We start from the raw sequence: 72089 nt of genomic DNA on the forward strand, positions 1-72089 counted from the left end.
AGGAGGTCTTCCTCTAGGAGTGCTTCAATTAACAGAAGTCAGGGTAGTATTTTGTTTCCTGCTAACCCTCCTGTAGACTTTGATGTACCTTACCCTGTGGTGTTGCCTTCGGGCACTGAGGTCGTGTCTGCAGAAGGGAATGCCCTTTCAACTATTATGGAGTCTATCCGTGCCCTGGAGTCGAAAGTGCTCGCGCTCCAATCCAGTGTTGTGAAGTGTGGTTATGGTGTTAGTGCCCCTAGTGTTGTGGAGGGGGCGTCAGATCGGCCCTATAACGCCTCTAGGTCTAGACCTCTGTGGACTCCCAGGACTCAGGGAGGGGCCAGTCGAAAGCCGAAGGAGGGTTACTGGGACTCCCCACCGATCTGGCATCCCTTCGGCAGAACCTGTTGACACTTCCTAGGCTGCCAGGGATTGTGCATGGGCACGAATCCTTAAGGATTGTTTCTCGTCCTCCGAGGCGTCCTCCCTGCGCCGGGGTTGGAGTTCTTGGAAGGCCTCTCGCCCTCTCAAGAGAGGTTTTAGAGAAGAGGATGCTTCACGTCCTCCTTCTCGACCTGCGTTCCAGTCGTCTCCTGAATGCTTCGAGGACGTTCCCCCGCCGCAGAAGAGGACCAGGACGTCATCGGAAGAGGACGCTCTTGAGCGCCTCAGTCGCTCTAAGATGGTTCCTGTGAGAAGGAAGAAGGCGTCCCTCGCCCCTCGTCTTCTCACAGGATCAGCCCTTCTCTGAACGTGATTCTTCTCCATCTAAGGAGATTCTTCTAGCCATGCAGCAACAGTTGGCCTTGTTTTTTGCCAAAGAGAGAGGCAGAATCCCGTCACCGCAGGAAAGATTCGAGGCTGCCTGTCAAGAGAACCAGGCAGTCTCCTTTTCCTTCTCCTCGTTCGTCTCCCTCCTACAAAGATGCAAGATGTCGCACAGGCGGCCGTTGTCTTTGGCAGGAGGCAAAGGACGATTGCGAGAAGGTCCGTAAGGCTCGTCTTGACGACGATCGCCGTACGTCTTCTTATGATGCTCGCACGATTCATGAGCGGCGCGGCTCGCCAGGATGCTTCTCAGGTTGCTCAGGTTGACGCTTCTGTGTCTTCCGCGTCATGTCAGGAAGCTCGCCAGGACGTTTTTCCTGACGCTCGTCGCTCTGCTCTTCAGGACGCTTTTCAGGACGCTCGACGCTCTACGCATCAAGACGCTCATCAGGACGCTCGCAAGGACGCACCTTTACCGGAGCTTCATAAAGCTTCAGAGCCTGCTGTTAAGCTTACTCTTTTACGAACGGAACCTCAGGGTTTGATTACTTCGCGGTCTGTTAAGGACCCTTCTGCTGCTCCGTGGATGAGGGAGAGTCTTCGGGTGATCGCAGACTGCGGATGAAGAAGAGCCTGTTTCGTCGTCATCTTCAGATTATAAGGTGTTGACCCGCCTTTTGAAAGACTTGTTTGCCGACAAGTTTCAGCCCTCGGCCCCTCACTCTCCTCCTTCGCAGCTGGCTTCGTTGAAGATGGCAAGGCGCCAGGCTTCGTCAAGATGGCCACTTCGCTCTCTACGAAGAGAGCATTCAAGAGGATCCATGACTGGATGGAGTCCAGAAAGGCGCAAGGCAAGACTTCCTTTCCCTACCTCCAGCGAGGTTAAATGGAAGAGGGGGCATCTGGTATGAGATGGGAGAGGAAGCGGGTTTGAGAGTTCCTTCCTCTTCCCAGGGTGATTTTGCCAGCCTGGTTGATGCTCCGAGGAGGTCTCTCCTTTCCTCTGCTAAGGTTTCCTGGACGCTGTCGGAGCTAGATCACCATCTGAAAGGGCTGTTCAGGACGATGGAGGTTTTTAACTTCCTGGATTGGTGTTTGGGAGCCCTCGACCTGCAGTCTTGGAGCCCTGACTCTCTTTCGAGGAACTATCCAGCGTCCTAGCGTGCATGGATAAGGCAGTCAGGGATGGCTCTGATGAACTGGCATCCCACTTTTCTACAGGTCTATTGAAGAAACATGCATTGTACTGGAATTTTACGGCAAAATTGGTATCTCCTGCACAGAGGGCAGAGTTGTTGTTCGCCCCTCTCTCTAACCATCTCTTCCCGCAATCGATGGTGAAGGATATTGCGGTTAGCCTTCAGGAAAAGGCGACTCAGGACCTTTTGGCTCAGTCTTCTAGACGTCCTGCCTTCCCAACTCTTCAACTCCGCTCGCGCAGACTTCCAAGAAGATGAAGCCCTTTCGTGGCGGAGCTTCCTCGAGAGCTTCTCCTCGAGGAAGAGGCCTCTCTAGAGGCAAAACCCCTTCTAAACCCAGGGGGAAGAAGTGACGTGTCGGCCCTTCAGGCACCGGTTGGAGCGAGACTCTTATTATTTGCGGAGGCATGAAAAGTAAGAGGGGCAGACAGCTGGTCCCTCGAGATCATCGAGAGAGGATACAAGATCCCTTTCCTCGCAACACCACCGTTAAGCATGAAACCCATAGATCTGTCACCTTCCTACCAGCCTTCGAAGCAACAGATCCTGCTCGATTTGCTCGAGCAAATGATAGAGAAGAGAGCTGTAGAACAAGTTCTAACACTAGATTCCCCAGGCTTCTACAACAGGTTGTTCCTGGTTCCGAAGCAGTCTGGGGATGGAGACCTGTCCTGGACGTCAGCAGGCTGAACCTTTTTATAAAAAAGAAGAAGTTCAAGATGGAAACGTCTCAGTCTGTTTTAGGAGCATTAAGCCCAGGCGACTGGATGGTGTCTTTAGACCCCAGGACGCCTACTTCCACGTCCCGATCCATCCTCAGTCAAGGAAGTACCTGAGGTTTGTTCTTGAAGGAACAGGTCTTCCAATTCAGAGCTCTCTGCTTCGGGCTAAGTACTTCACCGATGGTGTTCAAGCTTCTCATGAGGAATGTGGCAAAGAGGCTTCACCTCTCAAGGATAAGAGTGTCGCTCTACCTAGACGATTGGCTCATTCGATCATCGTCGGAGCCAAGGTGTCTGGAGGACCTTCACACGACGTTGCAGCTGACGAAGGCCCTCGGCCTGCTAGTGAACTTCGAAAAGTCCCATCTGATCCATACGCAGTCCATCGTATATCTGGGGATTCAGATGGAGTTCAGCGGCTTTTCGAGCTTTTCCATCCCTGGAACGTCAGCAGAACTGCTTAGGAAAAGTGTCAGCCTTCTTCGGGAAGGAAATATGCTCGGCAAAGGAATGGATGAGTCTGCTGGGGACCATTTCTTCGCTGGAGAAGTTTGTTTCCCTGGGGAGACTGCACTCAGACCGCTTCAGTTTTTCCTAGCGGAGAACTGGAAAGACAAGGAAGACCTAGATGCGACTCTTAGCATCTCTCAGTCGGTCAAGGATCGTCTGTTGTGGTGGCACGATCCTGTAAAACTAGCAAAAGGATTGTCTCTCAGCCTTCTGAGCCCTGACCTAGTATTGTTCTCAGACGCGTCCACTGCGGGTTGGGGAGCAAACACTGGGAAAGGAGAAGTGTCAGGCATCTGGAGAGGGGAAAACAGAGTCCTGGCACATAAACCTCAAAGAATTGGAAGCAATTCGGTTGGCTCTCCAGTTCTTCGAAGGACGAGTTATTGGCCGAGTTGTCCTGATCAACTCGGACAATACCACGGCTCTTGCGTATATCAAGAAGCAGGGAGGAACACACTCTCGGTCCCTGTTCGAGATAGCGAGAGAAATCCTGCTTTGGGCGAAAGCACGGAACGTAATGATCCTGACGAGGTTCGTTCGGGAGTTCAGAACGTCCGTGCAGATCTTCTCAGCCGTTGGCAGCAGCTACTGGCGACCGAGTGGACTCTTCCATCTAGAAGCGTGTCAAGAGTTGTGGAGACTATGGGGACGTCCTTAGTAGATCTCTTCGCAACATCGAAGACGAAGCGACTTCCATGATTTACATGCTCCCCTGTTACTCGACCCGGGAAAGCAGTAGCAATAAGACGCCATCCTATGGGATTGGATGGGATGGATGTCTACGCCTTTCCCCCATTCAAACTCCTGGAGAAGTGATCAGGAAGTTTGTGGCGTCACAGGGAGCGAGGATGACGCTAATCGCCCCGTTTTAGCCTTCAAGCGACTTGTTCACAGAGGTCATGTCCTTCATAGTGGGACTCCCAGGACCCTGCCAGAGAGAGTCGATCTACTCAGACAGCCCCACTTCGAGAGGTACCACAGAAACCTCTCCGCTCTGAGTCTGACTGCGTTCTGACTATCGAGAAGTTGGCCAGAGCGAGAGGGTTTTCAAGACCTGTGACAAGAGCTATTGCCAACGCAAGAAGAGCTTCCTCTCGAGCATTTACCAATCAAAGTGGGCTGTATTCAGGAAATGGTGTAGGAAGAAAGGTATTTCCTCCTCCACAACCTCTGTGAATCAGATTGCTGATTTCCTCCTCCATCTGAGGAATGTCGACAAGCTCGCGGTTCCCACGATTAGAGGTTACAAGAGCATGTTGTCGACGGTCTTTTGACACAGAGGTTTAGATCTGTCTAACAACAAAGACCTTCACGATCTTTTGAGGTCTTTTGAAACCTTGAAAGTGCCGCAACCTAAGATTCCGTCATGGAACTTAGATGTAGTTTTTTTAAAGTTTCTGATGTCGAGTCCTTTCGAACCTTTACATGCTGCTTCTTTAAAGGACGTGATGAGGAAGGCTATTTTCCTAACCGCTCTGGCTACAGCAAAGAGGGTTAGTGAGGTTCAAGCATCAGTAAACATGTGGGCTTTAGAGGACATAATGCAGTATGTTCCTTAAGCCCTTCATTCCTAGCGAAGAATGAAAATCCGTCCTTTCAACCATTCACCCTTAGGCCCAAGAGCTTCGACATCAAGGGAATAGCAGAAATCATTGGACAAGAACCAGAGAGAGTTCTGTGCCCTGTCAGGGCTCTCAAGTTTTATTTAGAAAGGACTAAACAGTGTCGAGGTCCGTCGGACAATCTGTGGTGTTCCATCAAGAGACCGGACTTACCGATGTCAAAGAACGCACTGGCGTTCTTTTTTGAGGAGCACCATCAAGGAGGCTCATTCGTCCTGTTGAGATGGTGATCTTGGACTTTTGAAAGTTAATGCTCACGAGGTGAGAGCTGTCGCAACCTCTGTGGCATTGCAAAAGAACATGACACTCAGTGACATCCTGAGTGCCACCTTTTGGCGAAGCAACTCTGTGTTCGCTTCACACTACCTGTGGGATGTGAAGACGACATATGAGGACTGCTGCTCGCTAGGGCCATACATTTCTGCAGATACAATCTGGGGGCAGGGAGAAGTAGTACTCATCCTATCCTATAGAAATGGTTAGGTGAGCTTTTAATTTTGTTGTATTGGTTTCTGGTTGTGGGGTTGGCCGCCTAAGGCGGACTTCCCTTTTCTTTAGCCTAAAAGTTATGTGGGGTTAACTTTTAATAGGCTAGGTCAGGTGGTGGTTTTTGCTTCTTTGCCTCATAGTATGGTCAATATGGTCTAGTCACATTGTGGTCACGCCCCGTTGACAGATCATCTAGAACTCACCAGCTATACAGGTCACTACCTTGCTGGAGACTCTAGTAAAGCAGAAGCAGACTTGGGTGACAGTAATCACGAAGTCAGCTATGCTAACAGGTAAGGAACCAAGATGTCAATCATCTGCATGCAATTTGTTTTCCTAAATAATTCTATTCTGTCCCTTCCCACCTCCAATGGTGGGATTCAGCTATACATATATATATCTGACAGGTAAGTTTCATGAACAAAATGATATTGTTATGATACAATAAAGTTTGTTCATACTTACCTGGCAGATATATAAATCAAGTACCCACCCACCTCCCCTCAGGGGACAGTGGCACTAGAAAATCTGAATAGAAAAATGGGAATGGCTCCTGATACCCGCCTCCCAGCGGCGGGAATGGGTACTAACCACCTGACCGACCACTGCGTGTGTCGTAAGTTTTGAAATTCTGTCAGACTTCGGGGAATACAGCTATATATATACTGCCAGGTAAGTATGAACAAACTTGATTGTATCATAACAATATCATGTTTAAACTCTCTCTCTCTCTCTCTCTCTCTCTCTCTCTCTCTTACTCCGTCCTCCGCGCTCTCATTTCTCTCTCTCTCTCTCTCTCGTCTCTCTCTCTCTCTCTCCATCTCTCTCTCTCTCTCTCCTCTCTCCTCTCTCTCTCTCTACTCGCTCTCTCTCTCCTCTTTTTTTGTTTTTTTAATATTCCTTTTGAAAAAAAAAAACCTGAACAACATTCTTTTGAGAGCTTGAGCACATCTGTGTACTTCTTGTCATGTGTCCATTTTGGATCCAAACTGTTCCTGTTTCTTCTCCTGGGGTAGGCCTTGTAGTCTTGATTTTCCCTGCAAGGAGTCTGCAAAGTGTTGAAGGTTTGGGAGTAAGAGAAGGAAGAGTAAGAAACTCTCACCAGTGTCATTCCTTTAACTACTACTGTACCTCCTCGTTTGCATTCTCATAATCCTATCTTACTCTCCACGCTCATACAGGCAGTCCCCCCGGGTTACGATGGGTTCGGCTTACGACGTTCCGAGGTTAAGGCGCTTTTCAATTATATTCATCAGAAATTATTTTCAGGGTTTTACGATGCCTACAATGCTGATCTGGCAGAAGAAATATGACACCAAAAATGCAAAATAATCAATATTTGAAGTTTTTTTTTTTTTTTTTTTTTTTTTATGAAAAATGGCAATAAGAATGCATTTTAACATAGTTTTCAATGCACCCAAAGCATTAAAAGTAAGGTTTTCTTAGGATTTTTTATGATGTTCTGGCTTACGACAATTTTCGGGTTACAACATGTCTCAAGAACAGAACCCCCTTCGTAACCTGGGGACTGCCTGTTCTCTTTTTTTTTTTTCATCATCTTTACACCCTCCTCCTAACAATTGTTTCATAGTGCAACTGCAGTTCTCTTACACCTTTATAACCTTTCTACGTACTCTCAATTTCCCCTTCAGTGCTTTTCTTTTGACCTAAATGATATTCCTATTCTCTGTTTGGTGACACCTTGGAACCTTTCCAGTTCCTTTTCCTCTTCCTTCCCCCCTTTAACTTGTCCTGCTCCTTCATGCATACCACCCTCCTTTTGCACTCAGTCAGTCAATGAGGTACAAGTGGAAGGTTATGTAACCTCTCCTCTTGTGCTGTTCTAGTGGTGAGTCAGAAGCGCAGTGGCCCAAAACTCTAAGGTTTCATTGTTGATCATCAGTTCCTTCTTATAAGTGGGTTATCTGTCATGTCATTGTACCCTACCCACCTGTTGAGGAATAGATAGGCTAAACTAAGCGTTATGTGTTTATGGAACCCAAGTTACCCGACATTTGTAGTAATAATGCTAATTGAATTAACATTTTCTTGCTGTTACATCAGGGAGAGACAGTTATGTTAAAAAAGAAATATTAGTATGCTCTATACCTATACTTATCTAAAAAATTTATGTTCTTTTTTCTTTTCAGCCTAAGGCCAAGAAAACAAGAAAATTTGCGGTAATGAAGAAGATGATAAAGCCCACAGACCGTATGCTCGCTTGTAAGTGCTAATTATTATCGCTCTAAAAACCCCATTTTTTTTGTTTAGATGTGATTTCACATCATATGCTGTATTCATTTCTGCAGGAGTACTTGTATTTTGTTTTTTATTCATGGTAAAGTGTTGGGTATTTAATGTGTGATGTGTATTTTTAATGTTTTGTGTTCATTTAAATGTTATGATATTATGTTCCAATAAAGGTTTGTTTACAGGAGAGCTAAAAATAAATGCACTTTAAAATGGTTCAAAATATACATTGTATTAATTGGTGTGATAGATGTTTGCTTATTTGTATTTATTATCCTCATTCTCAGATAGTGTCATATTTGACATATGTCATTATATGTGTAGATTATGATTGACTTTTCTGATCTTGGTGTAAAGCCTCATTAATGGTTGCAAATTTTAAGGATTTGTAACGTCTAACATTTTCCAATTTTAAATTCGTGTGCAAAGGATGATGCTAAAATATCACTCCTTTGTATATCAAATTACTGTGCATTTTCTTTTCCTTTGTGATATATAATACTCTCATATTACTCTTTTTACACTTTACTGCGGGTCCCATATCTCCATTGTAATATTTCTGTAAGTTATATTCTGGTAAACTTTTCAGTGATTGGTTACCTACCTGCTTTCTGTATATTTCTAAATTATAATGGTACTGAATTCTTGATATTTTTTATATTTTACAGATCCTTGTAACCTTCTTGTGATGTTTCTATCATGAGTCTTATCAGATTAAAATAGGTAGTACATTATTTTTTAAAAATTAGTTTCACAAAATACTGCCTGTTTCTTTCCATTTACTATTTTCTGTTATTTTATATGATGTTGTTCTCATCACATCTTTTTTATTTTAACTCTTCTGCTTTGCTGCTCCAAATTTTTCACATTTATTCCATCCTCCTGCATTGAGATTCTGACTCCATTCCTTCTACATCTTCCTCTGTATGTCTCACCATTTTCTTATAGATATCTTTGTTCTCTTCATGCTTGTCCTTTGACAAAGTGTTATAATTTCTTAATATTTTCTTTTAGGAAAGAAAGAAGACAGGGAGATAAAGAAAGTAAAGAAAGTCGATCCACACGAAGAAAAATCGTTGAAGCGTAAGTACCTCATGAATTTGGTTATATAAATATTTTTTTTTAACATTCAAATGCAGTTTTATTATGGAAGCATTAACTACTGCTGAGCAGGTTAGATCAGTTGGTAATACAGTTTTGTAGGTTAAATCACAATGAAAACGAACCTGTTACTTTATAATAAGCTTTATTACCCTTTGACTGTGTGTGGGGGAGAGCGGTGATGATTCGGACAGTGGGATGGTCCGCGGACAGTACAATTCTGGAAAACGTAAGGGGGCCTCAGCTTCGAAAAAATCATGTGACATAGCGAGAGTTTGGTTACTATTGACACATGGACTTTGGTTGACAGGTGATGCATACTTTAGAATAGAGGTTAAATTTTGTGGTTTTTCTTATTTCCTATGTAATTTTTGGCATTTGAATTGTAAGGTATGGTGTAGTGTAAATGAATAAGGCAGTGATGATCAGTTTTGGGTGTGAATTTGTACTGTATGACCAAGATGTGTAGCTGTTACCCACCTGTAATCTCGAAGGACATGGGCTGAGGGTGTCATCAATGACTAAGAAACAAAAGATTTTTACTAACAATATTTACGTTATATTTTTTGTGTATTCATTCATTAGCCCCCACCCCTCATTACCTTATAAAGCACTTCATAAACCCATCATAGGACCCCTCATTACAAAGAAAAATAGCCTATCCTTTGCTTCAGATTGGTTCTAGTTCCATAAAGCGTATCATGGGACGAGAGTATAATAAGAAAACCAATAGGGCAAGGGATGCTGCTGCTGCTGCTATAGAAATACACTTCAGGAGTTTCAAGAAATGGGTGGTTCAGGTAAAACATGATTAGGTGAATAAAGATAGAAACAGGGTTGACCAGGAGGGTTTTCACCACCTACAAGCACAACAACCTGGACCATCATAACAGCAGTTTTCTCCTGAGAATATACAACTATTCCCAAAAGCAGGAGAGAGGAAGGAGACAGCTAAAAGCAGAAAGCAGGGAAGATGCATGATTGCAATGGTCACTCCAGAAAAGCTTGAACGTAAACAGAAGTAAAAGCCAAAAATCCCAGCCAAGAAGGAAATAAAGTTTAGAAATGATACCTTAAGGACATCAAAACACAAGAAAAAATTACTAAAAAGTTAATCACAGAGGACCAAACCAGTGATGAAGAATCCATCATCTTGAAAATCTGTTTATATCCGAGTTTAACAATAATTGTTCTGACATCTTGGAAGAGGAGATCAGAGACACAAAAGTTGCTTTCATTGATAAATTCCCACAGTAGGGTGACTGTTCTTGTTGCAATAGATCCAGTAAAATGTTGCTAAGTCTATTATGTAGGTAAATTAACCAGCAATTTAGATGCGTATTATGAATTTAAGACTTCTTATTTGGAAAATCACAGAAATTTGCTACTAATAGTTTTACATTTCCATAGATAAAACAACTGTTGGTAAAGAGGCAGTAATTGGAATGCTTCCAATTCCAGTTCAGCATAGTATTAAAAGAAAACGGGTATTTCAAAGTTCGTTAGGCCAACATTAGATAAAATTTATGCACAATGAATGTCATGTATTTGTTACATTTTGTGTTTGGTGTTTACTCCTGGAGAGAATAAATACAAGCATAATTTGTTTATTTAATCATTGGCAGGCGAGGATATTTCATTTCATTTTTGTTTTGAAGGATACAATATTCTTTAAGCCAATTTTAACATTTATTCTCAGCAAACATCGTGGATTTCAGTTACATTTTCTCTCTGCCATTCACCAAGGAGAGAATAATCTTTTAAGTTGATTTTGAGTTTCAGTTAAACATTTCGTATGGTATTTGTTTTGACTTGAAGGTAAATATCAATTATAATAATTGTCCGAATCATCCCATGCTCTTGTCCGAATCATCACCATGGGTAGGGATGATCGGACATTTTGGAAATTTTTATTTGAAGACAAATAGTTTCAAGTATAGTAAAATATACAAATTACCCAAATTCCAAAAAAAAAAAATTCATTCATAATGATGTTATGAGACTACACACTGACATGTCAACGGACACCTCTGCTCCTTAAACTCTTACTTCTAGATAGAATTTAAAAAAGTGTCCGAACCATCACCACTCTCCCCTAGGTTATAATTGCGGAGAGGATAATTGCTGATGCTGAATGTGTTTTGGCATCATTGAGGAGGTGACATCTGATGCCAGAGGCCAATTTGCAGGATATGACAATGTACAATGCAGGAAAATGTGGCGGAATTCTTCTCAACTCAAAAGTGGCAGGCTTCAGGTTTTTGTAACAAAACCATAAACGAATGAAGCAAGTTAGGCTAGGACCTCTGTGTGCAAATACTTACAGAAAGCTCTCAGAATCAGACAATTGAATGTCTAGTACTATAACAAGAGCCAGCAGATTGTATATCAAGCTGGCTCTTGATATGCAATCTTCAAGTGTTACTTGTGATCGTATAACGTTTAGTACTATCTTTATTTAGACCTGGGTGAAGTACCGACCTATAATTAGTCCCAGATTTTTTGTAAATTGTTCTGATTAGTGTGAACTCTTTAAGACAGAATACTTGAAATGTTATAAATTTAGTTTGGAATGATTAGTGCTTAAATGAGGAATACATTCTCCAAATTATTTTGCAAATCTAATTATATTTTCTCTGTTTTTAGGTCAAAGTATTCATCAGCGCTCTTTTTTTCCAGTACAACACACAGCTGGGTCCTCCATACCGTATTCTTCTCGATACGAATTTCATTAACTTTGCTATCAAGAACAAAGTTGATCTTGTGTCGGTGAAGTTTGCAGATTGCTTAATGAATATTTGCAACATGAATATCTAAAAAACATGTTTTGTTCATGAAACTTACCTGTCAAGATATATATATAGCTGTATTCTCGACGTCCGACAGAATTTCAAAACAAAACTCCCGGCACACGCAGTGGGCGCCAGGTGGTTAGTACCCATTCCCGCCGCTGGGAGGCGGATATCAGGAATCATTCCCATTTTCTATTCAGATTTTTCTGTTGCCGGTCGGTAAACAACTGTTTACAGACCTCTGCCTAGGATTTTGAAACTTCTTGTGCTAACTTGAGTATTCTGATTGACTTTTGGTTTTGATTTGGCTTGTTGGCTTGGCATCGTGATAGTGGATTTGATTTGGATTTGGCTTTGACTTTTCTTTGATTACGATGTCTGGATCTAGCTCTGCTAGCTTCAGGGTGTGTAAGGTGCATGAATGTAAGGTGAGGTTGCCGAAAGCTTCGTAGACCCTTACTCAGTGTGCTCGAAATGTCGTAGTCATGTATGTATGTTGAATGATAGATGCATCGAGTGTGAGCAATTGACTAAATTGAATGGAAGGCATATGATTCTTACGTGAGAAAGCTTGAGCGTGATAGAATCAGGAGGTCTTCCTCTAGGAGTGCTTATGTGAATAGAAGTCAAGGTAGAATTGTATCTCCATTAAATCCTCCTGTAGATGTAATTCAACCTAATCCTGTTGTATTGCCTCCGAACAATCAGGAAGTGTCTGCAGAAGGAAGCGTATTATTTACGATCATGGAGTCGATTCGCGCCTTGGAATCTAAAGTGATTGCTCTACAGTCAAATGTGAATTGTGATAAAAGTGTTAGTGCATCTAGTGTTGTGGAACGGTTCAGATCGGTCCCATAATGCCTCTAGGCATAGGCCCCTGCCGGACTCCCAGGCCTTAGGGAGAGGGCAAGCCGAAAGCCGAAGGAGGGTTACGGGATCTAATGACTAGTCTGACGTCCCTTCGGCAGAAACTGAGGACGAATCTCAGGCTGCCGGTGTTCGTGCACGGGCACGGATACTTAAAGAGTGCTTCTCTTCTTCCGACTTCCTCTCCTCGCCGAGGTTGGGACGCTCGGAAGACCTCTCAGAGGGAGAGCGGCAGGGCGCAAGGTGTAGCACAGCGGCCGTCGCCCTTGTCGCCCTCTTAAGAGAGGTTTCAGAGAAGATACGCTTCACGTCCTTCTGATCATTACGTAGATCATCACCTGAAGATTTTGAAGCTTTTCCGCCACAGAAAAGGAACAAGACTTCATCAGGGGAGGACTCTTTCGAGCGTCCAAGTCGCTCTAAGCATGTTCCTGAGTTGAAGGAAAGGGCATCCCCTCGCCCATCTTCCTCGCACAGGATGAGTCCTTCTCCTGATTGAGAACTTTCCCCATCAAGGAAAATGCTTTGGGAAATGCAGAAACAGTTAGCTTCCTATTTTGAGAGAAAGGAGGCAGAAACTAGTCATCGAAGGAAGGATAGGTGGCTGCCTGTTAAGAGGACTAGGCAGTCCCCGGCTCCTCCTCCGCGTTTTTCGGCCTTTGAGTCTCCTCCTAGTAGCCGACGCATTAGAGAACGTGATTAAGTTCCTCATGAAGGGGGCCGTCTAGGAGAGACGAATTTGACAGAGACGTGAGTTGTCGCACAGGCGGCTGGCGTCTTTGTCAAAGGCCGAGAATGCTCAAGGATCCATATCGGAAGTTCAAGCTTTGCATGTTGATGATCACGCTCGGCGTCTTAAGCAATGAAGCGCTTACCAGGACGCTCGAGAAGACGCTTTTCAAGACGCGCGGAACGCTCGCCAAGACGCTCCAGCTGACGCTGTTCAGGACGCACGGCGTCCTACACATCAGGACACTCTGCAGGACGCTTCTCAGAACGCGCGGCGCCTTACATATCGGGACGCTTGCCAGGACGATCAACAGTTGAGTCCGAAGCGTCAGGATGTTTCTCATGTTAAAGTGTCGAAGTCATCGCGATCTTTGAAGGGCGCTGATGACCAAGAGAAGGATTCGTCTAGTGATCTCTGCCCTACGGATGATGACGAACCAAATGCGTCAGCGTCGTCAGACTATAAGATGTTGACGGATTTACTTAAGAAATTGTTCCCAGATAATTTTCAAAGCGCCCGTTCCTTGCTCTCCACCTTCACAATTTGCCTTCATCGAAGGCCAGGAAGGCTCCTGGCTTCGTTAAGATGGCCACTTCGCTCTCTGCGAGAGAGCGTTTAAGAGAGTCCAGGATTGGATGGATTCAAAGGCGAAGGTTAAAGGGGAAGACTTCGTTTGCACTTCCTCCATCTAGGACTGAAAGGGAGAGTGGGAAATCTGTTACGAAACAGGAGAAGAAGCAGGATTGAAAGCACCGTCTTCTTCTCAAGGAGATTTCGCCAATTTGGTGGACGCTCCAAGGAGGTCTTATTTGTCATCGGCTAAGTTTCCTGGACAATGACGGAGACTGATCATCACCTCAAGGGGTTTTTATTTTAAGACGCTAGTGTTTAACTTTTTGGATTGGTGCCTCGGGGCTTTGGATGTACAATCGAGGAGTCAAGACTCGATTTCGCTGAAGAGCTTTCGAGTGTATTAGCTTGTATGGATAGAGCAGTAAGGGATGGCTCTGATGAGTTAGCATCTCATTTTGCTACAGGTCTGCTAAAGAAGAGAGCTCTCTATTGTAGCTTTGCGGCGAAAGCAGTTTCTCCCGCTCAGAAAGCGGAGTTATTATTCGCCCCCTTCTCTACGCACCTATTTCCGCAGTCCATGATTAAGGATCTGTCGGTAAACTTGCAAGAAAAAGCAACAAGGGACCTCTTGACTCAATCTTCCAGACGACCTACTCCTCGAGGCTTCTACTTCAACAGCTCCAGCACCAAGAATTTTAATTTAAGACCTTTCGTGGAGCACCTTCCTCTAGAGGTTCTTCGAGAGGAAGGGGGTCGTTCAGAGGTAAGATCTCTTCTATCAAGAAGGGAAAAAATTGACGTTTCTGCCCTTCAGGCACCTGTAGGTGCGAGACTCACCTTATTTGCTCAGGCATGGAGGACACCTGGACCCTAGATGTGATCGAGAGAGGATACAAGATCCCTTTCCTCTCTGCGCCTCCTTTGAGCACGAAGCCGATAGACCTGTCGCCCGCATACCAGTCAGAGAAGCAACAGATCTTACTCGACCTTCTAGATCAAATGTTGGAAAAGAAGGCCGTAGAGGAAGTCCTGATGCTGGATTCCCCAGGCTTCTACAACAGGTTTATTCCTGGTTCCGAAGCAGTCTGGGGGATGGAGACCTGTCCTAGACGTCAGCAGACTGAACATTTTTTTTTGTAAAGAAAGAAAAATTCAGGATGGAAACTTCTCAGTCTGTGCTAGGGGCCTTGAGACCAGGGGTGGGATTGGATGGTGTCATTGGACCTTCAAGACGCTTATTTCCATGTCCCGATCCATCCCCAATCAAGGAAGTTCCTGAGGTTCGGTCTTAAAAGGGCAGGTCTTCCAGTTCAGGGCTCTGTGCTTTGGTCTGAGTACGGCGCCGATGGTTTTTACTTTCCTCATGCGGAATGTGGCGAAATGGCTTCACCTATCGAAGATAAGAGTCTCGCTCTACCCTGGACGACTGCTAATCAAGTCGTCTTCGAAGTCAAGGTGCCTGGAGGACCTTCAGACGACATTACAAGCTGACGAAGGCCCTGGGTCTTATAGTAAATTACGAGAAGTCCCATCTGATCCCCACGCAGTCCATCGTGTATCTGGGGATTCAGATGGATTCAGTGGCTTTTCAAGCTTTTCCATCAAAGGAACGTCAGCAGAGATGCTTAGAGAAAGTGTCAGCCTTCTTAGGGAAAGAAACATGCTCGGCGAAGGAATGGATGAGTCTGCTGGGAACCATTTCTTCGCTGAAGAAGTTTGTTTCCCTGGGGAGGTTGCACCTCAGGCCACTCAGTTTTTATGGCAGAAAGAAAACTGGAAAGACAAAAAGAATCTAGACTCGACTTTGATTATCTCAAAAGCGGTCAAGGATCAACTGAAGTGGTGGCAAGATCCGACCAAACTCTCGGAAGGAATATCCCTCAAGCTTTTGAGCCCAGACCTAGTGTTGTTCTGAGGACGCCTCCATGGTGGCTGGGGAGCAACACTAGGAAGGAGGAAGCAGTGTCAGGCCTGGTGGAGGGAACAGAGGTCCTGGCACATAAACTAAAAGAGTTGGCGGCTATTCGGTTGCTCTTCAGTTCTTCGAAGAAGAGGCGATTGGTGGCTGAGTTGTCCAGATCAACTCGGACAAAACACTACGGCTCTCGCTTACATCAAAAAGCAGGGGAGGACACACTCTCGATCACTGTTCATGATAGCGAGAGACATCCTTCTATGGGCGAAAGCTCGAAACATAGTGATCCTAACAAGGTTCATTTCAGGAATTCAAATGTTCGAGCGGATCTTTTAAACCGTCAACATCAGATGCTTCCCACAGAATGGACCCTACATCTAGAAGTTTGTCAAGAGCTATGGAAGTTGTGGGGACGGCCGCTAGTCGACCTCTTCGCAAACCTCGAAAACGAAGAGGCTTCCGATTTATTTGCTCTCCAGTTCTCGATCCGGAAGCAATAGCGGTAGATGCCATCCTATGGGACTGGACGGGGATGGATGTGACGCCTTTCCCCCGTTCAAACTCTTAGGAGAGGTAACAAGGAAGTTTGCGGCGTCGCCAGGAGCGAGAATGACTCTGATCGCCCCCTTTTGGCCCTCAAGCGATTGGTTCACGGAGGTCATGTCTCTTCTGGTAGACTTCCCGAGAACCCTGCCAGAGAGAGTCGATCTTCTCAAACAGTCCCCCACTTCGAGAGGTACCACGGAAACCTCTCCGCTCTGATCTGACTGCGTTCAGGGGGATATCAAGAATTGGCCAGAGCGAGAGGTTTCAAGATCAGTGGCAGAGGCTATTGCCAATGCGAGAAGAGCTTCTCTCGAGCAGTTTATCAGTCGAAGTGGGTTCTGTCCTTCAGGAGATGGTGTAGGAAAGAAAGGTATTTCCTCCTCCACGACCTCTGTGAACCAAATCGCTGAGTTTTCTCCTGCATTTGAGAAATGTGGACAAACTAGCAGTGCCCACAATAAAAGGATACAAGGGTATGCTGTCAGCTGTCTTCCGTCACAGAGGATTAGACCTGACAAATGATAAAGATCTTCATGATCTTTTGAGATCGTTGAGACAACCAACCCGTACTACAACCGAAGGTTCCATCATGGAACCTTGATGTAGTTCTAAGGTTCTTGATGTCGGCTCCCTTTGAACCTCTGCATGCTGCCTCATTGAGAGACACTACTAGAAAGGCGATTTTCCTAACTGCTCTTGCCACGGCAAAGAGGGTTAGTGAAATTCAGGCATTAGTAAAGATGTGGGTTTCAGAGGACACAGTGCAGTGTGCTCCTTAGATCCTAATTTCTTAGCGAAGAATGAGAACCCATCTAACCCCTGGCCAAAAAACCTTTGAATCAAGGGGTAGCAGAGTTCATGGAGGACAAGAGCCAGAGAGAGTTCTGTGCCCTGTCATGGCTCTCAAATTTTACACATGCAAAAGACCAAAGATTGTCGGGGTCCTTCTGAGAACTTATGGTGTTCTGTTAAGAGACCCGACTTTCCTATGTCGAAGAATGCACTGGCATTCTTTTTACGAAGCACATCAGGGAGGCCCATGCGTCCTGCTCGGATGGTGATATGAAGCTTTTGAAAATAAAAGCCATGAAGTGAGAGCTGTTGCAACTTCAATGGCATTTCGAAAGAATGTGGCACTTAATGATATCATTAGCGCTACTTTTTTGGCGAAGCAACTCTTGTGTTTGCTTCACATTACCTGCGGGATGTGAAGACGGCATATGAGAACTGCGAGTCGCTTGGACCATACATATCCGCAGAAATGGTGTTGGGGGCAGGGAGCAGCACAAATACTATCCTATAGAAAAGGGGTAGGTGTGCTTTTTAATTTTGGTGTTGGTTTATGGTTGAAGGGTTAGTAGCTTGAGGTGCTTTCCCTTTCTTTAGCCTAGAAGTTATGGACTAACTTCGATAGGTTAGGTCAGGTGGTGGTTTTTAGCTTCGTTGCCCTCACAGTATGGTCAATATGGTCTAGTCACATTGTGGTCACGCCCCGTTGACAGAATCATCTAGAGCTCACCAACTACACAGGTCACTACCTTGTTGGCAACTCTAGTAAAGCAAAAGCAGACTTCGGTGACAGTAATCAAGAAGGATCAAAGCTTATGCTCAAAGGTCAAGGGAATCAAGATGTCAATCATCTGCACTTGAGGTGTTTCCTAATCCTTCTATTCTGTCCCTTCCCACCTCCAATGGTGGGATTCAGCTATATATATATCTGACAGGTAAGTTTCATGAACAAAGTGTTATTGTTATGATACAATAAAGTTTGTTCATACTTACCTGGCAGATATATATAATTAAAGTACCCACCCACCTCCCCTCAGGGGACAGTGGTATGAAAAATCTGAATAGAAAATGGGAATGATTCCTGATATCCGCTCCCAGCGGCGGGAATGGGTACTAACCACCTGGCCGCCATGCGTGTGCTGGGAGTTTTGAAATTTCTGTCGGGACGTCGGAGAATACAGCTATATATATATCTGCCAGGTAAGTATGAACAAACTTTATTGTATCATAACAATAACATTTCTTTGTTTGCATTATGTATACATAAAAAACATCTCTGTTTTTGTGTGCATTATACATAAAAACATCTGTGTTTCTTTGTGCATTTTGCATAAAAAACATGTTTTTCTGTGAAAGTAAAAACCATTGACTTGTTAAGAGCCCACTGATGTGGTGCTACACTTTCAAAGGCTGAAAGATAAGACCTATTTGATGAAACACAAAGATTTTGTTAAACAATGTATGTACATGTATCCTAAGATTCAAAAGAAAGTATGATGTACTGTATTGAGGTTTTCTTGGCAGGGCATGATGGATTGTCTATATGCAAAATGCATTCCCTACATCAGCGAGTGTGTCCAGGGAGAAATGGAGCGCATGGGAGAACGTTACCGCTTGGCGTTGAAGGTGATGAAGGATCCTCGAATCGAGTTCCTGCCGTGTCTTCACAAAGGAATCTACGCTGACGACTGTCTCGTTCAGCGTGTTACACAGGTGATGTCTTGTTTGTTGTTCCACAAGAGTAGCAGATGGACTTTGGGCATTACTTGAGGTTCTTTGCAGCATGCCCTTGGCCCCTAACTGCAACCCCTTTCATTCCTTTTACTGTACCCTCATTCATACTCTCCATTCCTTTCTTACTTTCCACCCTCTCCTAACAGCTGTTTTCGACATTACATATTTTCAATGCTCATGACTCATCCGGTCCCAGCGCTTGTCCAATTCCAATTAATACAATGAAAATTAAGAGTTTCACCTTTCTAGCAGAATTTTGTTATTTGGTTATACAGAATATAATTTGATACTACCAGCTTTATTTGTATGTGAAATCAGTTTATCATCTCATTATGGTGAAGCTATAGGACCATTGTCTAGGAGTTTTTTTATGAATGCTGCAAAGCTCTTGATCATTTATTTATATTTCTATTTACTGGTATTTTTTATTTCCTCGTTATTTGCTGAACTTGTTTGTTCCATTAGAATATTTGGACCTTTTTCACAACTTCAGTAAAATATTAACAATAATTAGCAGTGAGATTTTCTAGTATTTTGTTTGTTTTATGGAGGTGTTTTGAGATTAAAAAAGCATTATAAAAAATGCAATAGATACAGGCAATCCCCGGCTTACGACGTTCCGAGGTTATGACACTTCAATTATATTCATCAGAAATTATTTTCAGGTTTACAATGCATGCTCCAGGGGTACGGCCGCTTACGGCACTGGTCTGGTGAAAGAAATATGACTAAAAATGCAAAATAATCAATATTTGAAGGGTTTTTTGATGAAAAATTTAATAGAAATGCACGTTACATAGTTTTTAATATACACCCAAAACATTAAAAGTAAGTTTTTTTTAGGATTTTTGACGATTTTCCGACTTGCAACGATTTTCGGCTAACAACGCATCTCAAGAACAGAACCCCCCATCGTAAGCGGGACTGCCTGTATTCTGTTTGTTTATCACAGGACATACGTGCTACGTTGTTTCAAGCTCCCCATATTTTATTTTCATAATTTTGTTCTCTTCTCAATGAAGTATTGAAAAACTAACTCTCAAATTATAGAAAGTGATTGAGATGTTCTTTTTCTCTTTAGCACAAGTGTATATAGTTGCAACTTGTGATAAGGCCCTGAAACGAAGAATAAGGAAGATTCCAGGTGTGCCGATCATGAGTGTGGGAAAGCACAAGTAAGTAGACAATCCTGTCTTGAAATTTGGTAGCTCTGTACTAATTCAGTAAATGACATTATCTTGATCTTTAGATTTTTGAAAAGTAGCTCATTTATAGCAGAGTTCACTGTGTGTAAAAGGAATTCACAGATATACAGTAGAATTTATGTGGAAGCCGTGTTGCTTTTTAGTGTGTTGCATGGGTACATTTCTATATGAAATTAGATTCTTATGAAACTCCAGAAGTCTTAGATGAATTTGTACCTTAACTATGCTCGTTAGTATTACGCATATATTTTGGGGTAAAGACATTATTCAGCTCTTTTTGTTTCTGTAATTAGGGCTTTTTGTTAGTAAAATGCTATGGTTGTGTATCACAATAATCATTTATATCCATGTATTCTGCTGAAAAGTTTTGGAAAGGTTCCATACAGCTAAATTTTGAGTTCCATTTATAACTCCTTCATTTGTTCCTACAATTAACTCGTGTAGTTTCTGTGTGACATTCAAGCCACTCACTTGTAGTCACGAAGCATTTTTCCTTTGTTCCTTTGGCAGTGGTCAAGTTAAAATGTCATTTTGCACTCTGATGGACCATATTTAAACTTGTTTCATTTCTTTTATTGTATGCGTGGAAGAATTGCTTGCAACAGGTTGCTGTTGCATGATGCTGCTGGATTTCATGTTGATCTGTATGACTGCAATTGTGCGAACCCTCAGGTGGTGTCTTGTTTGTCCAGAAGTGGTGTTTGTGTACATTAGCCTAGATCATATAAGTGCAATAGGAGGTTCATGTATGGAGGGTCACTCTATTACAGTACCACTGAGTATAGTGGCAAGCTGCATGCATGTGATTGTGTAGACATTGAGTTTTCCGGGGTCATCCAAGACTCCTGATCTGAGTTAGCTGTATAGCATATCTGTGAGGTTTTGCAAGGTTTTGCTTATGGCCATACAACTGGTATTCTATGTTGTCTGGATGAGTAATACTTGGCATTGAAATATGAGTAGTCATAATGTATATGGTTTATATTTCAGGTTTGTCATTGAGAGAATGCCAGATGCACCGCAGATGTAGTAGATAAGGTAACTTTTAAGAAGTATTCATGACAAAATTATCTAGTGAAAATTGATTAAAGTAAAGTACTTTTTCAGTTGTATCACTAAAGAAGGTTGCGAATACTAATTTGCTGGAAAGTTTATGTGATGTATTTTAATAATAAATGTGTTATCACAGGTGGTCTATTACTTGCAACCCTGGAGGAAATCTATGTGTGTTAGCTATTAGGACAAGCCTTGGTTTTTCATATAGTAACGCCTCTTATCCAAAATTAAAATCAACTGAGCCTTGTTCACGGTGCCAAGCTTTTCAGTATATGGTAGGTGACTAAATCTTAGTAATTGTAGTAGAAGGTTGATTGAAAACTTTGGGTTAGAAATCAGATGGAGACAAGTAGCTATGGTAGTGGTTTTCTTGGATACGTAAAATGAGCACAGTTGCATTGTTCCTAGACTTCTCTTAACTACTCTCATAGAGTAATGTCTGAATAAAAGGATAGCACAGAGGTATTAGATGAAAAGAGAATGTATAACACTGAATTAATCATACTAAGAAAGTTGTTAAGTGCTTGTGATGGTTAAAAGAGCTTGAAATGCTTTTCCAGTGTACAGGATTGTCAGTACTACTATATTGTGTTACCATAACTGGGGCTTAGTGCTTCTTAATAGAGCTCTCTCTCTCTCTCTCTCTATCTCTCTCTCTCTCTCTCTCTCTCTCTCTCTCTCTCTATCTCATCTCTCTTCTCAAGCAAGCACGTCTTCTTGATTTCTTACAATTCAGCCTATATTTACTTTGTAACCATCACTGAACAATAAATGAACAATAGGCTAATCTAATGCAGAACTTAGGTTAGAGGTGATTGCACCAGGATGTGTCGGATAGGTTGTAGTTTTTGTTTATTTTTTCTTTCATTTTCTCTAACACTGAACTGTAAGTGGCCAGCCATCTAACTAAAGATAAAAAAGAAAGACTGCAGGGAGGTGTTTATTACATCACAGCCCTATGTAGATGACCCTTCCTGCCAAGTTCTTTTAGTTTTTATAAGTGGTACTGAATGGCTTGCTAAAATCTTAGGGAGCAATCATAGGTAAGGTATGTCTGATCCTCTTCAACTTGTTCATACACGAACAAACCTTCAGTCTTAGCAATAGGATAATTTTCTAGCACCTAGCTGGATCTGGTTAAATTGCAGATGAAGAGCAAGGAATCTTGTGAGATCTGTTAACGCATGTGTATATCGGGTGAAAACTGGTCAAGGACCACGCACCCATGCTACTGTGTTCAGTTTTTTTTCTTAACCACCTGGGTGAGAGTCGTGGTTGCCCTCTTTTTGGGAAATGGAAGGCGGTGTCAGGGGAAATATGTGGTATGAGAATGCTTAGAAATACCTCACATTTGTACTTTAATCAGACTTGTGATGTACTGTCTAGAAACATGGGCATTTGGAAGCTGGAGTGAGCAAAGATGGGGATGTTGAGGTGGATTTTAGGACCTTGCTGCATGAGAGGCTAGAAAATGATAAAATTAGGAGTGTAAGAGTGGTTAAGATTACTGATATGACAAGATAATCAAGATTGAGATATTTTGGGGGGGGGGGAGTGGTAAGGGTGAAGGAGGAGGAAGGAGTGAAGGCAGCTAGTTTGAATTGGCTAGAAATAATTTAAGTTAGTTTTGTTTATGCCAAATTTTAGAGTACAGTATGTTTAAAAGTAGCTGTCACAAAACTTGATGTAACATAAATCATCTTATTAGAAACCTTTCAATACAGGAGCGTTTGTCTTGAAGAGTGCTCATAATTTTACGTACAGGCAATCCTCGGGTTAACATCGCTCCGAACTTATGCCGCTGTTAACCCTTATTTTTGGGCACTGTAAGTGGATTATGGCGCTGTTCCTGCTTTGATGGCACTGTTACCTGGACTTGTAACGCTGCTTACAGCTCTGTAAGTGCTATTTATTCCCATTATAATTATGTTCCTCTTGGTTTATGGTGATTTTTGGTTTAGTACAGCATGCCGGCAGGGATGGAACCCCCACCATAAACTGGGGACTGCCTGTATTGTTGTGTAGAAATAGAGCTTCAAATAATCAGTAGACACCACCCTACTGCTTACAAACAAGTTATGTTCCAGATGTCCGGTTGTATGTTGAAGTACTGTATGTACAGGATAGGTTCTCAAAACAAAATTTGAACTTAAGGGTGGCGAAGGGGAACCCTCTGAATGGAGTTTTAATTAGCAATCCCATTTGTTTGCATCTTTGAATGATTGTAAGTAGGGTGGTGTCTACGCTTTAAGATGGTAAATGATCATCAAAACTGATTTAATTATGCAGGTTTCGATACAGAAGGGCGGAAATTTAAACTACGTACGTTTCGTTTTGACGAAATCCAGTTATCAGGGAAGAAGGAAAACAAGAGGGAGTACATTGCTATCTTTTTATTTCCAAACCATTACACTCTTGTGATTTGTTAAACCAATGACTGTGTTACCATCAAGCTTTAATGATATATGACTGCAAAGTTACAACATCAACAGGTTATTTTTTTTCTCTATATAACTCATATTTTAGTATGATTATTTTATGTGTGCTTTGATTTGACATGGTGATCACAATAAGATGTTGTGCGATACATTTGTGTGATAGTTTCCTACCATGATCACAGGTGGTTTATTATTATAGTTGTTTTATGTTCACAGTAAACGAGTTACATTTTTAAAAGAGAACCGCGACTTCTGTTAAACACAGGTGGAATGTTTTTCGTTCAGCCGATTCCTTCTCGGTGTTTGTGTTGCGTGCATTGCATATGTACTGCATACACCTTCCATTCTGGCCGGATCTTGTTTCACGCGGAGTGGTGAGTGGTCGAGTAACGTGTAAAATGGGATGAGAATTAAAGCTACTTTCCTACTCATGAGTAGATAAATATGTAGTGTGTATAAATGAATCGGTATGTACAAAACAGGCCACAAATATGTTTTACATATGGAGATATACATAGTTTCATGAATAACTGGAAATTTAGTTTTAAGTGTGAAGTCTTCAAGAATATATTATGAGAAGGATATATTAACCATTGTACTTCTCAGGAAGTGCACAAATGGACTTTTGAGGGGTTATGTTGATTAGCTTTTTAGTATTTATATATATATATATATTTCTCAGTGCCCTTGACTTGGGGGGGGGGAGTCCGTTTCAGCGCCACTGCGGTAAGTTAATTTTCTGCCTTATTGGTCTTTTTCATTTAACGGCACTTATTGCGCTGTAACTTGATGCCATATTCTTGCCGTTAGCACCATCAATAATGCTTGTGACACCGGAAATTGATGCAGCATCAAGTTACAGCACTAAAATGCCGTTAAGAGCGCTGAAGATAGTACCGTAAGATTGAATTGCCATCAGGTCGAGGACCTGCTTAATATATATATATACAAAATTTATTTATTTATTTGGGCTTCTGTTGACCTAAGCATGAATACAGTAGTAAAGTAGCTGGCTGACTGTAGTGGGTCACATTTGGGCGAAGAGGAGGGCAGGGATAGCGACCGCATCCCAGAATGCAAGCTGGGAATTAAAAAGGTAATGTTATCTAAGATCACATCAGATTGTAAGTATATATATATATTTACTTCATAATTCATTCTTTTCCTTTATATGCCGGATAGAAAATCAGTGAATTTTTTTTTTGTCCTTTCCGTTCATTCATCATATTTAGGAATACAAACCGATCGAAAGTAATGAAAATTAACGTTGTATTAAAAGGTTCAGTAAAAGTATATCAGATTATCACAACAACTTTCCTGTGGGACATATGATTTCTTCTTGTCTAATTGGCAAGATGTTATTGGTTCCCATCAATGGAACTGACTGAGTCTACATTCTCATGCTAAGTTCTGGAAGTTTTTTTGATTAACTAATTGATTACTGGAAAAAATATAGAATACACATTAAAATATACATGTACATTTCTAAAAACTAATTCCCAAGGAATTACATTTTCTGATACCCAGTTGATTGGATATGGATATTGTGTTTTACAAGAAAATAAAGTTTGATGTTTTCACTGTTACACTTAGTTTGACACAAGCAAATGGTTGTATGTGCAAAACATTCACATTTTATATTTTTGTCCTCCAGATCAGGAACAGAATCTATAAGTGTATTATTGATGAAGATAGATTATGGCCAAGAGTTGGAACTAAAAATATGATTAATGTAAAATATTAACAAGAATGTTAGCAAAGTTGCTTATCCATTTAGCACAAACAATTGTAAGTACTAAGGAAGGTATGGAATGTGTTTAACCACGTTTAACTTCCAAAACAAGGGAAAACTTGAAGAAATGGCCATGATTGTGGCACCATGCTATATCGAACTTAACCAATTTATAAAACAACAATTTTTCTTTAGCGATGTCATAGTTGCCGTTTAATTTTTTAACGTTTACTGTCACCAAACCCACAGTACATTCCATTACCTGCCTCACATTACAAGAGCCAGTGTATAGTTGGTCTAATAGCTGTATTGTGGCGAGAATTTATGTTGTGCAGTTTCAAACAGACCACAAAGACTTTTAGCAGCCTTTTTTGTTTGAGTATCAGCAGTAAAATATCCCACTGGTTGTTTACATAACCACTAGTGGAAATACAGTAGTTACTATATCACTCAGAAGTCACTCGTCATGGATCCCTGTCTTTCGTGAAATCATTTTGACACCACAGACACGGTGGAAATGTTCTTGGGGCAAGAGATGGATAAAGATATCACACAGTATTTAGGTATGGTCATTTTTAGTGGCTTATTGAGATGAAACAGCTTTTGAGTTGTTAACAGAAGCACATGTTTTACATAAGTGTTCACTTGCCATTGATTCAAATAGTCATCACTTAATTAATATTGACAATCACCATTATTTGTGGATGTTAACATTTATGATAATCCATATATTCTTCAAAATAAGCTTTTTCTCACTCAACAAATGACTGGACTTCTTTTTTTTTCCTCTGTCCTCTGTAAATTTTCCAGCAGATGGAAAAAAATGTTTGAGACCAGTCGTTGATGCTGTATGCGGAGCTTAACCTGAATGCTTTATATATATGGGTTTACAGCATGTTCATAGATTCCTCCTGTACAAATTGTGCAACTGTGGGACAACAGATTTCATTTTGAGTTTAAAAACTGTAAATATTAAACATTTTATTTGTGAAAATGAGGTATTAAATGTGCAGAAAAACATATGCCCATGAAGTGTTCCTGACTGAATATTTTTATCTCTCAGGGTATTATAAGTCTGTGAAATTTCCTGAACAAACGCAAACTAAAACAACATGACATTTACAGTGATGTGAATGAACTGCCTGAAAGTTAGTTCTGCATTCAACTATAACATTGAAAAAAATGTCATAGGGATTTGTTTTCTTTAGAAAGGAATTGCCTAACTAAGTATCTCTACAGATAACTGCAGTTCAAATACACTTCTTTGCAATGGTATTTATCAAGAACATAAGTACGTAATTAACATTTCCCCTGTCGTATTTGAAGGGCCCAGTTAGAAGCACTGATATATTTTTAAATAACTCAATCATTCCTTATATAGAAATAAAAACTGCCTTTGATATGGGAAATGTCGTGAAGGGAAATTCATGTTCTCTCGGGCAAAATGTGCCACTAAACTATTGGCTGCACTAAGCTGCCATTTCCTCACATTGCTTCGAATTCCCCATAGTATCTTTTTCAAGCCTATTTTTTGTAATAACAACAGTGACATAAACACAACAACAAGAACAACAACAACAATAGAAATAAATAGAAATAATAGCACTAATAATTACGCTTTGACATACGTACTCATTGAGTGATAATGATAACCAATGATAGCAGTAATAATTATTAATAATAATAATAACAATATTAAAAATGAATAATCTTGTTATCCAGCAGGAATACTGGATGGACATAATAAGAAAATCGGTCAACGCTGAGTGAATTTCTTTCTGAAAAAGCTTGTTGTGAGATGAAACGCTCTCTGTGACTTTTGGATTGTGCACAAAAGCATTTGCAGATTTCACAGTGCAGAGAGTCAGGGAACTTGGTACAAATAGCATGTGTTTGTGTATATATCTACGTGTATATACCTGTATGTACTAACGTATGATAATGAATTCCTAAGAGGCCTTGAATGAGGCGTTTGATGCTAAGTAAAAAATTTTTGAGAGATAATCTGGAAATTTTGTCACTGCACACAGATTCTATGTCAATATTTTCCTACTGTAGCTGATAATGAAAAATGAAGGTGCCATTGCTGGCTAATTGTGTCAAAGGATCGTTCAGTTGTTCACATTTTTTGAGATTAAAAAACCAGTTTCTTGCATCACCGCTTCTACCAGTGAAGCAACTGTTCATTGGCTTCTAGGGGACTGAATTTGTATGTCGCACATTCATCCATGTTTTGCTGTTGTAATGCTCCATGTTTGTTTGTAAAAGATTCTTCTGTTTATTTAAAATCTAAACTTTATACAGTGGAATTGTTATAGCAATCCCTCAGTACTCGGATTGCCATTATCCGACGCTCGACATTATATTATCCGACACTAGAAAAAAGATGAAAGAAAATCAGCTGGTGATTAAACTCTTAAAAAATTATGTACAGATATACTCTAGTAAATGCTAGGGTCAATAAAATAAATATATTTATATATATATTTTTTATAACTCTGCATCAGGTGGGGTAGAAGGTTGGTGGGGCAGTGTGCAAATGGAAACGGACATATATTATTATTATTATTATTATTTTCTCCTTAGACCACAATAACAGTGAAGGTATAACACCTACGATTCTCTACCTTCGTTGGTCATTGTTGATGAATTGTATAATGGTAATGGTAATCATATTGAAGTGATTAGTCAGGAGCTGTGTGTGTGTGGCAGTCAGGCATAATAACAGTGAAAGCTTTGAAGAAAAAAATCTTTTTAAAATCTTGTTTTTTTTGGGATAACATTTACCCACAACTCTCCAGACTTGGTGAAGTAAATGATGGTGGGAGGCTGATAAAGATAGGTGATGATGATAATGGATCAAAATTCTCCACCACACAATCTATAACTGCATCGATCGTAATGGGTCACTGACCATGACAACACACTCGGCTGTTCCTTAACATATTATTAGTTTGAGTACTCTTCGCTCCAATATGGAACTTGCAAGTACTTGATTGTACAATAGTTACAATGAAGGCAAGAAAAAACAAAAACTGAAATACTGGAGAGCCAATAACACATAATTCAAATGAAGTTGCTGAAATAATAACATTAAAAACTGGTGTGGAATCTGGTATTTAACAATAATAGAAAGGATAATAGATCATAATAATTTTTAAAACAAACAAACTTCCCTCACATAAATGTAGCAGGGTGCAGTTGTGGAGGAGACATACATAAACAATGATTTCTAATTCCTTAATATTAAACCAGCCTATTCCTATAATGTGTCTGTTTACGATTGTTGCAATTCTTGAAATAAATTGAGCAACACAAGTCCTCCTAGCAAGTGATCAGTTTGTGAATGGGTCGTTTCTTGATTTAGCCCAAATTAATATTTCATCTAACGTCATATGACAATGAAAACTGCAGTTTTTATAGAAGTACATTAATTATGTTTGCACAGTATCTCTAAGCGATAAAAATAGGGAGCACACTGTTTCACAGAAGTTACCGGCTGAAGGGCACTGAATTCTTTTAACTTGGGTTGAATTCATAGATTCGTTCAAAGTGATCTTTCCTTTGGGCTGTGGTACCTATGTATGAGAAACTGCAAATGAAAAGAAGAACATTTTGAAATAGAACATGAACAAATAGCTTGGAAACAATTGACAGTAATCTAAATGAAACAGTAATCTAGCAAGAGTTCTTTGAAAATATTCCATATCAATGGAACTATGCAAGAATGCTTCAGTGGCTTTGATCATCCTTGGTTCCTGATGTCATTTCGTCACCTGATAGACATTTTTCACGAAGCGATATTGAAAAGGAAGATCAGTGTTAGTTTTGTCATCCCTCTTCGGACTCCAGTCCCTGCAAATGAACACGAAGCAGCTTTGTACTCTTCTTGGTAAAGTTCAGCTAATAATTGCTCTACAACTGCTCACGGTGAAACCATAGGGAGGAAAATCATGTGACCCTTTGTGTGAATGATTGCAGAAGCAACAATAGTACAAAAACACACTGATTACACAGTTGATGTCCATCGTGTAGGTCGAACTTCTGCTTGCAAAGTTAACAATTTGTTTTAAGTCCTATGCGAATAAGAACACTAGTTACTTACAAACTAAATCTCTAAAAATGTCACTGACTCGATGCAGTATTTGTCATTGCAAAGAAACTTATCAACATGGCTGTTTCTAATTCTATGTAATAAAAATTGAATTCAGCCTAGAACTACAGTTAGAGATAACATGGCCTTAGAATAATGATGAAACAATTGATGGAAAATAAGCATAATCCTTGGTCAGTGTCCCATTCATGCAGCTCAAAAGAAAGGAACAGAAAAATGATCGTCTTGCTCCATAACTGGCCAGATGAACATAATTCCCAACAGCTTCCTTTCTTCAAGAGCTTCTTCTTCTTCTAAAAGTATGTCATCCACACATGATATATAATACATAAGTAATGTTTTTTTTCTTTTCAGCTAATTGGGCAAACAAACACTCCTACGAATCCAACGACACTTCTACTAAAGATAATCATCACATGGTACATTTCTTTTTTTTTTGAAATTTCATTTAAAGACCTAACTATCTCGCTAATGTATAGGCAACAATCTATGAGCTGTATTTATATATATCAGACGTATAAAAATCTTGTTTTATTTTTATTTTTTGTTTCAGAAACAGGCAAAAGGAAAACAGAGAACACTTGATCCAGGTCCGAGTTTTTGGTGGCACTCTTTATTTACAAAGAAATGCCGTAGAAAGTCGATAGGCAGAGGGAAGATGATTGTGGAGTTTTTCTCCGCTGAGATTGTGTTTAAAGTCTGCAAGGAAAGAACAGGTTATCAGTACATTTCTTAATTAGGAACTATTGCCATTTAGCTTTTGAAAAGGAAAGCATTCTGCACTGATATAAAAAAATGGCAATGGGTCTGTTCAGTACTAACTGTGTAAATGTAGAAGACTTTTTGTTACATTTAAAAGGCCTAAAATAAAGTAAAAACACATTGCTCTCTAAATATGAAAAGATGTAAAGTGTAAACCAAATTTCGGAGATGCATGATGTGAAATATTTAAAAGTTAACGAGATAGAAGATAACTAACATCTTCAATTAGGCAACGATATGGAAGGAATTGCTTGCGACTTTTGACTTTTGAAACAAAGATGGTACTTACCTGTAAGTATCGAAGCTGGAGGGCTGCCGGAGAGAGGGAAAAATAACCTCAGCAGCTTCCTTTAAGGCCCGAGAGGCTTTTTGTTCACCTTCAGCAGCGATTACCTGTAGAAAGGTAGTCAGACTTAAAATACATTCCTCACTGGATATTGTTACAAATGAACGATCCGACTTACATTAATTCTTTGGCCGTAATGGCCTTTAGAATTGCTGTGGTAAATAATAATTTAGCTGATTAACTACACTCCATATAACATCTTCTAAAATGAGCTAGGAGCTTGTTTTTATTTTCATGAATATTCTACTTGGTATAAATTGTCAAATTGTTACAATATCGGCATTTGTTTTTAGTTTGTTTCAAATTTATGGATGGATGACAAGAGGACAATGTAATAGCTAGTGTTTATTGTAAAAGAAGAGGTTGTGAATGGCTGTTGCTTTGTGATGTTGCAGGTTTGATGGTTAAGACTGTGAGTAAAACTGAAGGCATTTGTAAGAGGAGAAAGAAAAGTGGGAAAGTAGTATGTTCTATCAGGGACAGAGAAACATAAGCTGAGAGTGTCTGTTGTTCAGGAGTTTTGCAATTGCTTAAGGTTCTTTGCAGCATCCCTTTGGCCCCTAGCTGCAACCCCTTTATTCATTTCAAATTATGAAGGAACTGATGTGATGCTTTTGTGTTTTTGTGCATACAGTGGTCCCCCCGTATTCGCGGGGGATGCGTACCAGACCCCCCCCCTTGAATAGTTAGAACCTGCGAATGTTTGGAACGCCTATAAAAATGCTAAAAACAGCCTATTTTGTTAGTTAAAACTCAAGAAAAACCCACTAAAAATTTTCATACATGGTTTTTTTAATAGTTTTATCACAAAAAGTGTATTTTATGATGAAATTCATCAAAAAAACCAGGAATTTGGTGGATATTTACCATAGAAAAATACCGTGAATGCGCAAATTTTCCGCGAATAATGCAGGGAAACGTTCCCGAGAGAAATCCGCGAATGTGTGAGTCCGCGAATCTGGAGAACGCGAATACGGGGGGTCCACTGTATATTGGTTGCTTGCTTTGTTCTTACCTTGGCTCTGGCTTCCCTAGCAGCCTCAGCCTCAGCTGCCATGGCTCGCTGCAGCTGGACTGGCAGCCGGACGTCTTTTCTGTGGAAGGTATTTGCCCGTGGTAAAGACAGTTTGCGTATAATGGCAGCAAACAGAAAACCAGTTACATATATAGACAAACGAATAGATAAACATTAATAAATTTGTACTGTATAGATAATTAGGTTGAAAAGTCAAAAGTACCGCCTTAATTTAGCAGACCTCAGCTAAGCAGACCTCTTTAGTACTTATCAGCTATCATATATGATTACTGTTTCATATGCTGCCATTTTGGATGTGATTCATTTTTATATATATCTCTTAAATTGAATGTTAAGTTGCAAAGTATAGAGGTTAGTTTAAGCTAAGACCATTTAGAATTGCTTTTAACTGTAAGATATCTTTAAAAATATTCAAGTGCAGGCTATAGCATGTATGAGGTCTTGGTTTCCTAACATACTTGTTTGTACTTATCAAAAAGGCGAGACTCCCAAATTATCTGTTAAATTGAGGTGTTACTAGAATTTTGCTCTCACCATTGTATGGTACCTTAAATGTGCTGTAGCATCGTATAAAGCTGATGCAAGTTAAACAAATGACTGCACAGTTTCCATACTGTAATGATCAAATTATAAGGACTCTACATTGTTTAATATAATTTTGCCTGATATCAAAGAAAAATAATTCATAAGAGGGTTTTTTACATTTTTCTAAACTAAATTTTACCTGATATGAAAAATAAATAATTTTGATAAGGACTCTATACATTACCTGAAAGAAATTTTACATGATATCAAGGGGAAATATTCATATAAGAATTCTTTATATTATCTATAATAAAATGTACCTGATATGAAAGAAAAATACTTCATTTGAGCACCAGCTTCCTTCTCTACTTAACCAAAAATTTATTTTTATGAGCACAGTACTTCCATAAACAAGACAAATGTCTACAGAGGGGGTTTCCAATGGGTTGTAAAGTAGGGAAAAGTTGATGGACTTCCATGCACTTGATGTTATCTATTCTGGAATACAAGAACAACAGTGACAACATACATAAGAGAAAGTTAACAAAAGTCTTACTATTACAGACACAGGACAATGTTTCGTAAGGTATAGTTGAGAATCCTCTGAGCTGTCAATATAAAGCACTACCTGTTGTATGAGACTACAGGATTGCCATGCCACATTCTACTGATTATGGGAAAAAAATAGATGTAAGTCTTGTTTCATCTGCCAGTATCCTGTGTCAAACCTCTTATTAATTTCAAAGCAGGGCTCTAAGTTATGTTTGTGACATCTCTGTTTATATATAGTACTATCTTATTTCCATATACATTATTATTAATATTATTATTCTTATGATATTATGCAGTAGATAAACCCCTATTCATGTGGAACAGGTCCTGATGGGCCATTGACTTGAAATTCAAGCTTCCAAAGAGTAAGATGTTCATTTGAAAGGAGTTACCGAAGATAGTAGGAAATGCAAAAAAGAAGAGACCAGTTATATGCAAAGATGAATAAAAAAAAATTAACAAGAAGAAATAGTTAAAATGTTAATAGATTGCAAAAATTACAAGAAGGATTGTTACTGAGGAGTGAATTGTGAAGTCTGCAGTTTTTATTTCCATTGTCTGGTTATCCTCTTTCATTTGCAATGTCACGTAATATGTTGTTGGTGGGGAGGTGCCTTTCTTTTTAAGGATGATTCCCCACTTGTGGTAGTGGCTGCTAGGGTTGTACATAGTTCTGGAATGGTGCTTCAGTCTCTCAGACTTTATCATGAAGTTGTACATTGCAAATGGTGTGCAGTCTTCATGCCAACAGATGATTTATTAAATGTAGCTTTTCACTGAGGGTTGTACATTCATAGGCAAAGCAACCAGCCTGAGAAGAGCGTTGTTAGGCTCAGAGGTCTGGATAAACTAATCCTTTATTATAATAATAACATAGGCAAAGCCTCCTATACTCAGCCATTCCTTGTCATGTTTTGCTCTTGCAAATGTAAACATTGACACATATAGGTCTCAATATATCTTGCGCAAGACATTCAAGCAAATACAATGGAAATCTGTTAGCATTTGCATACGAGCAAAAAGTCTTCGTAGCGTGTTGTAAATAAAATTAAAATGAATATAGTATTAGCATAAGTAACAGAAATAATTTTAATGGGAAAACAGGAATAATGCACTAAAAATGCCATCCTAATCTAAAAAGCATACCTTTCACTTAAAGTTCTTTGGACAACTAATTCTTACAGACAGGTTTACAGAACAAATACTGTAAGTTTACCAATGCCAAGTTGTATGTCATTAAATTACAAGCTAATTAAACAGATATAACATTAAGAAAATAAATAAAAATTAATTAAGTAAGTCTAATCAGGGAGGAGAAGCCAGGGCTGTTGTATGAGTGAGACTCCTGGATGGTCCTAGGAAGAGGCAAACAAATAAAGGATAGAAGGACGTGCATTGCAAAAGGATTCATAAAGTTGACTTTGAGAGTCATTTTATAGCAAACTGAAGAGAATACTGGATTTGAGGATAATTAATAGTGATCTGGAAGACACAGAAATCCACAGGCCTAAGGGGTTATAGGCAGAACCAGATTGGTAGACATATACCTGGTTGAGGTGATGTGTATAGTCAAAATAAATCATGTTTTAATGGCATATACTACAAGGTTTGTGGATACATTCAAGGAAGGATAATTTTAATGATTTGATAGTTACTGGGAAATATACTATTTTAGGAAATGATAAGGATATATTATTGACATTTTCTGAAAAGCTTAGAAATTTTGTGCTTTTGCAATAATAGATGACATGATGGTAGGTTAAAGATAAAGAGAAATTTTGTAATTTTGAAATTACAGTAGTAATTGCAGTTTTATAAATAACAAATTTTGTACTGTACTTTGTTTTTATTATGATGGTACATACATTCACCAGATCTGTGGGAAAATTCAGTCAATTAACAAACAGAATCAGTAACAGTAGAATTTCACAGATGTTGACTGCAAATTCACAAAAACATAAGGAGATAAGTCATGCTTCCACAAATCACCCAAGAGGTACACAAATTTACCAAAAGATCTCTCCAAATGGAGGGGTACGGGCATGGGAAAGGCACTAAACAAAGGGACAGGGCCGAGCAGGCAGGGTTATGCCAGTGAATCTGTTACTCACATTTCAACCCTCTCCACCTTAATGCCCCAATTCTCTGTGGCATCGTCTAAGACTCCCTGTAAGGATGAAGGAGGTTTTGTTGTCGTCACTGTTTAATCACCAACACACATTCGAAAGTAAATGACTTAATCCTAGTCCTGGTAGAAGCAGATGTGCAAAGTGGATATCACAGAGAGAGAGATAGATTTAAGTAAGAATTAGAATAGTGTGTACTATGTGTGTCTCTGTGTACTTCTACCAAAGGAATCAAAATGAGAAAGACGGAACAGTTGACTATATACTTACATCTCCACTCTCTCTACCTTGATTCCCCAGTTGTCTGTGCCGGCATCCAGATAATGCTGTAATGATCTGAAATTGCAGCTAAAAGGAGAATGACCCAGCATTTCTTCACCATTCCTCATATCTTATGATTGATGGGAAGAGATGCTGCTCTCAGTAAGCGACCTCGTTTTCAGAACGTCACTTTAGTTTGAAGTTACCAAGAAATTTTACTTTTAGAATCTTTATTCATTTTGTTAGTGATGTTGTTTTTGAAAGTTAAAACTTTCAGCAATGCTTTTGACATTTTCGGGACAAATTAGGAAAAAGAATTGGTTGCAAAGCCCTAATTCAAGTAGGATCTTTGGAAAGGAATAGGAAACTGTTTATGAAACTCATTGATATGCCATGTGTATGTAAAAGCTTAGAACTAGGCAATGCAACAAAATATTACCAACCTTGATATTCTTTTGTAATCATTGACATGAATACAAAGAAAATATCAATGAATGCCTAAATATTGATCACACTTTATTATCAAAGATATGGTGGATTAGGTTGTGGAGTGTGCAAATTGTAAGGAGGTTTATATCTGAGAAGTACAGTGGAATTTTGTATACTATAGAAATTTTTCATGAAAATCGAGTTTTGTCATTTTTCAAATGACGTTTCATTATTGCTTTGAAAGTTACATATATTATTGTAATAAAAGCTATAGTATTCCTGTTGGTATCAAGGAATTTTAGTTTCAATATTTTTTAATTAATGGAATTAGATTTATACATACACCCTCACAAAGTTGAAACATTTGGAACATGTCAAATAAGGGATTTTGACGTAGGAAAAATCTATTTCTGGGCGAGGAAGCTTCAAATAATTGTTCCCTCATATTTCTGTCATCTTCTGAAGACATATTTCCTTGGAGGAAAAAAAAGCAGAACTTGGCCAAATTCAAAAGTTATTGAATGTTTCTTATTACTGAGAGTAGACAAAATTTGTTTAAATTTCTTGTGAAATCTTTTTAGCTTTGTTATCTGGGAAGTGCTACATTAACCTGTGTCTCATACAAAGAGTTATTTCTTTTGTATGTCTTCACTTGGGACACACTTATCAATATGAGATAGGAGGCGCAGGACACAAGTGAAATTGAATTATCAGAGAGCTTCAAAATTAGTCAAGAGATTGTGTTTCACAGGTACAATTAGATAGGGAGGGAATATTGGGGTAGTTGAATGGCAGTCAGTCGAGGTCATGAATAGCCGTACCATAGGTAAAGAGAGACTTGATAATGCATTGTTCCTTAGACAGGTAGATAAAGTAGTGATAACTCGATGGAATATATTGACTTTATTATTGTAAATTTTCTTCAAGGGGGTAACTGGCCCTGTAGTTTTCTTTGATGGACTCTTTCTAGAAGGTGGATCTCTGCTGTCCTATGAAGCATTGCTAATCACTACTCTGTTGGTGGATACACAAAGTCTCTTTACACATCAGAGTCTTGCATCACTGACCTTCCTTCTTCTACCACAGCTGAAGTCTTTGAAATTATGCTTCCTGCATATTATGCAAATCTTGTGACCTTTTCTTGTGTCATAAGTACTATGGTCTTTGCAAAACAAGATCAACTGGAAACCCTCTTCTTACATGACTTGCATGTGACCAGCCCTTTTCAGGAGCTTTGAAGAATATTATATCACCACCCTTGGTATTTCAAAGGCATTTGCTAGCCAGTTGCTTCTGGAAACCAATTTCAAGTTTCTTCTGGTCTATTTGTGTTGTAGATGATGTTATGTGTGTCCTTCTTCATAGCTCTAGTGGTGTTACTCTGGGATCTTTTCTGTCATCTGCTCCTCCTTCAAAATCTTGTACTCATTTTACTTAGACTTTTGCAGTTTGATGAAGATAGATGTGGTGAACAGTATCTGGACTTGGAGAGGAGTGGTGGTTTATGGGAGTGTTTTCATCAGTTGAACACAAACTTTTTGTACCTTCACAAGAACATTTGAGGATTTGGAAGCTGAACCCCTCTGGATGTCTGCTCTAAAAGGCAAAGCTCTAATTCTTGTATCCGTGATGAATTTTCGGTCTTATTGAAGATGTAAATATGGGTTTTATGCAGGCTCCACAATGAAGTTTGCATATCTCCATATGCAGGACACTTTGAGTACTTTGAATGGGACTGATAAATCCTGTAGGAGACTTCCTGATCTTATTATATATCAGTCTAGTCTCTGCGGAAAACTAAGTTCTCACAAGAAATTTGAAGACTGAGATGTTTATTGTTGATAAAAATATGGTTTTATTGATTTCAACATACTTTGACTGAATTCTGTAATTTCTGTACCAAGCAAGAAAAATCATGGTCAGAAATGTAGAATAAACTTTAAATGAAACCTAAAAATACTTTTATGTCAACTTTCCAATTGTGTCTTTATGCAAATATACAAAAATTAGAATACAGACACCACCTTACTTATGAACATTCAACTTGAAAACATTCAGAGATACAAACAAGTAAGTAGAGTGGTTTCTGTAACTACAAGTTTAGATAAGTATGAACACTGAAAACCAAATGCGAAAACGACACTCTTGTGGGTGGTCACTTTACCTGCATGTCGCATGAGATGGACTCTCGGTCTCCTAGGATCTCATGCAAGTTCTTCGTACCTAGCATGTTCCTGAGAGTGGTCTGAGCCAGGAGGCGCGTCGAATGGTGGGCGTTCTCCACATTCGCAACGCTGACGGTGGCGTTGCTCACCCTGTAGTAGACGACGGCATCTACACTCACCGTCACGCTGTCCTTTGTCAGGACCTGCGCATTAAGGGGTTGAAAGTCACTGGGATGTGTTCATAAGAGGGCATCTGCGTAGCTGAATGGTGTGACGCTTCTAATGGGACTTGAGATAATTACTGGTAGCATTCTCTCTTATTTATTATGGGTGTTAGATATAGAATTCAGTCATTTTTGTTCACTGACATTACTTTTTTAGAGGTTAGTGACTACACTGCATTTTGAGAGAAGGCAAAAAATCTTTATTTATTATTCTACTAGAAAGCATATTTCTTATTACACTTACAGGGTATTCCAGACAATGTAGGATTTGTTGAACAAGGAACTGGCCGATTTAAGAGATTATTTGGCAAAATAAAATTTTTGTAATACCAGAAATCCATGAACTTGGCTAGATTTCTAAAGTATTTACATTTTAAGAATACTGAAAATGTTGTCAATGGAGTTTTGTATTTGTATTTATGTAAATAAAAGGGTGGAGGCCTACACTAAATCAGATTTTTGTGGTGTGCTGAAATTTACATGCACGTATGCTACTAATATTTCTTGTGTCCTGAGCCGAGCATTAAAGTTTCTATGTACGTTTGTGTTACTGTTTCTTAGCAAATAGTGTAGGGTTTATGTTACTTTTGCTAATTTCATAGGCAAAGCATGGTAGTATGTGTGTAAGAAGTTACTAATATTTTTTATTTACAGTAGAACATAAAATTTGTGTGTGCTCATACATACCATAGATAAGTTCTTTTATTGTTTTGCTTTTTATTTGAGCTTTCTAAGTGTTATTGCGTGTCACTACATCCAAACAAGTAGTATTGAAAAGAATGTCAAGATTTATTATTATAGGGAAAATGTCTGTGTGAGTAAAATTAAACAAAATGGACGGAATATAAATGATCAACACTTATCAGTGAGGAAGGGGTATATATAAATATACAGTACTACACATTTATGCCTAAATGAAAAATATGTACTAAACATAAATAAATCTATGACGTCATGTTCTCACCCACCCAAAACTCCTGTCTTCTTTTTTCTTTTTAAATGCAGATGGAAAAGTGCTTCATCGTAGGCACACAATTACTGTTAACATCTACTGGGTTGCTTTGGAAGGAATGTAAAAAATAAAAAGAGTAAAGTACATTCTTTAATTACAGCTTGCAACAGCCCTTGTCTTGCTCTCTACTTTTTGGTTGCACATGCTTGTTGAGGGAACATAACATATATATATATATATATATATAATATATATATATATTCTATATATATATATATATATATATACATATATATATATATATTTATATATTATAGAATAAGAGGATGAGTGAGGGTGTGTTGGGGAGGTGGATGGTAGTGGGGGGAGACATAAAAAACACGCTTATTTGTCGGGCCAGGGCCAAGGGAGGGTGGGAAGTATAGGATCATGATACCAGGAGGAAAATATTTTTAGAAAGGGAATTATTACGTGACATCTAAACAGGACTAAGTAAAGGAGACATAAACACTTTAGACTTATTTTTAAAATGAGTTTTTCATTGAAAGACTTTAGTTCTTTTTTATTTCAAGGTGTCTTCAGTACTTACATCAAGACTGAGCGATATTGACCACGTCAGAATTGCTTGAAATAGGATGAGTAGGGATGGAGATATAAAGGTTGAAAGTTCATTTTTTTTTTACTGGGGATATGTGGTATGATTGAAAATTGACGGTGGCTTGAAACATCTGGCAATTTGTATTTATTTGGTCTAGTTCTTGTTTTTTTTCTTTTTTGGCATAAGACAAATGTAATTAACAAATTGCCTTTCGATTTAGGTCTGTTATTGAGGAGTTACTACTTAATCGTATTAGGATTGGAAGATGCCTCTTTCAGTTTATGTACGTAAAAGCAAGGACAATCTCTCTCTCTCTCTCTCTCTCTCTCTCTCTCTCTCTCTCTCTCTCTCTCTCTCTCTCTCTCTCTCTCTCTCTCTCTCTCCAATAAATTTGTGTGAATTATATTTTACATATCTTTTTATGCACCAAAAGCTGCCTTTCAGTTGCTGCCATAGGCCTATATGTTTTGTGAATCATTGGAAGTCTGTGGTCATTTGGTAAACACTGCCTGAGGTCACTGACAGTCTACAAAAGCCCTTTTGTTCAGATTATTATAATGAACAGTTAATTTAAACTCTTGACTAACAAGCTTTTACTTGTTCAGGTAAGACTGCTACTTTTGAAGACGGCCCCAGGTAGGAATCCATTAAGCCTATTCAACACAGAACCAAAACAACCCCTTTGATGGATTTGGTATAATCATTATCAAATGAATCACTGAATGGAAAGCGGTTGAGCCAGGTTCTTCATCTTCCTACTCTGACGTAGGTGAATTCTATGTTTGGCCATTGGGCGATTGATTGGTTTCATTACGTAAAGTGTAGAAATTGTATACAACAGCCATGTTACATGTTATCAGAAATAAGCTTGTGTTTTGAATGAAATTGGAATTGAAAGATAAAGTGGAATTTGACTGATGTAGGCTTCTTCAGTCAGTCTTGGGGGAGGCGATGGAATAGAAACAAATGCCTGCATGAATAAGTTAAAAACGCTTGGCAAAGTACCATCAAAGGAAAGGAAAGGACCCAAAGAAGAGATTCTGCAAAAGTGAGAACTGAACAGTGGTGCTATCTGCTTTCTGATTTGTTTTGAGGACTTTTCTGCTCAGAGGATTCTCTATCAGTGTCATCATCACCATCATTATCATCCAGACTTGCTAACTGGTGTCTGCAGTTTAGCATTTTACCTCCATTCCCTCATCTTTACTTTAGTCTTGCTGTTCAACCTTTCTAACTATTACTTCCTAAGTGCAACAGTGAGGGTTCCCCCCGCCCCATTCCCTTGTGCTCCACCTCATTTGTTTCCTAGATCTGTTTATCTTGCTCTCCAACCACTCCAATTCCTTCTTTTCAGTGTCTTAAGCAAAGAATGCCCTAAGTTCCCCAGTGCGTGACTTGAAAACATAAATTTTATGAATTTTATTAATCTTCTGGGCTTACTTTTGGATGGGTTCCTATAGGATCTTATTTAGCACATCTAGAGGACTCCATTTTTTGGGGGCAGCTGGGGATTCACTTTCAGTTTATAATTACCTTGAATAATGCGGTCTTCTGTATCATAACTTTTTTAATATATATTTACACATGCTGTGAGGAATTAAATTCTTTGTGAAGGATATTAGAACTTATTCTGAAATATAAAGTATTAATACTCGCATGGTGTTGATCAAATTATTATTATTTTGAGTTGGCCCTGTCGGGGAATGTTGCTGTCAGTGCACCTTATGCGTGCACTGTAGGCATTACTTATGGTTTTTTGCATCTCTTTGGCCCCTAGCTGCAACCCTTGTCATTGTTTTTACTGTACCTCCCTTCATATTCTCTTTCTCCCATCTTGCTTTCCACCCAGTCTAACAGTTATTTCATAGTGCAGCTGCAAGATTATCATCCTGTTACACCTTTCAAACCTTTTTACTGTTCAGTTTCCCTTTCATCGCTGAATGACCTCTTAGGTCCCAACGCTTGGCCTTTTTGGTAAATTCTATATATTCCATTCCATTCAAGCCAAGTTTATATAGTTCAGTTATATTTAAATCACAAAAAGCTGTTCGTCAAACCGGATACAATAGCCTTTGAAGACTATGGACTAGTGAGAGTATATTAATTCATTTTGAAAAGGTAAACATTTGAAACCACCAAAGCAATTTGTCAGATTGTATACAATAACATTCAAAGACTATGGATCAGCGAAGCAACAGAATTATCCAACAAAGTGGTAACATATATTGCAGAGTGAAAACAAAAGCAGGGAGAATCAAAATCGTAGGTAAAGTCATGGGGTACTATACCAGTGATATCAGTAGATCTTGGATAGGAACTCTAAAAAGCCCTATGAGAAATATCAGTCGAGACGTATTAAAATAACTCCTGTACATATTTGATGACTTCACTTGATGGTAGGAAGAAAAGTACTTGAGCAAGATTGCCCCCTCAGTCTATATAAGGGATTTTGACGTAAGGAAAAATCTATTTCTGGCGATTGGCTCGTGTCGCCAGCGAAATATCCTTTAATCTATTATTTCTAGGGTAAATGTACTAACACTACCAGAGAATAATAAAATAAAGAAAAAGGTCAGTGTAACTGACTCGCTCACCCTCCAGGAGGGTGTCGGTATGAACACTAGGCGAGTGAGACCACTACCACGAGCCAAATGCCAATAGAAATCTCCCACTACAAAAACCCTCCAAGAGGGGAGCCGTCCCACAGAGTGAGCAGCTCGTACTACTACTACTCCATCCCATGCTGCCGACTGCTGCGCCTCTGGTGGCCATCCTGAAGTTAGCAGACAATCTTGAGCGAAGGGATGGGTAGGGTGGGATTTCGCTGGCGACACGAGCCAATCGCCCAGAAATAGATTTTTCCTTACGTCAAAATCCCTTTTTCTGGGCTCAGCTCGTGTCGCTGCGCGAAATCGTACCAGAGAAATAGCACAAGATTGTAAACAAAGTAATAAAATAAAATAAATCAGAATAGGTCTCAAATAAAAGATAAAATATATATAAAGAGAATATAATTGCTAAAAAGATACATATACACAGTGATATAAAAATAAAAAAATAAAAATTGCTTAAATTACCCTTAAACCTAATCATGTTTGATAGCATAAGGTAATTTACATATATACAGGTAAAATGATTTACATGTCTCCAATGATATCTGTGTAACAGCATGTATCAAAAGAATAATAGCAATTAATATAAACAGATAAACAAAACAACCAACAATAATAATATATAAGGAATGTATATGACTTAATATACAAAACCCGTAACCATTGTAATATGATGTATCCCCTAGCATAAAAATAAGGGGGTAACATCCATGAGATCAATGTTTGTAATCATCTGTGAGTGTCCCTAGCCAGACAATAAGGGGCACTACACTATCATAAAAGCAGCTAAGACACAAGGTGAATGCAAATGAACAAGGTAGGAATAGACGAACTGTTGGGTGAGGCAGGTAGAAAGGAGGACTGAATCTTCTACTACAATTTAGCTAGAGTCAGGGGAAACTATGTTACCCGCTGCTACTGCTGGGAATTTCAGAGCTTCCAAGGACTTAAGGTAGTGACGTTTGAACACTGTCGGCGATTTCCATCCGGTATACTTTTTCAAATCATCGAAGTTCATATGTTGGAAGTAATTAATTGAGGTGGCTACTGCCCTGACATCATGTGCTTTCGGGAAAGAGTCAGGATTGGCTTGTTTAATAAAGTACAGGATTTGCTGCCTGATGCCTTTAATGGATAAAGTTCCACCTTTTTCCCTCTTAAAGATGGGGCCCCCGATGAGGATGAGGAGGTCCTGGACAGAAAGGCTCGTAAGGTTGAAACTGGACAAAGGGATACATCTTGTGGAAGGGGTAGTACCTTCCAAGGTTCCCACCTCATCAAAGGATCTTCATTCTTGCTAAAAAGCTACGTTCCGGAGAAAGTAGGACTTCCCCTGTGGGAAGGAATTGAATATGATCCGGATCCCTGGATAAAGCCGACAGTTCTGAAATTCTTGCTCCTGAAGCTAAACTTAATAAAAATAGGGTTTTTCTTAAGAGCATCATAAACGAGCATGTGTCATTATCGGTTTCGGAAGCCAGTTTTAGAACATCGTTTAAGAACCATGAAACTGACGTAGGCCTCACAGAAGGCCTAAGTCTAGCACATGCCTTAGGAATAGACGAGAAGTAGGAATCCGTCAAGTCTATGTTAAATCCAAATTGAAATATCTTTTTCAAAGCTGACTTGTTTGTCGTAATCGTGGCTAGCTGCTAAACCTTTTTCAAATAAGGATCTGAAAAAGGATATAGCTGAATTAACTGTCATGATTTCAATATCTGATTCTCTCAGGAAGGTTGCTAACTTTTTGACAGCAGCATCATACTGTCTCAAAGTTGAATCCCTTTTATCGGATTCCAAGAAGAGAATATTCTGAGGGTCAATATTCGCATCTCTTTTTGCCGCAAACTTCATGAAATCCATAAAGTTAGGGTTTTGAGAATCCCTGAGGAAGCGAACACAGTCTTCGTTTGTACTGACTGGGAGAGCTTGGGACTGGGGATCCGAAGAGGACGAAGGCCCAGCTCCAAAATTAGAGGATACCAGTTGCTCTTCGGCCAGTCTGGGGCTACTAGAGCCACTTGACCTTGAATGTCCTGAGTTTGTTCAATACTTTCATGAGGAGATTCACTGGAGGGAAGACATAAATCTTCTCCCAGTTGTTCCAGTCTAGAGCCAGGGCGTCCGTGGCATAGGCCAGAGGGTCCAGGTTGGGGGCTACATAACACGGTAGTTTGTGGTTCGCTTGGGATGCGAAGAGATCCACCTGTAGCCCTGGGACTCTTTGAAGGATCCATTGGAACGAACTGTTGTCCAGTGACCATTCGACTCTAGGGGTACTGATCGGGATAGGGCGTCTGCTATGACGTTTCTCACTCCAGCTATGTGAGTGGAGGAAAGATGCCAACTGAACTTGTCTGCCAGGGAGAAGATGGCTACCATGACGTGATTTAGATGACGTGACTTGGAGCCTCCTCTGTTTATACAATGTACTACCACTGCGCTGTCCAGGACTAGCTTTATGTGGGAGTACTTTGGTGGGCGTAACCTTTTTAGAGTCAAGAACACTGCCATTGCCTCCAGTACGTTTATATGGAACTGACGGAACTGAGGTGACCAAGTCCCTTGAACCTTTTTTTTGACCTGGGAATACCCTCCCCAGCCGCTTAAGGACGCGTCTGTGTGGATGGTGATCCCTGGTGGAGGGAACTGAAGGGGTACTGACATTGACAAATTCTTGACTCTCGCCCACGGGCCGAAGTCGATTCTTTAGAATCAGAGGCACTGAGGATAGTTTGTCCCTGGACCTGACATTTGCTCGCGAGCGCCAGATTCTGGTTAGGTCTTTCAGTTTGGCTTTCATTAAGACGTTCGTCACTGATGCAAACTGGAGAGAGCCGAGGATCCTTTCCTGAGCTCTCCTTGACGCTAGTTTGTGACTTAGAAATTGCTTGACTGACTTCGCTATTTCTTTCCTTTTGGTTGATGGAATCGACAGAGTGTGGGAGGATAGATTCCATTGAATGCCCAGCCACTGAAAGTCTGACTCTGGAGTGAGTCTTGATTTGGACCTGTTTATCTTGAAGCCTAGATATTCCAGGAACTGAATCACTTTCAGTGTAGCTCTGTTGCATTCCTCGACTGTTGGGGCCCAGATCAACCAATCGTCGAGATACGCTACTACCATAATCCCTTTGTATCTGAGTTGTTGCACTACCACTTCCGCTAGCTTCGTGAACACTCTGGGTGCCACGTTGAGTCCGAATGGAACTACCTTGAAGGAGAATGTCTGGTCTCCTATCTTGAAACCCAGATACGGACGGAAGTGTCTTGCAATAGGGATATGATAGTAGGCGTCTGTAAGATCGATAGAGGTGGTGACGGCCCCACGGGGAAGTAAGGTCCGCACCTGTGAGATCGTGAGCATCTTGAACTTGTCGCAGCGGATGGCTAAGTTTAAGCGGGACAAGTCTAAGATTACCCTTCTTTTTTGTGAGCCTTTCTTTGGCACGCTGAACAAGCGACCTTGAAATTTTAATCTCTTGACTCTCGCTATAGCTCCTTTCTGAAGGAGGTCCTCCGCGTACTCTGTCAATTCTTTGGAAGGAAGTTGACGGAAAGGTCTGGCTGGAGGTGGGTTCGTCAACCAGCTCCAACCCAGCCTTTTGACACTATGCTCTGAGCCCATTGGCTGAAGTTCCACCGGTGGCGAAAGTGAAACAGCCTCCCTCCTACCTGAAGTTCTTCATTGGTTCTGGTAACCGCCTCGGCCTCCTCTGAAGTGCTTTCCCCTATTAAAGGGGCCTCCCGATCCTCTCCCACGAAAGGACCGCTTACCTCTGCCTCCCTTACCCGAGCGGTCATACTTCTGTGAAGCTTGACTCTCGAAGGCTTGATTGTAAGCTGGAGAGATGGCGTAGGAGGTGGAGGGCTGAGGCTGAGGGGATATCACATAAATTGGCTGTGATTGACCTTTAGAAGTGGAAGGTTGGGCTGTCTGCACTAACGGCACTGCTGGAACTTGTTGAGGAAAGCGTGGTTGCTTTTTCTGGTAAGGTTGGAAACGTCTGGGTTTCCTCTGTCCCTTACCTTTAGCTGTCAGGTCTTGCCTCCTCTTAGCGTAAGGCCCCAACGGTCCTTAAGGCTCTGGTTCAACCTCGTAGCCTCTGCCTGGACTTCCTTAACCATAGCTTCTGGGAAGAGATCTGCTCCCCAGATGTTAGAGGAGAGTAACCTATTCGGCTCATGTCGAATGGTTGCCTCTTGTAGGACATGTTTCCTACAATTCGTTCTAGCAGTGGCAAACTCGAACATATCTGACTGTACCGTTTGAGTCAGGGCTTTGGTCATGAGCTTAAAAATCGGTTCTGATCCATAGGCCATGGTTGCTACCTCAGACATAGCCATAGAGTTGATTGATCTGGCTAGTCGTGATTTTGCGTCAAATTCAGCCTGAATAAGACTATCTGGGAGCCTGGGTAGCTTTTCACCAAACTGCTCCATAGCACAGTCCGGTTTGAGTTTGCAGCTGAGAATGTGTTCGGCAAGTCTTCCCACAATTCTCCAACTGAGGGAGTAACGGAGATGTGGGATCTGCTTCCTTCAACTGAGCATAGGTTCCCCCTTCTGGGACCGCTGGGATGGTCGACCTCGCTATCTTGGTTTAGGAACGGGAGCGGGGTATACCTCTCATCCATTGTGAAAATGGTAAAGGGACTTTTAAATGGTTGTATCTTGGTATTAGAACAATCCATGTCCTCTAAACACCTGAAGCCATTCTCTCTGAGCCTGGTCTCGTGAATAGAGGACTGTCTCCTTTGGTACCCTATCGTCCGAACCATAGCCGAAGGCGTGAGCCTTGCGTAGCTATGAACGGAGCTGGGAGGCCTTCCGGGTAGAACTCGAAGTCCTCTATTCTTCGAGTCCCAAATTCCGGTATAGAGATGAGACCGTCCTGGAAGGGGGCGTATGACGCTACTCTCCATGGGTTGTTCATAGAGAAAGCAGGTAGTGAGTCATACGGAGGAAGCTGAGTTCCACTTGTGTTTTGGAAAGTGAAGGAGAGGCTAGAGGAGCTTCTCTCAGCCCGGCTATAATGGTGTCTTGGGAAGTAATCCTATCCGACAGACGAGAGATCATTTGTTCCATACTACTCTTTAGGGACCCAACCAGGTCGCCCACCTGTTGCAACAGGCCAGCATTGGAGTCCAAAGCCGGAGCTACTGCGGAGGTGGAGGGGAGGCTCTGAATCGGAACCAATGGTAGCGGAACTGGATGACATCTGCCGGAGTGCGAGATCTCTCTCTGGAGGATTTACTTCTCGAGGACTTAGAGCCGGAGCTAGAAGCTTTAGACCTGTCTGGTCCGGGATTCCCAGCCGGAGACTTACGTGAGGAGGATGAAGTCGAGGTCGTCTTCTTAGACGACGATGACGTCTTAGTCAAGGTCATCACTTTAGCCTTGACCTTAGGTCTAACCGAAGCGTCAGGAGGAGTATATAATTCGTCACCCGTAAGCCTTGGAAGGATGGAGAGGTTGCAGGGTAGAAGAAACAGTTACGCCCAAGGGTGACCCTTGGGTGTCCACCTTACTACCTCGACCAACAGGTCGTCTATACCTACCATAGGTTCAACATTAATATCCAGGGTTGCGACATCCGTGGAGATATCCTGGTCTGATCAGTTAAGGAGGCAGCCAGCTGTTGTTGGATGAAGGCGATAGTCGGGTCCGCCTCTACCGGGTCGACGTACCCTGTCGCCTTGCCTCCGGGGAAGATTAATAATGCCAACCGCTTCTCCAGGATGTAGGGCTGACCCTTGGCGGCGTTCTTGCCAAAACCGCCGACCCAGGCCCGCAGGGTAGCCAGTGCGGTATCCCTTACTGCCGGCGCCTGTAAGAGAGGGCGTAGTTTAGATTTAAGAATCACTTAAAACTAAAACTTAAAGTAATAAACTTAAACTAGATGCCTTAAGTTGAAAGTAAATGATGAAAACTTAAGCACTAAAATAGAAGCGGAGCAGCTACTGGAGATGGAATACTTACCCCTTCCAAAAGCTGGCTCACCAGATCGTAAAACATATGGTACACGTCTCATGGTACCAGACCTGGATGTCCCCGTGCGGAGTCGCGCATGGAGCATGGGACCGGCAAACTTCGTGTCCACATGGGTCCTGAAGTGTGGCGGAACATCCCGGATGCTCACAGTTGGTGGCCTGTAAGTGGGGAGACACATGAGCATCTTAAAAAGTATCACTTACAGACTAAAGGACAGAAGAACTCCGTTGCATGCCGGAGCTCGGAAAAAATTTGGGCATAACCCCTCCCTGCATCGCCTGAATAGGCTATAATCCCGGAGAGATCCGGTAAGACACGTAATGGGAGGGGGGATGGTTTTAAGAAACTTAAGATAAACTTATAGATAACTTAAACCTAAGCACCAACGAACCGGACTAAGTCCAGTGCGTAGCGGAGTGTAGTAACTCAGCCATACTGTAAGTTAGCAGGGACCCCACTGTATGTCCGGTCCACTCTGTGGGTGGACTAACATCTTTCCGCTGGATACCAGGACTCCGATCAGGGAGGAGCCCTAGTAAGGTGGGAAAGGGCGAGAAGACATACAGGCTCGAGCTAGCCCGGAGCGACAAGGTAGCAACGGAGGGGGGGTGGGGAAAGGCCAGTACCCCCACTACGTACCACCCGGCCGACCGAGAAGCCGGAGAGGTCGAGACCAGTTCTGGGTCTGTCCCGACTCCCCCGCCCCTCCGTCTGAGGAGAGAGAAGGGAGGCCTAGGCTCCGGGTTCAATGCGGAGCGGGAGCATGGGCAGACCGACCCACCCCCGCCCGACTCTATGGAAGAGCGGGAGGGGGGGGAAGGGAGACTGGACAGGCGTCTGGCTGACCCGTGATCACGTAGTGACCACGAGGCGGTAAGACTAAAATACGACAACTAAGCCTAGGATAACCAACTGATCAGAGAGATGCTATCGGGAAGCAACTGAACTGAAAAGCGGTAGCATATAGGCCCACTGGGCCAAAACCAACTAATCAGAGAGATGCTATGGGGAAGCGACCGAACTGATGAGCGGTAGAATAGGCTCAATGAGCCTGGACCTAGGCTAAGCCAGACGCCTAACTAACCTAACTATAACGAAATACATATTATAGATAAATAAAAATGAAAGAAAGAAAGTAATATAGCAGGAGAAAAAATCCAGGAGTGTACGACTAACCCGAAGGCAAGTCTACCACTCAAAGCTAGTCAGAGGCCGATACTAAGAACCTGGACTAGGGTCTGGATAGAAGAAGCCTACATAAGGTAAAATACATGCATGCATGAAAAACCTGAGTAGACCGTAACCTACGTAAAGCGGATAATAATATAGAGCGTACATAAATAAGGGGATGTTCTAGGTATGGGAGACCAAGAACGAACCCACCACGAGGCAGAACCATGCTGCCATGCTTCCGACCCCGAGACCGTATTTATACCTAAAAAACGGCAAATACTGTCTCAGGGCCGGAAAAAACCAACTAACCGTAAATACTGAGTACTTAACTTAGCTGCTGCGATAGCTGCACGCTCCATTATAGATAATCCGAAGAAAGGGCACAAAAAACACAGAGAGAAAAATAACACGTGTGACTCGTGTGCGCTAACTTGAAAAGGATGTCACCAGAGGCGCAGCAGTCGGCAGCATGGGATGGAGTAGTAGTTAGTAACGAGCTGCTCACTCTGTGGGACGGCTCCCCTCTTGGAGGGTTTTTGTAGTGGGAGATTTCTATTGGCATTTGGCTCGTGGTAGTGGTCTCACTCGCCTAGTGTTCATACCGACACCCTCCTGGAGGGTGAGCGAGTCAGTTACACTGACCTTTTTCTTTATTTTATTTATTCTCTGGTATGTGTTAGTACATTTACCCTAGAAATAATAGATTAAAGGATATTTCGCGCAGCGACACGAGCTGAGCCCAGAAAACAAGTTATTATCATTATTATTAATACTTGGGTTGTCCGTATTATAAGGTTCTCAAGGAGCTGCAGTGGCAAGGAACGCTGTTACGCTGGATCTGGCGACACTGGGGCGTAGCTTGGTTCCCCCTCTCCCAGTCCCCCCCCCCCCAGTGAGCTGTCTGCGATGCTCAGCCTTGGCTTGGCAGCCAATAGAGATGGAGCTCCCACTCGCTTCTCCTGCCAGGTGCGAATTACGCTCTATGATTCGTTTTTTGTGCACAAAAAACACTGCACTGGTGGACATCATTCCCAACTGTGTGAAGTCTACGGAGAAAAGTGTATGAGGTACAACATGAGTGCAATGGTGCAGAGAATACAAACGACAAGACTTACAGTCATTCATAACACATTCCAGAACTGGAGAGGAGCTGAAAGAAGAGATTTAAGCTACCTACGCGGAGCGGCGGAAGAGTTCTACGATTCAGGCATAAAGAAGATGGTACGCCGCATGCAAAAATGCATTGATCTCAACGGCGATTATGTGGAAAAATAGGAAAAAGTCTAAACTTTCCCCAAAAATGTATTATTCAATGCCAATAATAGCGACACGGCCGAGCCCAGAAATCATGTTTTTCATCGTGAAAAATCTTGGGAACCTTCTTTTATGGACAACCCTTGGAATAGGGCTTAGTTTTTTTCAGACCTCTGAGTCTTAAGTAGACTTCTCGGGCTGGTAATATATAACCAAGTAAAGCAAAGTAGAGCATAAAATTCTTATGATCCTACTGAAATTGCGTCCATCAGTTGAAGGTGTGTAAATTCCTAAAAACTGATGGAGACTTTCTTGCATTGTATAATTCCGACCCTAATAATGGAAAGGAATGTTTTCATGTTTTTTGTTTTAAAAAACTTGATCACATTTAATGGAAAAAACATTTATATTTGATTAACTCATGCGATACATTTTTTCTTTCTGGGATTGTCCTTGATGTTGGATTTCCAAGAGGACTTGTTTATATGCCTGTGAGGGTGTAGGTCATTCCTCATTGACCACCAATCCAAGTCATGACCAGACCCAACATTGTTTAACAAAAGCTGATTACAAGACCATCTGTATTTTCAGAAGACCAAGTTGGGCCAATTTTGCATTTTCAAGGTAAGCTTTCCTTATTTTATTTTACTGGTCTATGCACAAGGACTCATGCATAACATACAAAACAGGGAGAATCACGTATAAGGTCCAGTTATCCTTTAAGAGGATAGTGCAGTCAGTACATTGCATGTGGTTCGCTGTAGGCATTACTTAAGGTTGTTTGCAATGTTCCTTCCTCGGACCCCAAGCCTCAACCACCTTTCATTCCTTTTAGTGTATATGCATTCATGTATGCTCTGAATTTCCCTTTCAGTGCTGAAGATCTCATATGGTCCCAGTGCTTGCTTGACCTTTGGCCTAGATTTTACGTTCCATTCCATAATAAGTTGGTGACATGTGATAATTTTTAATTTCAGAGACTTTCTTTCATTGCTTTTCATAAGTTTATGGCTGTGAAATAGCAGAACATCAGTTGTGGAGTTTCATACATTAACTTTCTTGTGCTGAAATGTCCTAATTAGTAATTAACTTCCCAATGCTCGATTGATGTAGCATCGTTTAATTTGCGTACAGCATTAGTGCATATGCACATATGCTTAAAAACCAGGAAAATGTTAAGTAGATTTTAGAAGTGACAAGAAGAGTTGCCAAACACGAATTTAAAATCAGCATGAACATTGGAGGAAACTCATATAAACAAACATTTAACATTGGGAAAAACTAGGTACTTAAGGTGGGGGTTATAATAGAAACTTTATAAACAGCAATTATAACAGCTCTACAACATCATTTAAAAGTGGGAGTGGAGGGCAGCAGGGGGTGGCACGAACGGGCGGTCAAAGGAGGGTATATAGATATATATTATATATCTATATATATATATATAAACCAAGGGAGTGGTAATATATGTACGTATATATACAGGTCAAAAATCTAAATGACCCTATAGTGGGTCACATCAGCTTACAAATAGGTCACACATGCTTTTACAGTTCTGTATATAAATCTCATGCACATTAGAGATAGAGAGAGAGAGAGGAGAGAGAATTGGGTCTTGTCTTTTGCAATGGTCCATATTCAGAGAGAGAGAGAGAGAGAGAGAGAGAGAGAGAGAGAGCGAGAGAGAGAGAGAGAGAGAGAGAGAGAGAGAGAGAGAGAGAGAGAGAGACTTTCAAACATTAAGTAACTTAGTTAACTCAAGTTGCTAAGTTTTTTATTTAAATAAAAACGTAAAAAGCATAGTAAATGAAGAACGAAGAGAGAGAGAGAGAGAGAGAGAGAGAGAGAGAGAGAGAGAGAGAGAGAGAGAGAGAGAGAGAGAGAGAGAGAATTGTATATGCACAGGAGTTACAGATCAGCGATGAGAGCAAGGGAGAAAAAAGAGTAAATGCACAGGAATACAGATGAGAGAGAGAGAGAGAGAGAGAGAGAGAGAGAGAGAGAGAGAGAGAGAGAGAGAGAGAGAGAGAGAGAAAGTAGAATGTATTTGGAACTCGAATGTCAAAATACTAATTATTACTGTGAGAGGCTATTCAGAAGGCATCCTCTTGAGTTTATCATAAAGGAGTTTGCTTGAACTGAATGCTTTCGTACTGAGACTAATAATAATAATAATAATAATAATAATAATAATAATAATAATAATAATAATAATAATAATAATAACAATAATAATAATATTATTGTCATACCCTAACTCTCTCTTTTTACTTAAAGTTTGATTACTGATTTGTGTGAGATTCAGGCAAATCATTTATTTTCTTTAGTAACTATCAATTTATCAGATCATAAAACTCTTTCTTGCACTTTATCAAAGCATAAGACTCTAGTTTACAGTTTGTTATATAAAAAGTATAATGAATTGTTATAAAACAAGTATAATGAATATAGATCATATAATTCTTTCTACCGAATGTATTTCACGAGCAACTTTAGATAACTCAGTCTATTCACGTATCTTTAAACTTTGGGAACTAGAATGATAATGATCAGTTGACAGTATAAATTTACGAATAAATGTTTCAAGAGAGTTATGCCAGGTGCTTCGTTAATTTTACAAATTCCGGGAAAACAATACATTCCAAAAAAGTATAAGTTCCAAAATAAAATTGTTTAAGGTTAGATGGAGGAGGTCCTTTCGTATTTGTGCAAAAGGTGCCTATGGACAAGTCATTATTAAGAGGATTTTGTTGTTGGACCAGGTTCCTTGATCTTGATCTTGCTTGCAACCATATTCCCATGACTGTAAATTTTGAGAGGCCAGTCAGTCGATTGGCAAGGAGGAGGAGGGGGAGGAGGAGGAGGAGGAGGAGGAGGAGGAGGAGGAGGGAGGAATGAAGGAAGCAGCCAGCCTTTCTTATTTTATTTTTCTGTTCAGGTGGCGTCCATTTCTTGCTGGGCGGTGAATGGATGAGTTGGGTGGTTTTCTTTTTTATAAAACACAAAACCTACTCAGAACAGAAGGGAACATAACTAGGGGAAGTTGGAGGGAGGGAGGGAGTGAGGGAGGGAGGGAAAGAAAGAGGGGCATTTGGAGGGAGAGGGGGGAGAGGGATCTACCCACCTCTTGTGGAGGAACATCAAACGTGACAGTCCGCAGGTCGACTTTTCGGGACGACTCAATACAAGGAAGCGTGAAAAAGATGCCTGGAAAAATGCGATTGGGATGCCGTGAGGTACTAGGGAGAGTGGGGGGTCTGGTGGTGTTGGTGGTGGTGGTGGAGGGAGGGTGAGAGTGTTTTAGGGGGGAATGATGGAGAGAGAGTGAGTGTTGGGGAGGTGTGGGGCTGTGGTGGGGGAGACAAGACAAAACGAAAGATTGTGAACGAGGTTACTGCCAAAGGTAGAGAAATATATGTACACACAATTGTGAGAGGGCAATCAATTAATTTGAGGGGGTCAGGTCGTACATTGCTCTTCTTTTAGTTGTGGTAGGGTTGCAGTTGCTGCCAGGGTGGGGATTAGGGGCTTAAAAGGGTTGAGGGATGAGGGGAATGGGGAGGTTTGGTCAAAGATATTACCGGTTAAGAAACGAGAAATAAAAACTTTTCCATCTGTGCGACAGGGGAGGGGGAATATTTCAGATCACTACAAAAGTTCTTCTCTCATCATTTTTTTACAGATCTGGAGGAATTGGGAACTCTGGTAGGGGGGCTCTCTGATGGTAGGGGGAATGAGGGCAAAGGCCACCACATTATTTACATCATAAAAAAAGTCACTGTAAATAAGGCAAAAGGGGGTTAAGGCTCACAAAATGATCTCACGTGTCAAAACAATATTGGAAGAAGAATAAGCAAAATTGAGAAGCAGGCTAAACATTATCAGTTGAAAACCAAAACAGATTCATACAAAAAACTGGGCAAAATTCTCGTTTTCACGAGTAAGCTGTTATATGCAGGTAAATACTGACACTGACATGATCACAATGCCGTAAAAAATGTCAAACAATAAAACATCAGAAATGAAAGATTATTCTTGGAAGGAAACATAAGATAGGCCTTCTAGGGGTTGCTAGAGAATAACATATTGATAAATCAAAGCCCATCAGATCTGCTCTACCATTTCATATGTTGCCTACAAGGACAGTGAAAAGAAATGAAAAAAAAGCAAATGTAAAAGTTCCTTCAACATATTTTAATCTTTGGGAAAGCATATATGGGCAAATGAAAGTAATAAGTAACAGAATAACAAAACACCACAATCAGCAACTAGTTCATCTAAAGTTAAAACTGACTAAAAGATCGTTAAATCTACTACGCAATATATATGATACATGAACAGGCCAAAAGGAGAAATAAAGGCATGAGTAAATAAATATAAGAAATTGAGCAAATACAAAACTAATGAAGCAATTCATTTCAAATGTTATCATAGGCAAGGAAGGATGCTGGAGGAAAGGGGAGAACCTTGCTTGACAGAGTTCTTGAGCATTGAGCATCTGTATGTCCAGTGGTCCCCCCGTATTTGCAGGGAATGCGCACCAGACCCCTCTGTGAATGTTTAGAATCCGCGAATAGTTGGACCCCTATAAAAACGCTGAAAATGGCCCATTTTGGTAGGTAAAACTCAAGAAAAACCCACTAGAAATTGTTATACCTGGTTTTTTAATTAGTTTTATCACAAAAAGTTTAAGATGAAATTGATAAAAAAAACCAGTAATATGTGGACATTTTCTCATAGGAAAATACCACGAATAGGTGAATTTCCCACAAATAATGGGTACATATGGTCCAGAGAGAAATCCGCGAATCCATGAGTCTGCAAATCGGGAGCACGTGAATACGGGGGGCCACTGATTACCAGTCTTGTGGGAGTACACATCATCGACCTGTTATCAAAAACATTTTTACTGGATTAAGCTGTGTTTGCTGAGGAGGAATATCAACACAAAGTATTGGGTGGGGTGGGGGGGAAGGACCTTGAAGGATATCTCTAAGGATCTCATCACGGTTGACGCATTGTCCCACAGGGCGCGGGAAGGTCCGCAGGTTATTCCTACAGGGTCTCGGAGTAGGACATGCGAAGGGCCGTATATACAGTTTCTGCATTCCTGTCGACCCAGATTTTTATATCAAAATGAAAGTGAGGGAGAACAAATCTGGCCCGTGAGTGGGACACAGGTATGGGGGGTTTGTGGGAAAGACAGAAGATTTTATGTAATGAAAAATATATGTATATGTGTAAAACTCTATTTTGGGGGGTTTGGGGGAGTGGTGGTAGGGGGTAGTAGGGCAGGGGCTTGGGGTTGTGGCTAGGTGAACAGACCTTCTGAAAAACGTGTTGCAATTAAAGTGAATTCAAATTTGACTCTACTTAACAGTACAAAATGCTTTGCATGTATCAGGCAGTGTGTGCCAACAGACACACACTTACACGCGCATACACACAAAGAATAGTGATATAGTCACAGATATATGAGTAAAACACAGACTTGTCTAAACCAAAGGTGGGGAGGGGGAGAGATATATCATACAGATTGTGCCGCAGTGAGAGAGAGAGAGAGAGAAAGAGAGAGAGAGGGAGAGACAGGAGAGCCCATTTTGAACTATAGGGCAGCCTGCCCAGGTCGCCCATGGGGGCATCGCGGCCTTTTTGAGTAGTGCCAGAGAGGAGGGAAGACATTCTGCTCGACGGACCTACAGAGTGCCATAGTCATGCACCGAGGAAAAAAGCCACCACAAAGTATACGCACGCATACGTGGCGTGTGTATGATAGCACATCACAATATATATGTGTAGATATACATATCTGTTCACACGTTCCCATACAAAAGCACGTACGTATGCACGTATTACCTAACACATATAGTTTTCCTTTTTATATACAATCAGATTTAACTACACATGCGCTGCAGAGTAAGAGAAAGGATGTCTGTCGCTTCGGTACGTACTACTCTCATCACTATATTATATAAAGAAATTACTTTTTGCTGCCACGTCAAGTTACGTAGTTCAATCGAGCCGACGTACTGAGATACTTTAGAGAGTGGTTCGCTTACCGAGCAACAGACAGTTTCCCCCCAGACGGTGAATAATAACTTTTCAATCTGATTTTCAAAAAAATTTTTTTGGGTGAAAAATGTCAAAATTCCACAATGGCGTTGGGCAATGGTGACTTGGCCTTGTGTCCAACATGACTGCTACTGTTTTTAGATCGAGCGTGTGACTGATTGACTGTGTCGAGAGTTGAGAACGGAGGTGGTGGGAGAACGAAGAGAGAGAGAGAGAGAGAGAGAGAGAGAGAGTAGAAGAAAGGTAGGAGAAAGATTAGAGATATGTCAAAGGAAGGAGAGAGGAGAGATAGATTGAAAAATAAACAGACCACACAGAGGAATTTGAAAAAGGCACAGCAGTACTTTTGAGCAAGCGAGTGAATTGAAAACAGTTGTAGTAGTATATAACCGGTGAGGCGGAAGATTTACAATGACGAAACAGTAACAATAAAACAATAGTAATAGTGAATAATAATATAATAATATATATAGTGTATCTTTCTATGTATATCTCTTCATTCCCAAAATGAACTTGCCTCTTGGGGGGGAACATCAAATACACTAGTCCTCAAGTCGACCTTTGAGTAGGATTCTATGCATGGCAATATGAGAAGATCCCTTGCAGGTAAGAAGAAGAATTTGATGATGAAAGAGAGAGAGCAATTGAAAAAAGAAGAACAATAACAACAACAACAAGAAGAGAGGGGGAAAGGTATAATGGAGATCATAATATTGGTCATCTGAGGATGCGAGACCTGACGGAATATATATATACTATGCTGTAGCACTTATTTTCGCCTGCATGTGAGTCTGTCCCTCAGATATGGCGTCCTGTAGGGGGGAGATTCTGAAAGAAGAGTTTCATGTTAATTAAATAGTTTATTTTTATTCATATTTTTTTTTCTCTTTCGTTTCTTTTTTCTCTGAAGCACCGGGACAAACCGAGAGGAAGTGAGATAGACAGTAATAAAAGGAGTTTATAGAGTTAATAGGGGGAAATAGACGGATATAAACGAGAGACGGAAAGAATTGGGTAAAAGTGACAAATCAGCTCGATTCTGATAGATGTTAGATGATCCAGAATTAGGAATTGCAATTTTGCTGTTATTTCTGTGATACTGGCAATGTCAAACATTTATTATCTAAATGAAGTAGTACTCACAGGAGAGAGAGAGAGAGAGAGAGAGAGAGAGAGATGAGAGAGAGAGAGAGAGAGAGAGAGAGAACTTCTTTAATCTCAGTACACCTGACACAGGTGCGTCAATGGAAGAGGGAAACATGAACAGTCTTACCTGGTCCCTTTGAGCCACCTGTAGCAGTCTTCCTAGTCTGAAGATCACAGCTCTCTCGTACCCTGCAACCACCTGTGGAAGTGTCGGGGAAAATGAGGGAATTAGTTATGTAGGTCGGGAAAATGAAGAGAATTAGTCATAAATGTTGAGATGAACAGTTAGTCATGTAGGTCGGGAAATGAGCAGAATTAGTCATGTTGGTCAGGAAAATGAACAGAATTAGTCATAAAATCGGAAAATTATCGATATAACATAAGGTCCGGAAGGTGGACAGAATTAGTTCTGTTGGTCGGGAAAATGGAACAGAATTGTCATAAAAATCGGAAAAGGATCGGGATATATTCATATATATAGGTCGGGAAAATGGACAGAATTAGCCATGAAAGTTGAGGAAAATGAACAGTGTTGGTTTAAAAGGTCGGGAAAATGAACAGAATTAGTCATTAAGGTTCGGGCAAAATGAACAGAATTATTCTTATAGGTTGGGAGAATGAATGGAATTTGTCATATGGGTAGGGAAAATGAACAGAATTAATTCTATAGTCAAGAGCAATGAATGAATTGAATTGAATTAGTCATAAAGGTTGGGAAATTGAACAGAATTAGTCATAAAGGTTGGGAAAATTAACAGAATTGGTCATATAAGTTGAGAAAATGAGCAGAATTAGTCATATAGGTCAGGAAAATGAACAGAAATTATCCAAAGGTTGAGGTATGGTGAACAGAATTAGTTTAAAAGGTCGGGAAAATGAGCCGAAATAGTTTTCAAAGGTTGGGAACATTAACAGAAAGTTTTGGGAAAATTAACATAATTAGTCTCCAAGGTTGGGGAAATGAACAGAATTAGTTTAAAAGGTTGGGAAACTGAACAGAAAGGTTGGGAGAATTCAACCTAATTAGTCAGAGGTTGAGAAAATGCTCAGAATTAGTTCCAGTGGTTGGGAAATGAATAGAAAATGAAAAAACGAGAAAACTGCCTGGGATCTGTCGGTCTAAGCGACGTTGACCAAAGGCAAGACTGATCTGAACAATGAGAAACACAGTTCGAGTAAGCATATATGAACGGACATTTCGTGATTAACAAAAAGGTCCAGGTCACCAAAAGAAACGAAAAAGCGCCCAGATTAAAGATTTAAAAGCAGCCACCCACATGTGGTCAGGTAAGTCAGTCAGAAAACAATGCATTTTGTTTTAGGAACAAAGGCATATACAAACGGACAGTGCAAAATTAGCAAATCCCCGAAGGCTAGATTAAGGATTTAAGATTAATTAGAAAACAATACACTTTGTATTATAAGTAGATTCATGTCAACCGTGCATCCTTGATGTCTAGACCATCCCTTCCGACGCTCCTGATTGGCTGTTGATAAGCCAGTCACTGGGCTGGAAACTCTCAGTCTCTCCAGAGAGTTCACATAGGCAGGATGTGTGTTCCACCTTTCCTGAGGAATACGTCTGTCAAAAGTATCCCTCAGGAGAGGTGGAACATACATCTTGCCTATGTGAACTCTCTCGAGAGACTGAGAGTTTCAAGCCCTGTCATAGGTTACCAACAACCAATTAAGAGTGTCGTACGGGACTTTGCGTAGACATCAAATGCATGGTTGATGTGAATCTACTATAGTAACACCATGAATTCACAAATAGTCCATGAGCCAGGCAAGATTTGACTACCATATTGGGGGACTAATAACCACTATGTTTTTCAGTAAGCTTGGTATATGGGTTGTATGAAAAATATGTGATGGACATTGCAGAAGCACCAGATTAATGCATTTTGGCGGCCATCTTTAAAGATGGCTGCCCTAACCAATAAATTATTATGTGTCTCCAAAGAATGCTTCTTGTTCACTTTTAATTCAGTAGAAACAATGCCTAATTGTTATAAATTTGTTGTATATAGCAATAATGCTTCAATGGCATACTTTTGGGTGGTTATCTCTTATTTATTTGTTTATATCCAGTAAAATAGTGAAAAATGTGATTTTTCTCTAATTTTTTCATTATTTTGTACGAATAGTTCCATTTTCAATATATTTTTATCATGTTTTGCTCATATTCAACCTCTGAATATTGTTATTTGTTGAAATATCAAATGGTCACAGCTTTGTCAAATTAAAAAACTAGTGTCATATACATTTATACGTATATTGATATGTATATATACCATTACCATATATTTAAGTCATTCATTTTGTTCATATTTGCTCACTTATTCAATGCTTGTCTTTTTTTTGTGTTTTGAGAGAATTTAGAAAAGAATTAATAAATATTTATAATTATTGACACATTTAATATGATGGCGATATAATATTTGAACGGCCCTAAATATTTGTTTCAGCCTCGACTTATTTGGCTACCAAAATGGCTGATGAAGAAGTTACAACAAAGCGACCAAGAATGGACCCTAAGAGCAGTGGTTATATGTGGGAAAGTTTGTCCGCACTGATGAACTAAGTAGTCCTCAAGATGAAGCCTCCTGGATTACCTACGTGAAGCTGCAGAAATAAGAAACTTTGAACCAATACTTACTTGGCACAAGAATTCCCAAAAGCTTTATCAGTGTACTATATCACAGAAAATGCAGGTCTAATTTCACTCATAAAAGGCCCTGGATAAGCTAAGAAAACCAAGAAAGTTTGGAACTCAAGAAGATGATGCCTTCATGCCTAGGCAATCATCCCGACAAGGCCCTGCCCTTCAATCTACAGTGTATGATAAGGTGTGCATATTCTGTTTGAAAACATCAAAATATGTGAAACATACAAATACCAGGGAGCCATTAAACCAGCAGTTGAGCTAAGAGCTGATAAAAGGATTAGGGACATTGCCACTCAATGTATGGATGAAAGAATCCTTGCTATCACATCAAGAGACATTGTTGCAGCAGAGGCACACTATCATGAATCCTGTTACAAAGACTACACTCGTACTAAACCTGAAAAGAGTGATGGACAACCAGCAGGAAGAGGATCCTTACCAGAAAGTGGAGAAAGCAGCTATGAAAATGTTGAGTGATTTATTCGTAATGATCTTTTCAATAAACCACGAATTCTTCCCTTAACTGAGCTCACATCAAGGTTATAACCTTCATGAACAGAAAGGAATATATGAAGTTACGGATGCCACAAAGAACCATCTACGCCGTAAACTGAGGCTGAGTTTGAAGAGGCATTACATTTCTTCACCATATCTCGCCTGGTCTATCTGGAGACCTGACAATTTTGTCGTACGAATCAGTCATTAATGAAAATGTACTGTTAAAGAACAAACTTCAGGCATATACCCAAAATGATGACTTTGATTGTTTAATAGTCAAGATTGCCCAGTTTTTACGCCATGAAATAAAATGTGAAATCCCAGAACACATGGCCTCCACACCCTCAAGACTTAGTGAAGGATATTTGCCCATACCAGACATCTCATGAAGTTTCTCTGCATCTTACTTTGTGGAAAAGAACAGGCACCCACCTTGCGTGTTTAATAGGTTGTCATGGTTCTATTGCTCAAGACATTATCTCTGGTGTGACTGTATGTAAGGTGCTTACACCCAGCATGTCCTGCTTCCTTTGGTTGTAAAAAACACTTACAGACAGGAAATGTTGAGCTGATTAAAAACTTTGAATCGATTGGGACATTCATGTTCATATTCAGTTTTAGAAGAGATTGACACTGCACTCTGTCTTGAAAAGCTAGAGAACACAGATAACAATAGGCTCCCATTACCTTCAGATATCCATCCTGGTGTTTCCTACAGTGCTAGCATTTGATAACATTGACAGACAAGAGGAGGTACTCAGTGGAGCAGGAACTTCACATCGTGTGAATGGAATAGTTGTACAGGCCAAATCGATGACATGTGCCCCACCTAAACCACAATTATCCATCAGCAAAAGGACAAGAAGAGAACAATCAGATCTCTGACATACCACTTCCAGTGTATACTGCAGGCAAAAGGAATGGTCCAGCACCAGTAACACCAGCTGACCTTTTCTGGAAAGTATTAAAGGATGCTGCTTGGAGGGCACAGCGGAGAAATATTCTATTTATAATAGAGCGGGCACAGGACCCAACAACAAATCAACAGTAAGTTCGTGACAGGCTTCAACATTTTAACCAGAGACAATATTTTAGTTGCATCAGACACAGTTGGGTACCTGCCAACAATAAATACTCCGCAACAGAAATGACAACTGTACAGGAAATCCTCCATCAATCCATCACTATTCAGTCATCACTCGACCTAGACAGCATAGCAGTTGTCCTGGATCAAGCTTTGTTTGCTAAGGCAACAAAAATTGCATGGAAGTATCCAGAAAAATATGGAAAGATTGTATTTAATGATGGGGAATTTCCCACACAATATGCAATTTTATAGTATACAATTGGAAAAAAGTATGGTGAATTGCCAGGAACCTTTCCTACTGGGAATTTTAGACCTGTGGAATTTCTGGAGTTATTGCTGAGGGATCTATTAACAGTGCTAGAAGGAAAACAATACAACAGAGCAGTACGTTTTCATAAGCTCATGTATGAAGCCTTATTGAGGCTTGCCTGGCATGCATTTCAGGAATGGCTAGAAGATTAAACACCCTGATGCTCTACCATGTTTATCTGAAGCTAAAGGTGTACTAAATGAACTGTATCAGAACATTTGTGCTTCAATTTATCATGATGTATTGGAAAACAACTCATGCAAAAGAGTCTTGCAGCTGTTTTCCATGAATATATGTGTGACATGAAAAACAAGGGTCCGTTGGCATAATACTGGATGACATACATAGAAATGGTTGAGACACTTCTTGGGCTCTTGCGAGCTGACAGGGAAGGTGACTGGCTGCTTCATATAGCATGCATTCGTGAGGTAATTCCTTGGTCTTTTGCGATGGACAAAACCAACTATGCCAGATATCTCCCTGTGTACTATGCACAGATGACTCATTTGAAGGAGAATTTTCCACAGTTGTATGCTCATTTCTTAATGGTGGATTTTCAGTACAAACTCAGTTTCAACTAATCCATTTGCACGCATTGCAGTAGACCAGACTACTGAAGAAACTGTCAACAAGGACACCCAAACTGCTGGTGGTACACGTGGATTTAGTCTTAAAACCTGGTACTGTGTCTCGCTATTATTTAACACAGAACACCGAGCTGCTGCTGTGAGGCAGTTACGGGAAAGAAACCCTATTCATCCATTGTTCAAGTCTAAGTCATCCAGACCTTGAATTAACTCGCATTATGAAAGATGAAGCTGACGTATCATCACTAGTAGATCTGCTTGAAAATAACTGGATCAATCCTTTTCCAGCAAGACCCCTTAGATGTGGTCAGCCTTTCCACTGGAGCAGCTGCGCCCCCAGAGGTCTCCCAGGATTTATTGTCCAGCAAAACAAAAGGGAGAGGAAGCGTACCTAAAGTTTCAAGTACAGCGTCTACAGCAGGGGGAGGGATTCTATGATACCATAAACAGACTGAACCTGAAAACCTTCCACAACATGAAGAAAGGAAGAGCTATCAAGGGAACAAAGACTGAAGTAATGCTCAAGGCAGATCGCCGGTTTTTGGTAACATGCTTCTGATAGCACAGAACCGTAAGTTGGACATGTTAGATGTTTTCAGTTACCCTCTTGGTCCTCTACCTTGGGCACTAGCTAATGCTGATGGCACTATGAAGAAAACCAACAAGGCTGTTTTGGGGAAGCATTTGGAAGGAAAAGTACATCCAGCAGAAGAATAGTGGACCTCATGCTACAATTATTGATGCCATGGCTCTCATTCAAAGACCCAAGGAGAGAATCATACTTTTGATGAGTTATCAGATAAAGTGCTTAGCCAGATTCTTTATGCAAGCCAAAAAGTAAAAGAATTGATATAGTGTTGATATCTATAGAGACCAATCAATCAAGACTGCTGAACGGGAAAGCCGTGGACATGGTTCACGATGGGTATAGCATTTAAGCAGATTAGACCAGGCCATAAGATAAAGAATTGGAGGAGGCTGCTCACTTGTACAGAAAGCAAGAACAACCTGACAGCATTCCTGGCTGAAAGCTGGAAAGATCCAGAGAAAAGAGTGAACTTGGAGAGAAAGTCATGTTTGTAACATTTGGAAACAAATGTCTGAAACTCACCTAGAATGACTGTCAAATAGTTGAAGAACTGGCATCAAGTCAAGAAGAAGCTGATACTCGTTTGCTTCTACATGCTAAGCATGCCATGCAGGAGAAGAATTCAACTCACTGCTATTAATATCAGATGACAACAGATGTTTTAATCATTTGTCTTGTTCTAAGCCATCTGATAAGAGTCAAATATTCATAAGAAGGGGCACTAAACTGCGCATCAGACTGGTCGACACCAGCAAATTGAGTAGTGCTATTGGGGGTGGTGTGAGAAATGCGTTATTGGCCTTCATGCATGGACTGGATGCGACACTATTAGTGCATTGGCTGGACAGGCAAGCTGAAGGCATTAAAACTAATCATTCAAAACCAGAAATATCAAGTGGCTTTCTCTGAACTTGGTTCAAGTTGGCAGCTTTCTGGTGCAATATTTGAACTCATTGAAGAATTCACATGTAAATTGTATTCGCGCAACACAAAGTGTCTGAGAGTTTAATCAACTAAGGTACGAAATGTTTCAGAGCCGCCAAGGGGATGTTGAGTCAGGCCAGTTACCACCTTGCCAAAAAACACTTTGTTACCAGCACACAACTTCGTGCTAATTACCAGTCAGCCATTTGGAGGAATAGCCTTGAAAACACCCTTCCTTTGTATTCCAAATCCAAATGATGGCCATGGATGGACAATGAGTGAAGGAATCTGCTGATTCAGTGGATGACGACTATGCCAGCCCCAGAAGTTGTCCTCAGCAGACAGTGTCAACCAGCAAACTGCTCATGCATTATAAATGGACTTAAATACACAGCAGCCTATAAGCTTACAGCATGTTCCAACATGGTTGATGAAGAAGAAGAAATGGAACTAGATTCTGAGGATTTCCGAAAGTGATGAGGACTGAATATCAAATTGTGGATCAGGTACAAAAAGAGAACACCCATTTCATCATATGTAATGTGTGTTTTTAATATGCCATAATAAGTTTATAATATGTTGAATTTTACTCAAAACATAAAACAATTTACTAGGGACAGTATGTTTGCCATAATATACAAGATACAAGTATATATAATAATTCAATGTCGTAGATGGAGGCAATATCTGAATCAGATTGCACATGTCATTTGTATGTAAATATTTCATGTGGATTAGCAGATATTTTTACAAGGAGTACTTAATAAGGCTAAGAGTCAGGTAATACTTAAGTAAGAACTAAACTTATGGACAAATACGAGGAAAATGAAAAAAAAAATTGAAAAAATGCAAAAATTTGTGATTTTTTCTCATATTTTTTTATGATTTAAAAATAAATTATGTTAAAATTCACCAAAAGTATGTATTTCTCCTTGATAATCTTGTATACTATAATATCAAACAATTAGATTTGGTCTGAAACAAAATTATGGAAGGCAGGAGGCAAATTTCTAACATCTGGCCTGGCCAATTTTGGTAAAAACGGCGGCATCTTTAAAGATGGTCCGACCTAAGGGTATTAAGACGTCTGAAATGTCCATCACATGTTTTCATGTACCTCAGACACTAAGCTAACTAAAAAACACAATGGCTATTAGTCCCCCTTGGTGGTAGTCAAATCCAAAATTTGAGTGTCTGGCTCATGGACTAAAAAGTGTTCAGATTCTTAAATCCTTAATCTAGCCTTCGGGATTTTGCAAATTTTGTACTGTCCGTTTGTATATATGCCTTTGTTCCTAAAACAAAATGTATTGTTTTTTGACTAACTTTACCTGTGACCACGTGTAGGTGGGTGCTTTTAAATCTTCAGTCTAGCAGCCTACAGGCGTCTTTTCGTTTCGTTTCTGTTTGTCACCTGGACCTTTTGTTAATCTTGTAATGTCCATTATATATGTTTACCTGTACTGTGTTCTCATTGTTCTGGTCAGTCTTGCTTATAGTAAAGGGTTGTTAGACCGAAAGATCTCAGGCAGTTCTCGTTTTTTATTTTCCTCTGGGCCATTACCTTATATATATATATATATATATATATATATATATATATATATATATATATATATATATATGAATGTATATATACATTTATATATACATATATATAGTATATATATATACGTATATATATATATATATATATATATATATATATATATATATATATGATATATAAATGTATATATAAATGATATATATACATTATATATCATATATATATATATATATATATATATATATATATATATATATATATATATGAATAACTTGATCATGAAGTATATAAAACGTGATGCTATGTATAAATAAAGGTTTTTTGCCACGAAGGAAAAAATGAAAAAGCGAGATAGCCAAGTACTTTCGGTCCTGTTCGGACCGAAAGTACTTGGCTATCTCGCTTTTTCATTTTTTCCTTCGTGGCAAAAACCTTATATATATATATATTATATATATATATATATATATATATATATATATATATATATATAATATATATATATATATATATATATATATATATATATATAAGTCTATCACATTACCGTGATCATATACATATATCGAACTGCAAATGTCCATTTAATATCTAATTCGCTCTACCTCGGAATTAATATATTTCCATAATGTTTTAACCGAGGGGGACTTTATTAAGCGATAATAGAATTGGCGATCGACAGACGCGAACCATCGACCTCTCAATTCCAGGACTGGCAAGTGAAGCCCCAGACCCGCGGTGGCGGGGTGGTCTGTAGTTATATATATATATATATATATATATATATATATATATATATATATATATATATATAGATATATATATATATATAAATATTATATATATATATATATATATATATATATATATATATATATAGATATATATATATATATATATATATATACAATTACCTATTTATTTTGCACAAACGCCCCTTAAGTAAAAAAATTTGACCGTTTGCACACGATTAAACTTTGCCTTCAAAAGGATATATAACAAGTCGAAAAGTAATTATAAATTAATATTCATTATAAGTTAATGACACTGACGAGGCACAAGGCTACGTTTTTAAGTTATTCATTAACTGCATTTATGAAATCTAAGAATTCTATCACGTAACAAACTAAGGCGTGAGCCGACCTCCAGCTTACTCCGGATGCGTGCAAGATTTTCCCCTTATGCATAAGTGGTAAAGTTTATATTCTTAGTGCAACTGCTTGGAGGTTTTCCTCTTGTTACACCTTCAAGCCAATTCTACTCTCAGTTTCCCTTCCAGCGCTGAATGGACCTCATAGGTTCCCAGTGCTTGGCCTTTGGTCTAAATTCTATATTATATTCCATCAGCTACCAGAGTTTTGTTTTCGAACACAAATCGAGAGAGAGAGAGAGAGAGAGAGAGATGTGAGATAGAAAGGCTTCAAGCTTTCTGCAGAAGTAGGGTGAAACGAGATAATTTTCAAGGCTCAAGCGTCAATGTTTCATTACCGTATAAGGCTGTATGAGCCGTGGCCCATGATGTTATCAGCCACTGCCAGACGCATGATTATAGCTAAAAAAACTACCGATACTGGAAGACTGCAATTTGGTACGTTTGATGATTGGAGGGTGGATGATAAACGTACCAATTTGCAGTCTTTTAGCCTCAGTAGTGTTTAAGATCCGAGGACGGACAGAAAAAGGTGTGGGGAGAGAAAAGTGCGGACGGACAGACAAAGCCATCTCAATAGTTTTGAGTTTGACAGAAAACGAAAAAGGCCATGTTGTGTCATGAACGTGCCATGTCACCAATAGATGTGAGACCTCGTATAACCTTTACAGTTTTCTTCAAGCCTCCAGTCCCCTGGACATCACATTTGTTTTAGATAAGAGCTTTTGCCAAGGTCGCATCCAAGATTCAAAAGGGCAAGTTAATTTCGGCTGGTCGTTGTACATTCAAACACATTTTTTCTTGTATTTGAGGAATTACCTATTCATTAGATATCTTTCGTTTTTTTTTTGTTTTTTCTAGCCAAAATATCGATGTAGGTATTTGGTCGTGCTGTGTGATCGCTGGTCTTCTCTCCGGTCTGGGCTAGGGAAGGATATGAGGGTGCGCGACCTATTTTCATTTGCATATTATATAGAAGATTTGTCATTGTGCTCTAGTGCTTTATAGAACAATGACCGTATTGTTAGTGGGTATATTATAAAATAAATGGTTAATGTCATACCTGCTACTTTCTGTTACTCTTTCAAAGGAGCACTAGAATAGTTTAGTTTATACTTAATGCTTCTGTTACTTTTTTTTATTAGAGGAGCTTCAGAATTGGTAATGTTGTGTATTTTACTTTCTGTTACTTTTTCCAAAGCACCAGAGTTGGCAGTGTGTACCTGCTACTTTCTGTTTCTCAAAGGAGCACCAGAATTGGTAAAGTTGATACATGCTACTTTCTGTCACCTTCTCAAAGGTCACCAGATTGGCTGTGTTGTACCTGCTACTTTCTTTTACTCACAGGGAGCACCAGAATAGGTAATGTTGTATACCTGCAACTTTCTGTTTTCTTTTTTAAAGGAGCATCAGGCTAGTTAATGTCATACCTGCTACTTTCTGTTACACTTTCAAAGGAGCGCCAGAATAGGTAATATATCCATGCTACTTTCCGATACTTTTCCGCAAAAGATCACCACTCTAGGTAATGTTATACTGCTACTCTCTGCTACTTTTTTCAAAGGAGCACAGAACCCAGTTGGCTGGTTCCTTAGACTGAACCAGTCTATTGGTACAAAAACAACGAATTTTTAAAGTGGCATAATTGAAAAAATTTCCATTTCAGCGCTGAATGACCTCATTGTAGGTCCCAGCATTTGTTTGGCCAGTGTTCTAGGCTTTATATATTCCATATATTCTATTACGGGGGCTTGTGGCATGCACTACACGCGCTGGAACCCGGAGCTGCTGTCTTCCAACCCTCTGATCCCCATACCCTACCCAACCTCCACACAGGTTGGACAAACAGGTTTGCTATAGGAGGAGGATGGATGTCTTTCCTACCCTCCCACTCCCACTACCCTACCCCACCACCACCTGGGGTGAACAAACAGGTTTGCTGGGGGTGGGGGGTTGGATGTCTCCCCTACCCTCCCATTCCCCCCACCCTGCCCTGCCTCCCACACAGGGCGTACAACCAGGATTGCAGGAGGTGGGTGAGGGATGTTTTCCCCTACGCTCCCATTCCACCTACCTACCCCACCCCCAACACAGGGTGGACAAACAGATTGCAGGAGGGTGGATGATCTTACCTACCCTCCCATTCCCCCTACCTACCACAACCCAACCACAGGGTGGACAAACTGGTTTGCAGGAGTAGGGTGGATGTCTCCCCAACACTCCCATTCCCCCTACATACCCCACCCCACCACAGGGTGGACAAACAGGATCGAGGTGATGGGTGGCTGTCTCCCCTACACTCCCATTCCACCTACCTACCCCTCCCCCACACTGGGTGGACAAACAGGATTGCAGGAGGTGGGTGAGGTATGTCTCCCCTACCTTCCCATTCCACCTATTAATTTATTATAGATAATATTTTATATTACACCTTTTCCTGAACTATTTAGAGAAACAAATGACAGGGAAAACGGACGTTTTAATGAAACTCCAAGCTGATCTTCAAGGAGAGAGAGGGAGAGAGAGAGAGGAGAGAGAGAGACCTGAGGAAGACGGATGGTTGGTGGCTTGGTCCGGTAATTACCGAAACCTGTCTGCGCATACAAATGGTCGCCGCGCCATCCATGAGAGAGAGAGAGAGAGAGAGAGAGAGAGAGAGAGAGAGGCGAGAGAGTCTCGTTACGTCTGTGTTTCCTATGTGTTGAATTTCCTTTCATTTTGCATTCTTTTGCTTTCTATTGCTTTCTATTGCTCTCTCTTGCTTCTGTTAAATAGTTTACTATGAATGTTTCAGTGATTGGTGATTTGACTTCTTTGTATTATATATTATACTATATATATATATATAATAATTATATATATATATAATTATTATATATATCTCTCTTATATTATATATACTATAACATATATATATATAATATTAATAGATATATATATAATTATATTATGGATTATGATAATATATTTTATATATATAATATAATATATAAATAATATATTATTTTATATATATTTAATTATATTATAAATATATATATATATATTATATTATAGGATATCTATTACTATTTATGATAATATATATAAAGGAGTTCATCTATTAGTGTTCCTCAATTCATTTCTCTGGAACCTGAACTTTTCTCACTCATAATTACCTTACAACCCCTGGTCAGTCACAATTAATGATTCAGTGATAGGTGTTTTACTTTCTTTGTATATATATATATATATATATATATATATATAATATTATATATGTATATATATAAGGAGTTCATCTATTACTATTACTCTAATTCACTCCTCTGGAACCTTTCTCTTACTCATAATTACCTTACAAATCCTAGTCCCCCCCAGCGCTCACTCCACTCGTTGCTAGTTATTCAGCAACTTCTCCACATATCTACTATGCTAAAGTGTTGTGTGTGTGTGTGTGTGTATGTATGTGTGTATGTGGCAGAGAGAGAGAGTAGAGAGAGAGAGAGAGAGGAGAGAGAGAGAGAGAGAGAGAAAACATTATTGCACCCTGAATGCCATGAATAGTGCCCAAGGAGAGGAGTAAAAGTTTGCAATAACGACATTTTGATGACGTCAGGAATTATATGAATAAAGAAAACATATCATAGTAAAAATAAAGATAATATGACGTGTCTATACTTCTCTGCACGAAGGTTATTTATGGATAATATATACGTAACTAGTCACTCTTTTTATATAGTAGTCGACATGTAAATTGTTATTTTTATTATTCAGAAGAAGATGATGAATCCTGTTCGTATGGAACAAACGAATAAGAGGGGTCACTGATTTGAAATTATTATATATATATTTATATATATATATATATATATATATATATATATATATATATATAGAACTACAGACCACCCCGCCACCGCGGGTCTGGGGCTTCACTGCCAGTCCTGGAATTGAGAGGTCGATGGTTCGCGTCTGTCGATCGCCAATTCTATTATCGCTTAATAAAGTCCCCCTCGGTTAAACATATATGGAAATATATTAATTCCGAGGTAGAGCGAATTAGATATTAAAGGACATTTGCAGTTCGATATATGTATATGAATCACGGTAATGTGATAGACTTATATATATATATATATATATATATATATATATATATATATATATATATATATATATATATATATATTATATATATATATATATATATATATATATATATATATATATATATATATATGAAGGTTTTTTGCCACGAAGGAAAAAATGAAAAAGCGAGATAGCCAAGTACATTTCGGTCCGAACAGGACCGAAAGTACTTGGCTATCTCGCTTTTTCATTTTTTCCTTCGTGGCAAAAAAACCTTTATTTATACATAGCATCACGTTTTTATATACTTCATGATTCAAGTTTATTCATATATATTATATATATATATTAATAATGATATGCTAATATTAATTATATCTAGTATATGAATGTATATAATCATTTATGATATATATATATAATAATATTAGATATATATATATCATCTATAATATATATATATATATAATATATAAATGTATATATACCATTCATATCTAATATTAATATAATATATTATATATATATTTTAATTTACTATAATATTATATATATATATATATCTATATGAATAACTTGAATCATGAAGTATATAAAAACGTGATGCTATGTATAAATAAAGGTTTTTTGCCACGAAGGAAAAAATGAAAAAGCGAGATAAGCCAAGTACTTTCGGTCCTGTTCGGACCGAAAGTACTTGGCTATCTCGCTTTTTCATTTTTTCCTTCGTGGCCAAAAAACCTTTATATATATATATATAATATATCTTATATATAGTATATATATATATATATATATATATATATATATATATATATATATATATATATATATATAAGTCTATCACATACCGTGATTCATATACATATATCGAACTGCAAATGTCCTTTAATATCTAATTCGCTCTACCTCGGAATTAATATATTTCCATATATGTTTAACCGAGGGGGACTTTATTAAGCGATAATAGAATTTGGCGATCGACAGACGCGAACCATCGACCTCTCAATTCCAGGACTGGCAGTGAAGCCCCAGACCCGCGTGGCGGGGTGGTCTGTAGTTCTATATATATATATATATATATATATATATATATATATATATATATATATATATATATATATATATATATATATATATATATATATATATATATATATATATTTACAATTACCTATTTATTTTGCACAAACGCCCCTTAAGTAAAAAATTTGACCGTTTGCACACGATTAAACTTTGCCTTCAAAAGGATATATAACAAGTCGAAAAGTAATATAAATTAATATTCATTATAA

The 72089-nt window shown here is 39.8% G+C and overlaps 1 protein-coding gene across 1 annotated transcript; it reads right to left on the reverse strand.

Moving 5' to 3' along the window:
* Positions 1-29702: 29702 nt before the first annotated feature.
* Positions 29703-56800, reverse strand: LOC135203353 (band 7 protein AGAP004871-like). The gene is made up of 6 exons (XM_064233094.1): positions 56733-56800; positions 37336-37539; positions 34467-34522; positions 31258-31336; positions 30186-30289; positions 29703-29833 (listed from the first exon to the last, which is right to left on the reverse strand). The coding sequence occupies exons 2-6, from the start codon at positions 37399-37401 to the stop codon at positions 29827-29829; spliced, it is 312 nt and encodes a 103-aa protein (XP_064089164.1). The 5' UTR covers positions 37402-37539; positions 56733-56800; the 3' UTR covers positions 29703-29826.
* Positions 56801-72089: the final 15289 nt, after the last annotated feature.

The sequence above is a fragment of the Macrobrachium nipponense genome, chromosome 36 (genome assembly GCF_015104395.2).
Source record: "Macrobrachium nipponense isolate FS-2020 chromosome 36, ASM1510439v2, whole genome shotgun sequence".
Lineage (NCBI taxonomy): Eukaryota > Metazoa > Arthropoda > Malacostraca > Decapoda > Palaemonidae > Macrobrachium > Macrobrachium nipponense.

Coding starts and splice junctions, on each gene's coding strand:
- LOC135203353 (XM_064233094.1), bottom strand. CDS start 37,401: ATGCTAGGTACGAAGAACTTGCATGAGATCCTAGGAGACCGAGAGTCC. Junction 34,523..37,335: donor CCATCTCATGCGACATGCAG/GTAAAGTGACCA, acceptor TCATCCTTACAG/GGAGTCTTAGACGATGCCAC. Junction 31,337..34,466: donor AAGGTGGAGAGGGTTGAAAT/GTGAGTAACAGA, acceptor TACCTTCCACAG/AAAAGACGTCCGGCTGCCAG.